A 72,089-nucleotide genomic window follows, 5' to 3' on the forward strand; every position below is an offset into this window, starting at 1 on the left:
GTCAATTACATATTTAGTCCTATGAGAAGACTAAGCTAAAAATTCGCCCAATAATCTTGAGTAAGTGGGTGAAATATGGATTAACAACTCTGATGTAGAATAAGCGAAAATCATTACAAAGTCACATAGTTTCACATTTCACCTCAGTTTAAATTCTACTATATCATGAAAATAATTTCTTTTTAAATACAATTCATACTCATGGGCTTGACATTCCATCATCTTAATTCAACATGAGACGTAGGTATATATTGGCTGCGCCTGTCACGAGCTATCATTAGCAACGTTCATATCCAGAAATAGTATCGTATACGATCGTGATTGGCTATTCTTTGACAAGACAAAGAAGCACTCTTTACTACTCAAAAGCAGCAAAGAAGTAACAATAAAATGTTTCTACTAACAAACTGCAGGTTCCACGAACTCTTAAGCAAACTTAAATAAAAATCTTAAATAAAATACATTAACCAATAAAAGGCATCTAACAGAATATAATGTCTCTTTCAAAGACAATCCTTTTTCTTTTTTTCTTTGCTGGTCAGCAGTGAGAGATAAGATTTGTCTTTCCTCCCAGGGTCTGAACATTTCTCCTTTGGCATATACATTTGCATTGCACTTGGTGACAATTCGCCATCCTGGTAAAAAGTACACTGAGGTCGAATTGACACATTGAAAAGAGTTATTACCTTAGCTTTACCACACTCATTTATGAAGTCAAGTTGCAATCCGCAAGCAGGATGTATAATTATATGCCCTGGTGGTTGAGGGTATGTTTCACTTCTGGACCTTGTTGCTGGGGGACAATTGACATTTTCTCATTGTAATGTCCTGCTTTCATGACCACTGAGGGAATGGGATGGAGGACTGCATGTCGCGGTTGAGCGGCACTAAGCATTGAATTTCCGTGGCCACAGACAGTGACTGACTGACTTATACATTATTGAATCAATTATTTAGGTTTAGATATTTTTCCATTTGAGAATTTTAATTACCAATTTCTCACAGACTCTCGCCATATCCAGTGTTTCACCTCTTTCATTAATTATGTGTTCGGACACCACCCTATTTATTTTGCCTATAATCTCAATTAGAAATTGAGGGGTGATTTAAATCTTGTTGGGATTCCCCTCGTCACTCCATGACGACGTTTACAAGTATTCCGCCGAGTTACCAGATTTCCACTTTCCATATTTAGATGTGAGCGTGCTGATCCGCCTTCTGTGTTGACAGACTGTTTGCGTCACGTAAATGACTCACCCCTTCGATGCGTGGACTTCTCTGCTGGCTAACATTACTCTGTCACTGTCAAGATGGGGTATTGCTTTGAGCATATTTAGATTTCACAGTTGTGCTGGCATTGTCTTAGCAACGGATTTCCAAAGGGGGGACTTCGTTGCAGGACGCATTTCACATTGTACTGTTCCTGTAGCTTTTGCATTGATGCTAGCAACACACCTGATGTCTTTTGGCTAATTGTTTTCAAATGCACAACAAACCATTAAACGCACTTTATTTTAGACTATGATCCTTTGCTATTCCACTGCAGCCGAACATTGTCCCTGAGCACTTTTTCCATGATGTCAGTTTTTTTTTCACTTTCCGTTTCTTGTTCATTTTCCCTTTTCTTTCATTTATTATCTTGCAGGTTGTTAAATTAATTTAAGAATACTATCTCATAAGAGAATTGTCAGTCACGGTGGATGAAATTATTAGAGTTTGAGCAACAATTGTTTGGAACCCAAGTATTAAATACAGATATAGCTCAGAAAAGGCAAATGTGGGCCAGAATAGTTGACAGAGTGAATGCTGTAGCAAGGCAGGCTGGCAGGCCGATCTGCTACAGCTCCCCTTGGTGTATGCACCTCCCCCAGCCCGCTACTGCTGCCGGTCGTGAGTTTGAGCTTGCTCACTGCTCTTGGTTGATACTGCCTGTAATGTCTTTGTCGCTTTGTGCCCTTTTTTCTTTTTCTTGCCCTTCTCTACTCTGTGCCCTGTGTTGATCTTTGCCTTAACTTGTTTTTTCCCCCCTGTGATTTTCTCATTTGTGCCTTGCCCTCTGTTTTCCTGCCGCTCCTCACTCATGTCTTCCCGCCGTGCCGTGCCTGCGGCCCAGCCTTCCAGCAGCTCCTGCCTCCCACCTCCCCATATAAGCTGGCCGCTGCATGGTGAAAGGAGCGATCTCTGACCCTGCTCGCAGGCAGGTCGCCGAAGGCGAGCCTAAGGCAAGCTCATTTGTGCCCGTCCATGCCCGGACCGTGCCCAGTGCCAGAACCCCTGGCCCCCGTGAATGCCACGGCACCCGACGGACTCAAACAACTAGTCACAACACCCTCCCATGCCGCAGGTCACACGCTTGTCCCCATCTTCTCCGCAAGCCCCCACGTCTCCTTCAACCACATCATCGAACTCCACTGGACCGACCACCGTTGCTTCCACTTCACCTTCCGGAAACCCACCACGCACCACCACAGTTGCCTCGCCACTGCTGGAGCAAAGTCACTGAAGACCAGCTATCCTCCACCCTCACCCGAAGCCCACCCGCAGACCCACCCGACCCAATGCCGCCACCCGCAGCCTCAGACAGTGGATCGACAACTGTGCCAACACCCTTATCCCCGCTCAAGGAACCCTCCAACAACCACACCAGCAAGAAAGTCAGCTGGTTTACCAAAGACCTCCAGGCCTGCAAGCAAACCTGCCAAAAGCTAGAGAAAAACTGGCTCCGTGAACGGACACCGGAAAGCCACGCAGCCCACAAGAACGCCACTCGTGGACACCACCATCTCATCAGGTCCGCCAAAAGGGCCTCCTTCAAAGACCGCCTAGACAACAACGCACACAACAGCAAAAGCTCTTCAACATCGTGAAAGAACTCTCCAACCCCAGCTCCAACACCAACGACATCCCACCTTCGCAGGACCTGTGCGACTCGCTGGCCACCTTCTTTCATCGCAAGATCACAGACATCCACGAGAGCTTCAACGCCATGACCGCCCCAGCAACCACTGAGACCTCTGCCCCCAAGACCACCATCCGCACCAACCGCCTGCTCTCCTGGACCAACATTAACAACAACGACACCATCAAGATCATTAACACCGTCCACTCTGAATCCCCATCAGACCCAGGCCCACACCACATCTTCAACAAAGCCAGCAGCACCATGGCACCCCATCTCCGGAAAGCCATCAACATCTCTTTCGAGACAGCAACCTTCCCGGAGAGCTGGAAGCACACCGAGATCAACGCCCTACTCAAGAAACCCAAGGCAGACCCCAAGGACTTCAAGAACTTCCGACCCATCTCCCTGCTCCCGTTCCCGGTGAAGGTCATCAAGAAGGCCGTCAACAAACACTTGACCAGCTACCTCAAGGAGAGCAGCATCTTGGACCAGTCCCATTCCGGGTTCCGCAGCAACCATAGCACCGAAAGTGCCCTCATCGCCGCCACCGATGACATCAGGACCCTGCTAGACAACGGGAAACCGCGGCCCTCATCCTCCTGGACCTGTCATCCGCCTTCGATACGGTCTGCCCCCGCACACTACGAACACGCCTCCATGACGCCGAAATCCAAGAGAAGGCCCTGCCTTGACTGGACCACCTCATTCCTCTCCGGCAGAAGACAGAGCATCCGTCTCATCCCCTTCCGCTCTGAAGCCACCAAGATCTTCTGCGGCGTACCCCAAGGCTCATCCCTCGGCCCAACGCTGTTCAATATCTACATGGCACTGCTCGCTCACGTCACTCGATTGCACGATCTCAACATCATCTCCTATGCTGATGACACCCAGCTGATCTTCTCCCTCACCAAGGAACCCCACACCGCCAAAACCAACCTCCAGGAAGGAATGAAGGCCATCGCCGACTGGATGAGGAACAGCCGACTGAAGCTGAACTCAGACAAGATGGAGGTCCTCATCCTCGGAACCACCCCCTCGGCCTGGGACGATTCCTGGTGGCCGACCGCACTAGGAACAGTTCTAACACTCACCGACCACGCACGCAACCTAGGGGTCATTCGCAAATCCACCCTTTCCATGACAAAGCAGGCCAACGCCGTCTCTTCCACCTGCTTCAACACCCTCCGCATGCTCCGCCGGATCTACAAGTGGATCCCCACCGAAACGAGAAGAACGGTCAACCAGGCCCTCGTCAGCAGCAGGCTGGACTACGAAAACGCCCTCTATGCAGGAGCCTCGGCCAAACTCTTGAAACGGCTTCAACGCATCCAGAAAACCTCCACACGCCTGATCCTCGGCATTCCTCGCCGCAGCCACATCACACCCCACCTAAGAGACCTACACTGGCTCCCTGTCAACAAGAGGATAACCTAGAAGCTCCTCACCCACGCACACAAGGCACTCCACAACACCGGACCAGCGTACCTCAACAGCCGACTCAGCTTCTACACCCCCACCCGCCAGCTCTGCTCTGCCGACTTCGCTCTCTCGCCACTGTCCCCCACATCCGAAGAGAGACCGCCTGCAGCAGATCATTCTCCCACCTCGCAGCCAAGACATGGAATGCCCTCCCCATCCACCTACGGCAGATCCAAGACCTACTGACCTTCAGAAAACTCCTCAAGACCTGGCTCTTTGAACAGTAGCAGCTCCCCCACCCCCCATCCCCTAGCACCTTGAGACCCTCACGGGTAAGTAGTGCGCTTTATAAATGCTATGATTGATTGATTGATTGAAGAAACCTGTGCACACAGGAGGAAATAATGAAGGTGGAAGGACCTGTGGGGGAGAGTACTTTCCCTGGCCTCCAAGCAACACATGGATGACTAGAGGACTGGTGTTGGTTCTCCCAGCCCCGAACTACTTTTTCCCTGGGAGGAGAAGGTCTTGCAGAGCCTACATCCTGAAGGTTTGACAGAAATTGCTGGTAGAGTGGAGACAGTTAAGTTATGCTTTTAAAAGTGCCACTATACCTAAATGTCATTTTGACTTTTAATTAAGCTCTTGCTAAACTGTTTTGAAAATTTTGTAAACATACAAAACCATATATAAAAAAAAATCAGTTTAAAATTTGTTTGGGAAATTTGTAGCATTATTGTTGGTACTCTCGCTTTACTAATTGTTAATAGGTGTTGTCAATGTGTGTTTTCTTCATGTTTAAATATTTGTTTTTTTCCTTGTTTCTTTGTTTGTCTGAAAGTATTTTTTTGTACTTAAGATTACAGTTCTCAATCTCCATTTAATTCCACTTGATGTTATGATATGTGTGAGTGTTCCTTCACCTAATAAAATATTTCATACATGTGTTTTATATTTTAAATGTCTGTTAATTTTTTTCTGCATATGGCTTACTAGGTATGTTTAACTTACAATTTTGCAAGTGTTGTCAATGTTTACTTGAAATGACTACAACTACCTTGATGCCTTTTGTTTTGTTTTGTGAAAATAATATTGCAATCATATTTTGATCGTTCTCTCTCTTCATATAGGTATTATCACATATATTTAAGTGTTATGTATTTATCAATCTTTATTTTAAGCTATTTTTTAATCTCTTTTATGTTAAATTTTGTATGTTGTTACTTTTTAGTAATTTTATTGATTTGATGGTATTTGTTTTACAAATCAAGTAATGTTTGTTATGTTGTATGCTGAATATAAGTTGTTTTGATAATAAATTTGCTTTGCAATGTTTATATGACTAATGCTATTTATCCTTCTAAGTTTTATCGATTGACAACATCTTACCCTGCTAATCCACAGAATGGTTTATTTTGCATTTCTTCTCTACTGTGTTGTATGTTTCTGGCATTTTATATACACTTCCTATTTTTTTCCAATTTCAGGACATTATTTTACCAGCTTTTTAGAAGTAGTTGTGTCTGTAATTAAAACTGTTTTTGTTATTTACCATATTACTAACGAAAGGTATATTCATCATAAAATCAATTTTGATGTATCATCCAGATTATTTAATTAATTTTTATTTTATAATAGGTCCAACAGCCTGAGCATGTGGACAACCATCTGCCACTGCTACTGATGATACCTCCAGACCAGGAACAAGCCTTCATTGGGGTATCCACTTCTGCAAATCCGATTGATGAGGAACAACCTGGTCTATCTGCTCTTCCTGGGCAGACAGCTACAATAAGTCTCACTCGTCCCACACCTGCAGCTCCATTCCAGGCTGTTGTCAATCCGTAACATCTGGATACCTCCACATAATATGTCCATGGGAACATCACCCAAATCATGTGCCCCCCAGTCCGGCTGCTTTTAATTCAACACCATCACCACCTCCAGTTCAGCCAGGAGCCAGTGGTATGGGGCCCACTGTGTCAAGGACACAGGGTAGTGGGGGTAGGGGTCATGGTATGGAATCTGTGGGCCAGCAAGGTGAGAAATTTGGGCTTGTTCTCAATAAGGCCACCATCGACCAAGTCTTGTGATCCCTCAATCAGTCCCAAGATATGATGGGCCAGGTCCTTACAAAACTCCAGGAGATGAAGCAGTTGTAGAGGAAGTACAATTTTCAGATGGAAAATCTAAACTCAAATTTGAGCACCCTGACTGGGGTTCAGCATGATTGTTTTATCCATATGTGCAGGGCTTTTCCAGGGTGATATTCCCCTTTCTGTGGTCCAACAATATCTGGGACTACCACATCTGCCTCATTCACAAAAAAGGAGGACTTGCCTCAAGAGGAAACATGCACACCCACCTCAGTCCCTGCAACTGTGGATTCAGGTGTCGCCCTCAGGGGGGACTTTCATCCGGACCACACAGAGAGGATGACAAGACTTACACCACCACCAGCAAGAGACGCAAAACCTAATTACCTCTAGTGTTTCACTACCATTCACTCTGCAGACAATTTTCTGTACAAATCTACCTTTTTGATGCCAGTTGTATTTTGTACACTGGATTTCAAACAATTTTGGCTCTTCAATATTAGTTTCTTTCACCTTGATAATCTTATTATGTTTTTGTTAGTTTTGTTTGATTTAGTCCTGTTTTCTTTTATTTGTGTTTTGTTGAATAAAATGAAATCAATACAAAGACTGGTGTTGTAATATTTTCTCAGTGTGTGTTCACTTTTTTTATTCCGTAATACATTTAAAAAAAGGAAAACAAAAAAGATTGCTTATTTATAAATAAATTCCATGTAGGTAATCATTTTCAATTATTTTTAAAAAATGACAAAAAATACCAAAAACCACAAATCAAAAACTAATATTTGATTTAATTGGATAAAGAAGTGCTTCTCATATTTTCATAATACATTATAACAGATGCATAATCCAACGTTTTCATCCTATATTTTCATTTACAGTTCCAGCTTTGCCACCATAAATGAACGAGAGATAACAAAAAAATCTGATTAAATAGGCAAACTCCTATTGATTAATGTCATCAGCCGGAGCCAGCTCTTCTGCCTCACAACAGTAACTTAACATCAATAACACCAATAGTGAGAATAATAGCAGTGCTCCCTTTTGTGTCCACAGGATCATTCCAACACACTGTTTTAGTATCTGGTGGAATGTCACAACCAACTTTAAGTGGTGTGCTATAAGAAGTTCGATCTTCAACGATGAGACACATCAACAGATTCATACAGTTAACACAGAACGTGGATTTTACCTATGTGAAGGGAGATTTGTATGGTGTGGTTGGCCTACCCCGTGAGGTTATAGCAATTTAACCCAATGCATGCTCGTGACGGCCGGGAGCCGTCACACATCACAGTGGACATGTGCGAAGAATAGTCCCCGGCCATCCAAATTCCACCCACAAATAAAAATTCCTGCACAGCGCGAAAATTGTGCACACACGGAAGGGGTTAAGCAGCACACATTACCTTTGTGGCAACAAGCAACAGCAAAACAAGTCTGATGCAATCTTAAGAAATACAATTCAATCACTGTGCAAGTTGTCTTTGTACAAAATATACATCCAAAGTGTGTGTGTCTTTCAAATGATCAATCAAAACACAGAAGGAGTGCCAGCAGAGGTTTAGAGACCAGCAAGAGTTGACTCTCCAGTACACATAACAACACACAAACAAAAACCTGGGTCTAGATAGGGTAATGGAAAGAAGTGAGAGCTGGTGTGCCTAGCTGATGTAGGGTATTCCCTGTAAAGAACGATTTCCTCAACCACCAAAGGTGGCATGCTTCATCAGAGAGCGTTCAGAGAGCGTTTTTTCCTCTGCCTTATCCTCTTCAATAAGCTGATTAAATTACTACGTTCATTCGAAAAGTTCAGGAACTGGGCCCGCACCAATGTATTAATTTCCCTATTTAAGGTGAGCATTGGATTAAAATAAGATTTCTGTTTAGTTGGGGATCGCGATGATTTACATAATGCTGCCACAGAACCAATATAACGGGAAAAAACTTCCAAAAGATCATTTTGAAGTGAATCATATTCTTGCGAAACTAGAAGGTGTTGATCTTCTATAAGAGCTGTTAATTTTGCTTTTACTATGACTGTCGCTTGAGTGTTCCAGTGAATTCTTCCATTATTTACATTAAGCCCTACATTACTGCCTTTAAAATTCCATGGATCTACTGTAGCACAAGTGTAATTAAATTTAAAGCATATCAACATATGATCGCTAAAATCAGATCCCAAAACTTCCATACTTAAGAGATTACAAAAAAACTCTGAGGAAACAATTAGATAATCTATAATAGAATTCCCTGTTGGGGCCTTGTGAGTATAGTTTGTGGGAGTATCATTTTCTAACCTTCCAATAGCTATTATAAGATCTAAGCTTCTAAGGCCTTCAAGTAATAAGGTACCTCTTTTGTCGGTCCTGCTTTTTTTCGGGAATAGGGCAATGGGGATTTTTAGGGCTTCATTTCTTTCGGAGTTAGAAAATACCCTTATGCTGTGTGAGGAGACTTTAGCATTCATATCACCTACTAGCATTAGAGACTTACAATCTTCCCTTTCCATAATGGAAGAGATAAAAACAAATAGATCTTTTAATAGGTGAGCATGGAAAGCATACGGGGTAAGATATGCATTTACAATTACCAGAGTGTTTAGGTGATCCTGAGAATCCTTAAGATGTTGCTTAATTGCCTGAATCAAGTTGGACTCATGAAAAATTCTTTATAAGACCAACTAAAATTTGTGCTAAGCAAAATAGCGATTCCTCCTTTAGCATGTCCTCTATTCACATGGAGCGCAGGCCGGCTCAGCTCTATATAATCTTCCATGGACCAATCCATTGTGATCCAGGACTCTTGTAGGCAAATTATATCCGCGCTCTGATCCTTCAACAATAAGAATTTATCTTTATTGGTGTTTAGGCCGGCTGCGTTCCAGTATATTACTGAGATATCCCTGCTAGGAGGAATTCCTACATTTTAAATCTAGGGATTTGTTTTTATTCAGGGCGCCTGCCACCCAACTCCATTTCTTATCTTCCTCACTTATAGGAGGATCGCACTGCGCCTTTTCTTCTGAGAGTAGCGAGACCATCCTGCCATTTATTCCTAAGGTAACCTGCAAAATACTTTCTCTCTTTGTATGGAAGAGGCCCCTGTTAGTGACTTCAGAATATGAATTAGACTGCTGCTTTTGACACACTTTTTTTGAAGCTAACTCTACTTCAGGGATAAGAACATCAATGCCACAACAACGTAATTTATCACTATGAAACGTTATCAAATGGGAAATAGCTTTAGATGTAAATGTTACTCTAGATTCCCTAGGATTATTGTACTTTTGAACCTGAACCAAAGCAAGGTCATTGCTTTGGATCATTTGAAGGCCGGTAATTTCGGAAAAACAACCTAACAAAAAAGATCTATTCATAAATGGTTCATGCTCAACAATAAATGAAGAATCCAGGGAGTAAGGTGCAGTAGGTGAATGGTGGATCTGACAATGTACCTCAGAGTTAATCTCAGTAGCATTGTAAATTACGGTGGTACCTACAGAGGAAATAAATAAAGAGGCATTAGGATTCAGGATACTCTGAGCAGTAGGTGGCACACTTGTAACAGATACAGATGGTTCGTGAGCGAGATGAGTTGGGGTACTTAGGTTCATAAGAGGAGAGCTAGGTCCCAACACGTTGGATTCAACTAGTCCATCTTCCTTCTTCAAGACATTTTGAGCCTGGGTTATTGATAAATTAATGATTACATTAGGGTCGAACAGCAGTCTTTTTGACCTTTTTTTTTCGAATCCTTCGTCTTTTTGCCTTTTTGCCCTTTTTTCTTTCTTCTTCTTACTGATGGTATTAGATTTGTTCATAGTATCTTTTTCTTTAAGAGAGGGGCCACCAGTATTTAGACCCTCCTCCGGAGAACACATAGGAGGATTTATTCCTCTTTTTAGAAAAATAGGAAAAACTCTGAGGGGTATGCATAGATTACCTTTGTTCTCTTGTGCGACAGTTGTAGATAGTCCCTCTGACACTAACCTCTCAGGCTCAAAAAGTTCTTGAAGAATGGAGGAGTGTAAATTATCAAATATATCAATCAATTTCAGTTTGTTTTCCCTCCCAATTAAAGGCTTACCAGCCTGCACACCAAAGTCCCGCCCTTTAGCAGGTTGAGGCGAAGAGATATAGTGAGGATGTGTCTGATTACAATTATCCTCTATAGTTAAAGGGGGAGAAGACCTTTTCAGAATATTTGGCATACAAGAGGGAAGAGGGACAGATTTACCCTGCAACCGACTTTGCTCAGAGACTAATGTCTTGGTCACGGTCAACAGAGATTCTAAAATGGAGTCTGAATTATTGACTGATTTCTCCATTAATGCTAAAATAGATGATAACACTCTTTCCAAACAGAGTAATGAAACCGACATCAACATTTTTGACTCTGGATTATGAGTTAAGGCGTGGAGATGCAGAGATAGATCAGGTGTAATCGAACCTCGTGTGTCTAAAATGCTTTTTCTACGAGGTGTACTACTGAACAATTGCATTTGTACCGGATGACCCTGAGAAGGAGCACATATATTGAAAGAGAGGGAATTAGCTGGGTTAAGGTGTCTGGACGGCTCTAGATTAAGTGCACAAAGTAGCTTTGAAGGCTGATTCAGGGTAGTATTGAGATCAGGAAGATCAGGGAGTGTAAAGTCTTCCACTATAGGGACTCTAATGTTTGGGGCACAATGTGTTACCCCTTCAAAATGAGAGACTTCATTTGCCATTGAATGGGTAGTTAAATTTACCAGAAAAGAATCAGTTTCCAGATCTTGGTTTTCCCTAGACCGAGACCCACCCGTTTCAGGAAAAGGATTAGTGGATACTCCTGTAGGTAGATTTCCAAGAGTTGCTTTAGTCTCACCAAGTGCTTCTGGAGAAAACTCCCCCATCCCTGTTGCAATTAAACTTATATCTTTTTTGGGAAAAAGGAAGTAATAGACTTAAAACTTTTTAAAATATTTATTTGCAATGAATTGTTTCTTAAAGGATTAGCTTTAGTTTTTTTACACGCTCTTGTATTTAGCCCTCTACCCGAGCGCAGTTTCTTTGCAGTCATTACTTGAACCTCACAGCCACTGACCCTTGGCCAGGATACAGGTACACCAGAAATATGTAGTTCCTGTTTGCGAGTGAGCCGATGCGCTGCTCATGCAACACCGGACATCCACTAAGAACACTACAAAGATAATAAAACTGGCAACCCAATAATAATCTGGTAGTCCTGAAAGTCCTGAACAGACACAGAACTGGTCAAACTGGTCAGATGAGGCGCCCAGGAGTCCCCAAGGCTGAATCTTCTTTGCATCTCCAAGGTCATATCCATAAACAACTCCCTACCCGACCCTTACGCCACCTCCTATGCTCCTGTGCTCCAACCAGACCTTCTTAACCACAGCCGCAGCTCACGAGGAGGCACACGGAGGCATAGGGAGACACCGGGAGGTGCAAGCATGCACAGAGAGACACAGGAAGGCTACTCAAGGCTTTCAGTTTTGCTTAACGATATTCCTGCAACGAGGAAAGGCACCTTGCAGCACTTTGTAGGCGCACGGGAAATACAGGAAATACTTGCGGCTGCTGCAACAGTCCACAGCTTGTGGGAGATTTGCACGGCCCACTCCCACCGCACAGGAAGACAGTCCGCGGTCTTTCTTTCACCCACTATAGCATGTAGTAGTTTGTAAATGTAAATGGTAAATATAAACAGGACCACAGCAACAGCAGCAGTAATAATAATAGCAACAAGTACTTTGTAAGGATACTCAGCCTTACAACATCAAGCCTTCTTCTTCCTCAGTCTTACCTCTGTCTTTCTGGTTGTAAAAAAGAAGGGTGTGCTTAACTTTCTCTTGCTCTTTGCTGATCTGGAGATAGTTTGATAAAATGGCCTGCGACTCCGGCCGCAAGAAGAAGTGGTCAGTGGCTCCTCGCTGCACCGGGGAAGTATCTGGCGGCACCGGCCTCACCCCAAACCACTTCGCGGCTCCGGCGGCGAGATAAGTGCCCAGCGGGTCCGGCCGCAGTGAGAGATGCCCAGCGGCTCCTCACTGCGCCAAGAGGCGTTTGGTGGGTCCGGCCGCACTCGAAACCGACTGGCAACTCTGGCGAATGCGCCCAACGGCTCCTGCCGCAAAGAATAACGTTCTGCGGTTCCTCGCCACGCCGAAAAGTTTATGGCGGCCCCGGCCGCAAAGGGGAATGATCAGCGGCTCCAAAAAAAAAAAAAGTGCATGGCAGTTCCGGCCGTCCTTGTCACAGCCAAACAGCACCAAGTACACAGCGGCTCTCAGCCGCAGAGAGAACAGCCCAGCTGCTCCCCCGCCTTGCCTAGAGAGCCGCACTCCGGCTTCGGCCGTGAGAAAAGCACCCAGCGGGTCCAACCACAAAAGAAACACAGAAGAAACGCCCAGCGGCTCCCCAGCCGTGCCTCAGAACGTTTTGGCAGCCCCAGCCACGCTCAAGATTGCCCAGTGGCTCCCAGCGGCTCCGGGCACTAAAGAAGATGCAAACGGGACCTCGCCGGGCTGAGAGATATTTGGCGGCTCCGGCTCAGGCTCCGACTGCACCCAGACTCCAGCCGCTACGAAACTGCTCAGCGGCTCCGGCCTCATAAAGGGCGTGTAGCGGAGTGTAGAGTGTAGACACCTGATGTCCCTAACAGTGTCAGATTGTAAACTAATACCCCTTTCCCTGTGTTACCTGCACATCCCTTCATGCATGCTTCATCATTGGGAACCTCCTCACACCATGATGCCTTGTCATGGTGTGGCTACAACCCCCTCACTAGAACAAGGAGGTCAGGGATGTTTTCAGAGATGTGATAAGTACGTTTCTAATTAGCATGGAGTGGTGAGGGAAGCAGAGCGTGAAGGAAAGGATGTGCAGATTAAAACTGGCTCCAAGGTATGCAACACATTTTCTTCATGTGTGCCTGGGTCAGGATTAAAACCAAGCAAAGGGGCATGATAATACCTGCTGGATATTTCCAAAAAAGTACGTCTACATGTTTCTGCCTATGAGCCTTCTCAGAGGTGTTGCAGCATTCCTCAAGACCTATATAAGTGGTGCTACTGCTTCAGTGCTCAAAGTGAAAAAATATATAATAAGTACAAAAATTAGCAATTTAAATCACATGCAGAAGGTAGGAACAACCAGCTCACAATAACAACCCTACAAAACCACATTGGGATATTGTGGGATTTTTATATATTTACACTATATATATATATATATATATATATATATATATATATATATATATATATATATATATATATATATATATATATATATATATATATATATATATATATATATATATATATATATATATATATATATATATATATATATATATATATATATATATATATATATATATATATATATATATATATGTATATATATATATATATGTATATGTATATATATATATATATATGTATATATATATTACCTACTGGCGGTCGCCAGTAGGTATATATAGTTAGGACCTAGTTACCATAGGAAATCCCCAACATTCTATTGGGAATAACTTTGGGGCCGATTGAGGAATCTGCGTGTAACTTTCTTTAAATTTCCTCATCTACGCTCCGCTCCTTCCCTGAGAGTTTCAGGGGGATTCGTCAAGCGGGGGCCAAGAAAAAAGGGGGGTCCCAAAACGTGTTTTCCCCATGTTAATTTCCATAGGGACCTTTAGACACGGCTACAGCCCGAACAGCTAAATGGAATTACACCAAACTTGGCAAAATGGTAGGGCCTGGTATGCACATGTGCCTTTGCTATGTTTGGTGAAAAGCCCTCCAATAGTTCTTGAGAAAATTTAATTTGAAATTTTTCAAATGGCATTTTCTATGGGACCTTTAGACACGGCTACAGCCCGAATGGCTGAACGGAATTACACCAAACTTGGCAAAATGGTAGGGACAGGTATGCAGTAGTGCCTTCTCAATATTTGGTGAAAATCCCTCCAGTAGTTGTTGAGAAAATTGAATTTGAGCAAATTATATATGTATATGCGCTCACCGTACGCGTACGTGCGCGTACCCTTATGTGCGTGAGCGAGTTCCTGATTGGCTGGCAGTTGACTGTCAACATTCCAAACTGTCCAAACCAGGAAGTGTTGGCCACCATCTTGTTTTTCAGGAGAACTGAGACACAAGAGAGCCCAAAACAAGAGTGGAAAACACGAAAAGAGGGCAGGGTAGAGACCCCTAAACCCTCTAGCCCTTCTCAGGGAAAATTCGAAAAAATCGATGGGTACGCACACCGTACGCCGTTCGATACCATTCTGGGACCCCCTGAGAAGGGCTAGGGGGTCAGGGGGTCTCTACCCTGCCCCCTTTTCGCATTTTCCACTCTTGTTTTGTGCTCTCTTGTGCCTCACTTCTCCTGAGAAACAAGATGACTGCTCGGTACACAGACAAAATATCGAGTTTTAAATTTCGATATACAATTATATCGAAGTTTAAATATCGATGGGACAAAATATCGAAGGTAAGTAATATCGACAGTCTTAATATCGATATTAGTATGATATCAGTAATATCGAAGTTTTAAATATCGATGTCAATAATATCGAAATAAATAACTTCGATGTTACTAATATCAATTTTGAAATATATTTAGTGTATATTATATTGTATTTATTATGTTTTATTATTTATTTTTAATGTAATTTAATTAAATATTGTCTTTTACTACTGTAGCGGGTTGTGGGTTTATAGGGGAATAGGGTGGGAAGTAATTTAATTATGTTAAATTAATTATTAATTAGTAGGAATTATTAATTAATTAATTGAGAATTAATTTTTAATTAATTTTAATTAATTGATTAATTGATAAATATGTTCTGTAGCGGGTTATGGGTTTATAGGGGAATAGGGTGGGAAGTAATTTAATAATAATTAATTAATTAATATATGTTTGTACATATTTTAATTAATAATTAATTGGTAATTAATTTATATTAATTAGTTAATTAATTATTATAATTTTGTACATATTTTTAATTATTAATTAGTTGGTAATTAATTAATATTAATTAGTTAATTACATTAATTAGAATAATTTTTTTATATGTATTTTTTGTTATTCTTAATTAATTAATTGGGAAAAATAATATTAATTATTAAATTAAATTAATTACAGCTAATGTGCTAATATATTTACTTTTTTGTTATTGTTAATTAATAATTAATTGGTAATTAAATAATATTATTTAATTTTGGGTAAAGGAGTATTTTTAGGGTTCAGGGTCAGTTTTCAGTTTTTGGGTAAAGGGGTATTTTTAGGGTTCAGGGTCAGTTTTCAGTTCTTGGGTAAAGGGGTATTTTTAGGGTTCAGGGTCAGTTTTCAGTTTTTGGGTAAAGGGGTATTTTTAGGGTTCAGGGTCAGTTTTCAGTTTTTGGGTAAAGGGGTATTTTTAGGGTTCAGGGTCAGTTTTCAGTTCTTGGGTAAAGGGGTATTTTTAGGGTTCAGGGTCAGTTTTCAGTTTTTGGCTAAAGGGGTATTTTTAGGGTTCAGGGTCAGTTTTCAGTTTTTGGGTAAAGGGGTATTTTTAGGGTTCAGGGTCAGTTTTTGGTTTTTGGGGTACAGGGATATTTTTAGGGTTCAGGGTCAGTTTTGGGTTTTTGGGGTACAGGGATATTTTTAGGGTTCAGGGTCAGTTTGGGGTTTTTGGGGTACAGGCGTACAGGGTAAAAATAAAAAAATTACATTAAATCAATTAAATGAAATTAAAAAAAAGAAAATTACATTAAATTATTAAGTGTTTTATTTATTTTAAATGTATATGTATTAGTTTTAATTTTGTTTTAATATTTTTATTTAATATTTGTAAAATTATATGTATTTTAAAATGATTTTTACATTATTATTAATACATTTAAAAAAAAGATATTTTTAATTTCGATATTTTTGTACTACGATATTATTTTTTCGATATTTTTGTACTTACCTTTATGAAGATATGACTCCGATATTTTTGATGTCGATATTTTTGTGCCGATATTTTTGTATTTCGATATTCTGTCTGTCGATATTATGTCAGACATTCGACTGCTCAGGTTGTCCCAGAAGGATAATAACATATATAAAGGTTATCCGCTAATAGAATTAGCATTTACAAAACCTTTGAAATTTATTGAAAAAAAATATTGGTTTCACGCCTGATATAGTTAGGAATTAGCATTAAAAAAACCTTGCAAATTCACTGAAAAAACCATAGGTTTCAGGCCTTATATAGTTAGGAATTAGCTTTTAAAAAAACCATTGAAATTGCTCCTATATACTTAGTTGTAATAACTATATTTCGCGCACCCGCAATCCACTGCTGATGATGGATCTTCAAAGGACAAAGTCAGAATAAGGAAAAAAGGTGGGGTCTTTCATCATTTGGAAAAAAAAAATGTCCTGAACCAATGAGAAGTGTTATTTTCAGGTCACAAAACCAGGGGCTTTATCATTATGAAACCAAAACTGTTATGAACCACTGAAAAAACCATAGGTTTCACACCAGTTATAGATAGGAATTAGCATTTAAAAAACCTATTAAATTCACTAAAAAAAACATAGGTTTCACATCAGTTATAGTTAGCTGGAAATTTTACTGACATAAAACCATTGAAATTCCACATTATAGTTAGTTGGACTCACTATAACTTGCGTGTGTAATGCACTGCTGATGACGTCACATATTACATCACTCATGACATGGTCAGTGACATCACTCATGACATCACTTATGACATCATCCTTGTGACAGAGTGACAGACCTCCTTTCACTGTAATGTAACCCATGAAACACATATTGAAAAATATAAATGCATTTTTTTTTTAAAATGGAGATACCCATACCAGTTACAACAACCAATTCAATAATTCCACCATCTATATACACATTCACTCATTCACCAACAGTTCTATATAGTCACTCATACATATATACACTCATCATATGTAGTGATACACCTATACATCTTGTTACAAACCGACAGTCATCCAAAAGTTACTCACACACATACTCACACATGCAAATAAACTATTGAACATCCATTTATTTGCATATACAGCTATACACACACTACCACCTTACTTCTAAGGAAACTTACACATACTTACTCTCTTAAACAATCACTTATAGAAACACATAATTATTTAAACAAGAACTCTTTCAATCTCTCACTCTCACATATACTTACTCATATACATCAATACTCACATATACTAGATTAAAACATATGAAGTTAAAGACACTAATGAGACAGTCATTCACTCACTAACACACGCATATACACACTCATCCACCCATACAGTCCTGCACATATGCCGTCTTCAAAAAACATACAAACAGTGAGTCAGTCATTGATGCATCTATGTGCTAAGTAACACTCCCACCAAACCATACAGACACTCATACTGATACTAAAAAAAATCTAATAATCTATATACACACACATGTAGCTATTCACCAACCCATGCAGCCATTTATACACAAAGTGAAACACTGATACATATATTTAAATATTTAAACATTACTCGTTAATATATGTATTCACTAAGATACACTTAATAAGCCAGTTAACCAGTCATTTTTTTTTAAAAAAAACATCCATTTACACACTTATTTAAACATTTATTCTTCCATCGACCTTTACATATACATAAATAAAATATATTTATTTTTCAGAAAGGCACACATTCACTGGATGGTGTCATCAGTGATGTCATGAGTGATGTCACTGACCATGTCATGAGTGATGTAATATGTGACGTCATCAGCAGTGCATTACACTCGCAAGTTATAGTGAGTCCAACTAACTATAACGTGGAATTTCAATGGTTTTATGTCAGTAAAATTTCCAGCTAACTATAACTGATGTGAAACCTATGTTTTTTTTAGTGAATATATATATATATATATATATATATATATATATATATATATATATATATATATATATTTATATAGTCTCACGAGTTGTCCTGTCGCAGCGGGAGCGCTGGTCAGTAGGTGCCAGCGATGGGACCAGGACAGTGTCCCAATTTCGTCCAATACCAGAAAATCGCTGCACACTCCTTGATAGATTTGCAGTTTCTTTATTTTCAAAACGTGACAAACACCCTATGCGTTTCGAACCGTAGTTCCTGTTCGTGGTAGCTTAGGTGATTAGTCCCTTCGCTATTTCTAAACATTCAGCCTGTAGGCACACCCTATGTTTAACTGAGGCATGCTGGGACTTGTAGTTTATATTAACAATATTGCCAATTCAATTATGACTTATTTAAACATTTATTCTTCCATCGACCTTTACATATACATAAATAAAATATATTTATTTTTCAGAAAGGCACACATTCACTGGATGGTGTCATCAGTGATGTCATGAGTGATGTCACTGACCATGTCATGAGTGATGTAATATGTGACGTCATCAGCAGTGCATTATACTCGCAAGTTATAGTGAGTCCAACTAACTATAACGTGGAATTTCAATGGTTTTATGTCAGTAAAATTTCCAGCTAACTATAACTGATGTGAAACCTATGTTTTTTTTAGTGAATATATATATATATATATATATATATATATATATATATATATATATATATATATATATATATATATATTTATATAGTCTCACGAGTTGTCCTGTCGCAGCGGGAGCGCTGGTCAGTAGGTGCCAGCGATGGGACCAGGACAGTGTCCCAATTTCGTCCAATACCAGAAAATCGCTGCACACTCCTTGATAGATTTGCAGTTTCTTTATTTTCAAAACGTGACAAACACCCTATGCGTTTCGAACCGTAGTTCCTGTTCGTGGTAGCTTAGGTGATTAGTCCCTTCGCTATTTCTAAACATTCAGCCTGTAGGCACACCCTATGTTTAACTGAGGCATGCTGGGACTTGTAGTTTATATTAACAATATTGCCAATTCAATTATGCATTTCAAGGTCGTGGGTTTTTGCAACATTGGGGCATGTATTTATGTTACTGCATGTAAAAAGCGTGTCCGCGGTTAGCAAGGACAATGTCGCTTTGCTGACGCTCGTGAAGACACGTGCGTATGTAATCAACTCTCTATTTACCTGAGGGTTGATTGTGATGCGTAACTGTGTGGACTTAAGGTCCTTTTAACATTAAAGGGCTGAGTGCCCTACGTCCCCAATGTATGCAGCTGCCCACGAGATTTCATTACTTAGTCAATGGTTGGCGGTCCTGTTTAACCAAAAATAACTCAGTTAACGTGACTGTTATTAGCAAGGTTACTGTAGCATTGGTTCAAAGAAACAAATTCTATAATTATTGATCAAGAGTTTGTGCCTTGTGCAGGATAGTCTGTTACTTGATCCTTATAAATGAACATAAAGTTCTTCATCGCCGTTGAGGCCAGCAGGCTGTTTGGTATTGAACCTCATGATTAACTTGGATTCAAGTCGTCTTAATCTTTGTATGCGATTGCCTCCTCTCTCATGCTGTGGTACACTTGCAAGTCCAAAATATCTTACATCTAACCAAGTTTTGTTTTCATGATTTGCTAGATGTTTTGCAATTGCATAGGAGTAATCGCTGTTCTGGATGGCTCGAATGTGTTGAAGTATTCGTATTTTTACCGAGTATGTCGTGTTTCCAATGTAGGATTTTCCACAAAAACATTGGATCATGTATACAACAAATGACGATTCGCAGTTAATGTTGGTTCTGATTACAAAGTTTTTTCCGGCAGCGTCTTTTAAGTTTTTGATGTTCCGTCCTATCTTGCACGCTTTGCAGCTTGCACATTTATTAAATCCATGTTTTCTTATATCAAGCCAAGACTTTGGTTTTTTCATTTCGAAATGACTTTGAGTTAGTTGGTCTGCGAGATTTGGTGCCCTTCTGTAGGAGATTAGAGGGTGATCTCCTAAGGTTGTTCCTATATCTGGATCTTTGCGCAGTACGTGCCAGAATGTCATCATGGCTTTTTGTATCTTGTAACTTTCTTTACTAAAAGTCATTATCATCCTGGGTTGATCCTCTGTTTTATTTTGTGTGATTTCTTCTGTGGCAACGGTCACAATGCTTTGTTTGTTGATGAGGGTGTCTTCTCTTGATTTGCATCTGGCTTTTGTTTCACATGCGATGAGGTCTGTGGTTTTGTAGCCCCTCTGTTTGAAGCGTTCTTTAGTTTCCTTGAATTTCTTTTCCATTTCTAAATTCTCCGAGCAATTTCTTTTCATTCGCAGGAGCTCGCCATACGGAATGCTCTTTTTCAATTTTTGGGGATGAAAGCTCAGGCCGTGGAGAAGACTGTTGGTCGCTGTTTCTTTCCTATGAACAGTGGTTTGGATTTTTCCATCTGCTATGTAAACCTTTGTGTCCAGGAAGACTATTGCTTTCGCACTAATGGTATATGTGAATTTCAACCCAAGAGAGTTCTCATTGAGGATGTTGAAGAATGTCAGGAATTCTGCTTCAGTGCCCTTCCATAGAAGGAAGAGATCGTCGATGAAACGTAGCCAAAGGGCCACTTTGGCCATGTGATGGTCATTTTCCTCTCTCCAAGCCACGCCCTTCTCCCACCAACCCATGGTGAGATTGGCGTAGCTAGGAGAGAAGGAAACTCCCATTGCTGTGCCACAGCATTGTTTGTAGATAGTTTTATTGAATAAGAATATGTTGTTGTGCAGACACAGTGAGATCATTTCCATGATCATTTTAGAATGCTCTCTCTGGGTGATGGGTTGTTGATCAAGAAAATATTTGATCGCTGTTAGTCCAATGTCATGGTTTATCGACGTGTACAACGATATCACATCGATGGTCACTAACAAGTAGTCTGCTTGCCATTCTGTTTCCATTAAAGTTCGTAAAAAATCGCCTGTGTCTTTTATGTAAGAACTTAATGTGGGTACTAGCGGAGGTATGAAATAATCCACATAACTGGATACGTTCTCGTAGAGGCCACCATAACTAGAGATTATCGGGCGTCCCGGAGGCTTATTGAGGGTCTTGTGTACTTTGGGTAAAAAGTAAATGGTCGGAGTGATTGGGTTCTCGACCATTAAGAATTTCCTTTCTGCATCAGTTATTAAGCCTTTTTGGTGCCAACTGTTCAGTTTGATTTCAAGCTCATGTTTCATCATTTCCGTTGGGTTTTTAGTCAGTACGGTATAGTTGTTGATGTTTTTTAATTGTCTCATAGCTTCCTCTACATAAAGTTCTTTGTCCATTACAACAATGTTTCCGCCTTTATCCGCCGGTTTCATTTCGATTTGGACATTATTTTTCAGGCTAAGTATCGCCTGGCGTTCACCTTTGGTTAGATTTTCTTTTCTTTTTTTGTTGTAGTTTTTGGGCATTTCTTCAATTTCATTTGTTACGAGTTCATAGAAGGTGTCAATTTTGTTACCCGGGTAGAGAATCGGACAGAATTTGGATTTTGGTTTAAAATCTGTACGTGGCCGTTCATTAGATGTAATGTTCATTTCTTCCAATACCTGGGTGTCTGGAATTTCAGTTTGTTCAATTTCATTCGCCAATTCATAAGCAACTCTTATTTGTGGAATTTCCGAGGTACGATATATTGCATTCATATTTGATGATGCGTTGTCTTCTGGTGTTTTGGTCTTATTTGTCAGTTTCTTGGCAAAGAATTTCTTTAATTTAAGTTTTCTCGTATATTTGTAGAGGTCTATTTTGGTTTCAGTTGTGTCATGATGTGTTTCCGGACAAAAAGAGAGTCCCTTATTTAGCAATTTCATTTCCATCGGTGTTAAATTATATTTGGATAGATTAATTACTAGGTTGGGGGTTGTTATGGGATGTTGTCCTATTTCCTCTTGTCCGTGCGGGCTCTTAGATTGTACCTGCTTCCCTGTGCGCTTGCTGCGTCTTGTTTTGCGCTTGGGTTTCCTGGGGCTTGGGCTCCTCTTCCTCTTGATCGGTTTTGATACTGTCCACGGCCTCTGCTGTTGCTTTGTGGTGTTTGTTGCACATGGTATAGCAACTGCATCACGTCTAAAAAAGACATTCTGCGAAGACCAGGGCGTCTCTGTTCGCCCTCACTGAAATCAGATTCAGATCCGCTTGTCTGTTGCCCAGGTGTCAATGTTCCTGTTCCGCATTGTTGTTTGTAAATATCATATTTTTTGGCGAAGGTTAAGATGGTGCCATATTTGTAATCATCTTACATAAATATATTTTTTTCTCATGGATTGCTCAAACAGGATGTTATCAATTTTGATAAAACATGCGTGGAAGGACAGACTGGCTTTGTTGAATGCAATATCTGACTTGAAAGACGAGATAGGTAAGGATGAAACAACTGAAGACTTCTGTAAAAAAATGGAGGAGATCAATAAGAGGATAAACAAACATGAGGACGAAATTGTGGCCAAAAAGGAACGCAAGTTCCTACGAGATAAAATAAACTGCCAATCAGGGAGAGTCTTTACCTTCAGCAGAAAATATGATAATATGATCAGGAAGGGAGTACAGGCCACTCTTGATAAGGTACATGCAGGCGCAGAGTCGGAGGAAGAAGTTGTGAAGAGTGACGTCTCTGAGGATGGCCAAACACCATTGACAAATAATCCGGGCAAACCGACACATTTTTGGCAGGAATTCATACCAATGAACCAAACTGCGCAACAACAGAATTGGCAAATAGACAGAGGTCGTAGAAAGGGCAAAGGATTCAGAGGCAGAGGCAGAGGCAGAGGAAATCTTGGAGAAGAAACAACCAAACCCATTCACAAACAAGGCGGGCGGATGGTGCAAAAGGAAACACAACCCCAATGGGAGTGGAAACACGGGGTCAGAAAAGAAGAGGAAAATGAATATCAAGAACGTGGTAAATTTATCTTCACGCACTCTTTCTAAAAATGAATATGATGTGTTACAATTTGGTCTGTCGTTGTGCCCCACCTCTAACTTTGTTTATTCGCAGAAACGTATAGACCTTTTTAAATTCACCAGAAAACTCAGTTTACACAAATGGAACAAACTTAAGGTGAAAAATATTGACAAAACTATTGAACATAGTAGTACATCTAATGTCAAACTTGTGGATATAAGTATCAATGAAGTGGAATCCATTAATAGCCCTTAACAGTTTGGAGTATGGCACTCCGGAGGGTGGATCAGGCAATGCGACATCCCTGGGTTATATCACCAATCTGAACTGTCCTAACCCTTTCAAACCCAAATCTACATTCAATCCTTCCCTACCCACATGCAGCATTGATACATTTGAGTCTTTAGTCATTGCTGACTTCAAGGATTTGGTCAAACAGAGCTATTGGCCTAATGACAACTTGCTGAAATCCGAAAGACTTGAGATCAAATCTTTGGAGGATTATCACTCCATTGTTATAAGACCGTCGGACAAAGGGGGCAACGTTGTCTTAATGAATGTACATGACTATTTAGAGGAGGGCATGCGCCAATTGAACTGTACAGAATGTTATGAAGTGTCCTCATTACCTGTTATTGGGAGAACTAATGAAATTTATTTCGAGCTCCTCAAAGAATGGAGGAGTAATGGAATCATTGAGTGGAATGAATATGCTTATCTACTCAACAAAAATCCGAAGGTAGCGGCATTATACCTCCTGCCGAAACTACACAAAAATGCTATCTCCCCACCAGGACGACCCATTGTGTCTTCTATGGGTTCTCTATTCGAGAACACATCGAAGTATATTGACTTCTTTTACGTCCTTTTGTGGAAGGAGCTCCCTCCTACCTTAAGGACAGTAGGGATTTCATTACCAAAATACAGAAGTTTGTTTGGTGTGAGAGCTATTTGCTGATTACTCTTGACGTGTGTAGTTTATACATGTCAATAAGACACAATGATGGAATCGATGCATGTAGCAGGTTCCTTAAGACCAGATCCATCTCCTATCTAGAACACACAGAAATGATTATCCAGATGATGACCTTCTGCCTAGAAAAAAGAGACATCCGGGAATACTCTGCTTCATGCAGATAGTGGACACCCTAAAGCACTGATCCGCAGTATTCCATACGGCGAGTTCCTCCGGGCCCGGAGGAACTGTAGTCAGGATCAAGACTTTGTCAAAGAGAGTAAGTGTATGAAGGAAAGATTCAAAGAGAGAGGTTACCATCCCAGAGTCATTGAAGAGGCATTTCAAAAGGCTAATAAGATCAGCCATGAATCTCTGTTGAACCCTGAAAGAAAAGATAAAGGGCAGGATAAGGAAATCATCAGGTTTATATCAACTTACCATTCTAAATCTTGGAAAGTTCAGAAAAGTCTTATCAGACACTGGAAAGTGCTCAAGACAGAATCAGCTTTGACTGACGTTTTGGGTGACTATCCTAGTATGACATACCGGAAGGCAGACTCATTGAGAACCAAAGTGAGCCATAATGAAATTAGCACGATAAGATCTAAAACCAGTAACATCCAAGGTTTCTTTACATGTATGAAATGTAAAGCGTGCAAATATAGCTCTAACGTGAAAAGGGTATTCTTCCCAGTAGAGGAGAAAGAAAAGAACATTGAAAAACATCTGACATGTCTCTCAGAATACTGTGTTTATATTCTGGTATGCCCTTGTCCTAAAAAATAAGTTGGGAGGACAATGTTCCCGGCTAAAATACGGGTCCTTCAACATATGAGGGCTATCCAGAATAAATATCAGACCTCACCTGTGGCTCGTCATTTTGAGGAGTATCACAAAAGTAATCGGGATCTCCTCAAATTTTTTGTCATTGACAGACTACCACCAATGCCAAGGGGAGGGGACAAAATCTGTAAATTGAGACAGTTGGAAAACAGGTATATCATCAATTTAGATACCTCGATCCCTGGAGGCCTCAATTCCGAAGAGGAAATGATAGGGCATCTGGGTGACACGTAGACTATGTATGACCATGCAGGATATCTTCAGTATCTGTCTGTATATATTTCTTTTCTGTAGTGTGTCTTTTGTACATAATGTAAATCTACTCACCTGAGTCTCCTGCCAGAACTTGTTTTTAATCATTAATTAGTTGGTTTATTGTTTTTCACATGTTTAATTCATTTGGGGAATTAATAGGGCACTGTTAGAAAGTCATTCTAAGTCATCAGTATAGGTGTTATGTATGGATAACAGCATTGACAGGCAAATTTTGCTTTGTCTTTTCCCCTTTCCTGCAGAGGGCTGCGGAGGAGTTTGATTGCTGAGAGACATTCTTATGGCTTTGTTAATTTGGACATTGGCCGTGATACCTTCCCACTGGGGTAGCAGGATGTTCTCTCCTTTACTTCTTCTGGTTTGCTTAGGAGTTTCTCTCCTTTCTCTAAATCTACAAATTTAGAGTTGATAATTTGCTGTGTTACCTTTATCCACTTGGAATTTAAATGATTTACAAATATTCTACGCACTGGCGCTATGTTTATCGGTTCTATATGTTGATCATTTCAATGGATAAACTAATCTTAAAATGGATTTTAATTTTGATCACTGTGAGCAACCCGACTAATTCATGTACCAATGACGTGAACTTTCCAATTTATATTGATATTGTCTCCCATGAATTTCAAGTCCTGCATCAAACAGGGTGTAAATACTAAAAGTATTTGAAATACTAATTTGTTTGATTAACAAACACAGTATAGTTGATAGTTTCTTCTATATGTGTTTTGACAATGTTTTGCTATGCCCAAACACCACTATAAGATGGCCACCACAATTTGACTCTTTTTTCCTTTGTTAATGTTTTCACTGAGGTACTCACGTGTGCATTTGTGTTTTTGCAACTTTATTTATACATGTTTAAGAACATTACTCAACTACCGGTGATCAAGGCGACTGGTTCGCTGAAACGCGTTGGGCTGTTCCATGTATCTGTGTTTGGAACCGATGTAAAATAAAAAATCAACTTTACGAGTACACCCGACTGTTCGAGTAATTGAAGTGCTACCTGAGTGGAGTGCATCGGCACAGTCTTCACTGTGCTTTGTGACGGTCGCCAATAGGTATATATAGTTAGGATTTTTTCCCTATGGGATTTCTGAAAATTCTATGTCTAATAACTTTGGCGTTTGTGGACGGAATTGGCTAAAAATTTCAGGAAAATGGCACATTTTGTTTCTGAGCAGGGTTTCGTCAAGGGGGGGGCCGAGAAAAAAGGGGGGTCCCAAAACGCGTTTTTAACATTGAGTTTTCCATAGGGCGGTTGGACTCACTTTTAGCTCGAACGGCTGAATGGATTTACACGAAACTTGGCAAAATTGTAGATATGGTTTGCCCGACGTGCCTTTGCTATGTCTCAATATATGTGCTTCAGTGGATTTTGAGAAATTAACGTTTTAAAAAACAGATATATCTGTGACAGCGCTTCGGTTAGCGCCCCGGTTCACGTACCTGATGCGTAACGGAACTTCGCGAAGTGAAGCTGATTGGCTCTCCGGTTGTCTGTCAACATTCTAAACAGTCCGGACCGGCCGCCATCTTTTCTCTCGGTAGGATCAAGAGACAAGAGGTGGAGAAAAACGAAGGGGGAATTTAATGAAAGGGGGCAAGGTAGACCCCTTCTGACCCCCTAGGAATGATGTGGGGGTTATTAAAGGGTCCCATGGGGCAAATAAAAAAAATCAATTTTTCGCGGTAGAAGCGCTTCCCGGTACGCGAACCGGGTCGCTTACCGATAGCGTAACGGGAGTTCGCCATTTTGTGTTTCGTCGAATTTAATCACAAGATGGAGGAAAAACAATGTGGGAAATGGGTATAAGGGGGCACGGGAGACGTATCCTGACCCCCTAGGTTTTCTGAGGGTGTTTGAGGAGGCCCATATATGCGGAAAAAACCCACATTTTTTTTCAAATTTTCACGCGGTTAGCGCCCGGTTCGCGTACCGGGTAGCGAACCGGGAAGCGAACATAAGTGAAAATTAGTGAAAAAAGGTACATTCGAAATTTAGAAAGAGTAATCATAGTTAAGGTCGCTCTGAAAAGAGCTTTTGGGTTCTGTGTAACTTCTAGGTACTTATAAGTAGGTACCAATACACAGTCTTAAATTTTGTATGAAAACTCTGTTTCCCTCATCTGAGAAGTGCCATGGTCTCTCATATAAGCTGAAACAGACTTATTTACATGCTTCCTCGCTTTCTCAATTTGTGGACAAAATTGATTGGACCACCTCCATTTTTGTCTTTGGCATATATTGGAATATACCAAGGCAGTTTGAGGAAAAAGTGCCATTAATTGCTCAAAGGTGTCCTTTAAGAGCATTTCCAGACCTACCCCAGTCAAAGTGCCCAAATCATTTCCTCCAAAGTGCACTATTATGAGGTCAGGGTTTGGCAAATGCAAAAAGGTTTTCACCAATGGTATCAATTGGTGACATCTCAATCCTCTTTGCCCAATCCATTTGATTTCCACATTTTGTAAATTGAGGTTGTGTAAATTTCTGTTATCAGCATACCTGTGAGCCCAGTGGATGTAGCTATGTCCAAGAATCCAGACAGAAAACATGGTGAGAGGGATGTTCTGCTGCAGTCAGATGAAGTGTGGGAATGAAATGGCAGTTGAAACAGTAGGAGTTTGTAAAGAAAAGAAACTGTGGAGTTTGAGTGCTAATGATTCATTAGCAGTGATTGGTGGATTTCCATTGCTGAAAACAGAAAGTTAGGCTGCATGGATGTGTTCTTTGAAAGATGTAATTTGAATGGTTAAAAAAAATGATTTTAAGAAACATTGCAGTGGATTTGCAGGTGTACTGAGAGTTCAGAGTTCATTTGAAACATTGTTGTGTGAACTTGTAAACATGAGAGGTCTGTCAGGAGGTGTTGCTATGGAAAAAGGGCAGAAAGGGCAGAGGGGGGATGGGTGTTGATTTGAAAAAAGTGAGGGAAGAGTTTTGATTGGGTCACATGAGCGATATGTGTGATGAATTTCAGCATTTCAGTGCCTTTTTGGTTCCAGCCTCTGGAGTGCATACCTTTTGCTCTGTAAAGAAAAATTGGTGTGTTTCTGAGACTGTTTTGAAATTCAAAAATCATTTGCTAAGGTGAGATATGGTTCCTTTACTTTAGAAAGAGACTAGTATGCTTTTTGGAGAAAATAAGGAAGCAAGCTGTGCATTTAAAATGTTGTTTTGTGCCAAGTGTTTGAATTATGTTTTCCAAAAAGATTTTGCTTCTTTTACAAATTGTAATTGGAGATTATGTGAAATATTAGTACTGACAAGGTGTGGTTGTACATAGGAGCTGTGCTGTGTTTTCAAATTATGATCAGAAAATCGTTTTTTAAGGAAAAGGAATGCTTTTAAAATTAATTTATTTACTTGTGATGTGACTGCTGCAATGCTTTTGCTTTTGCGGAACAGATGCATGATGCATCAGTGTCGCTTTTGCCCCATGGTGCTCCACATTGTAAATGTTAAAAGTGATGCATAAGTGGTGCAAGGGCCTTGTAAATACACCCCCATGTTTGCTTGGCCATTTTAAGTCACTTCCCCCTGGTGCAATTTCCTTGTAAATACGCTGTCATGTGTGCTTGGCAATTTCAAGTCACTTCCCCCTGGTGCATGTGCCTTTTAAATACGCCCCTATGTGTGCTAGACAATTTGAAGTCACTTCTTTCATGAATCTGGGAGACTAATTTGGTAGAGACTAGTATGCTTTTTGGAGAAAATAAGGAAGCCAGCTGTGCATTTAAAATGTTGTTTTGTGTCAAGTGTTTGCATTATGTTTTCCAAGAAGATTTTGCATCTGTGTCATTTTTGCCCCATGGTGCTCCACATTGTAAATGTTAAAAGTGATGCATAAGTGGTGCAAGGGCCTTGTAAATACACCCTCATGTTTGCTTGGCCATTTTAAGTCACTTCCTCCTGGTGCAAGGGCCTTCTAATTATGTATGCCCTCATGTGTGCTTGGCAATTTCAAGTCACTTCTCCCTGGTGCAAGGGCCTTGTAAATACGCCCCCATGTATGCTTGACCATTTCAAGTCACTTCCCCCTGGTGCAAGGACCTTGTAAATATGCCCCCATGTGTGCTTGGCAATTTCAAGTCACTTCCCCCTGGTGCAAGGGCCTTGTAAATACGCTCCCATGTGTGCTTCGCCATTTCAAGTCACTTTCCCTTGGTGCAAGGGCCTTGTAAATACGCCCTCATGTGTGCTTGGCCATCATTTCCCCCTGGTGCATGTGCCTTTTAAATACGGCCCTATGTGTGCTAGACAATTTGAAGTCACTCCTCCCATGAATCTGGGAGACTAATTTGGTAGAGACTAGTATGCTTTTTGGAGAAAATAAGGAAGCCAGCTGTGCATTGAAAATGTTGTTTTGTGTCAAGTGTTTGCATTATGTTTTCCAAGAAGTTTTTGCTTCTTATACGAATTGTAATTGGAGATAATGTGAAATATTAGTACTGACAAGGTGTGGTTGTACATAGGAGCTGTGCTGTGTTTTCAAATTATGATCAGAAAATCGTTTTTAAGGAAAAGGAATGCTTATAAAATTTAGGAGAATTTATTTACTTGTGATGTGACTCCTGCAATGCGTTGCTTTTGCGGAACAGATGCATTATGCATCTGTGAGGTTTTTGCCCCATGGTGCTCCACATTGTAAATGTTAAATGTGATGCATAAGTGGTGCAAGGGCCTTATAAATACACCCCCATGTGTGCTTGGCCATTTTAAGTCACTTCCCCCTGGTGCAAGGTCTTCTAAATATGCCCTCATGTGTGCTTGGCAATTTTAAGTCACTTCCCCCTGGTGCAAGTTCCTTGTAAATACGCCGTCATGTGTGCTTGTCAATTTCAAGTCACTTCCCCCTTGGTGTAAGTTCCTTGTAAATACGCCGTCATGTGTGCTTGGCAATTTCAAGTCACTTCCCCCTGGTGCAAGGGCCTTGTATATACGCTCCCATGTGTGCTTGGCAATTTCAAGTCACTTCCCCCTGGTGCAAGGGCCTTGTAAATACGCCCTCATGTGTGCTTGGCAATTTTAAGTCACTTCCCACTGGTGCAAGGGCCTTGTAAATATGCTGTCATGTGTGCTTGGCAATTTTAAGTCACTTCCCACTGGTGCAAGGGCCTTGTAAATACGCCCCCATGTGTGCTTGGCAATTTTAAGTCACTTCCCCCTGATGCAAGGTTCTAGTAAATATGCCTTTATGTGTGGTTGGCAATTTTAAGTCAATAACAATAACATCAACAATGTCTGTTGTGAAACAATCTCTAAATAGAAATAGAGTTTCGAAATTAGTTGAAATTAACATATAACAGAGCACAGGTCATATGTAGAAGCATTCCATTCCATTGCTATTTTCTAGCATCAAGTATGTTGCAAAATCCTTCCATTCAATTGTTTGCTTACTGTTATTGATTTACTTTTTGGTAATAGTATTTAATAACATTTTTTTAATAAATTTACCACAGATTCAACTCAACATCTTCGGAAAAATTCAAACATGCCCTCAAGGCAAAGAAAAGAGAAAGGAGCAAAGCGACTTACACCCCACCTTGGTAAAAATGGAGATAATGGACCTTTGCAGCAGTCCTCTGCTATAAAATCGTTTCAAGTTGCCAAAAAAGCTCCGGGTAAGAAAATGAAATCATTTGTAAAAAGAATTTGCAGACAAAAAAATACCAGTGTTGAACATGTTTTAGTGCAGAAGAACAGAGACAATTTAAAGAAAAAGGAAAGGCCCGTCAAAAAAGTTTCTGCTAGAGCAGGAGATAACTCTGTGCATGGCAGTAGAAGAGAAAATACATTCAGGGACATTCGTAGGCGAATGTTCCGCAACAGGATAATTGTCAATTTGTTAAAACAATTCAAGAAAGGCCAACAGAAAGTGGCATTTTATAAGAAAAAGAAAAATGTAGAGAAAATTATTGATCAGGCTTTCGAAATTAAGCGAAAGTTATTTATTTTGGTAATCAATAGAATTAGGAAACTAAACAAGGTAATTTATGATTTTAAATCAAATAGTAGATGGAAGAGAGTAGTTAATCGTAGTAATTTTTGTGAAGTTTTCTCAGGAGAATGGATACATAGTTCAAGTTATGAGGCATTTTTTAATGAGGAGAGTTATTTTCAGGACAATGATTTGGTGCATGCAGTTGACACCAGTGGTCGAGCATATGAGGTAAAAGATGGTCGTCCGGTTGAAAAAGAAAAACTTGTGTCTGCAGATGCAGAAGAGGTGTTAAGTGATGAGGTTTTAGGGAGACGTCCTAAGGGACCAGTGTACACCTGGAAGTGTAGTTCTATTTGCAGTGTGCGACAGGATTCCATCAATTTGCTTTGTGATTTTGTACGGACATTTAATAAGAAAAGTTTAAAACAAAAAATAAAGTTGTTGCAAGAATTAGATCCTTGCAGAGTGAGAGAAGTGACAGGTTTGCATGGTCATTCACTGGCTTGTCTTTCCAGAAGAGTATGCCAGAGAAACATTGAAAATATTGAATTCAAGACACCTGGAGAACTGTGCTCTTTGGATCCAGTGAATGTATGCAGGCACTTCAATCATAGATTTGAAGCTATGATGTCTTTCATTACGAACAAGAAAAATCCACCTCTTGGAGAGGTGTTGGATTTCTTCTGGAGAAAGGAGTATCAAGCAAGAGGTGCTCCTCATATACATATGCTGCTATGGATCAAAGATGCACCCAAATTTGGAACAGATCCGGATGACTTAGTGATGAGTTTCATAGAACAGTATTCTACATGTGCTGTTCCAAAGACAAAGGAAGATAAAAGTCTAATAGAACAAGTTTTACGGTTTCAAAATCATCGTTGTGGAAAGTACTGCCGTCGTAAATTCAGAAACAAGAACAAGTACTACACCAAATGTCGTTTTGGATTTCCACGATCGGTGATATCTAAAGGAAGAGTGAACAATTTGATGTCTTCGCTGCGACATAATGTGACGAGGAAATCACCCAAAAACACATACAATTTGAAAAGAAACGAAGAGTCCAAGTACATTAACGACTACAACCCAGTGATTTTGTCCATGTGGAATGCTAACATGGATATACAGTTTATGGCTGACAACTGTATGGCTGTGGCTCAGTATGTGACGTCTTACATCACAAAAAAAAAAAAGACAAAACTGAAGGATATGTGGGAGGATATTTCCCTTGAAAAGAGCCTCATTAAAAAGTTGTACAGTTTCAGTCTGAAGATGCTGTCGCATCGAGAAATCGGAGCTTACGAATGTTCTGACCCGTTATCTTCAGCAAGTCTCTATGCCAAATCTAGGAGTATCATTTGGGCGAGTCTTGGTCTTGCTGCAACGCGTAATCGAGTTCTGAAACCTGTACGGGAAATTGAGTATTTGGCGGAGAAGGAGCCAAGCAGTACAGATATTTTGAAGACCAACATGTTGGATACATATTATCCAAATAGAAGCAGTCACCTGGAGAATGTTTGTCTGTATGAGGTTCTACAAAATTACATTTTCAAGAGGAACATCAAAGAAGATATTGATAAAGGAGTGTATGCTGTAATTGGAAGTGAGGGATGTCTGGTCAAGCAAAGAAAATGTCAATTGGTAAATCATCGAAAATTGAATTGCGAGTCTCCAGAAAGAAAAGAGTTTTTCTATTTAGCTCTTTTGCAACTTTTCAAGCCTTGGCGTGCAGAAGAGGAACTGCTTGGAGACTTCTTCTGTTACGAAGACTCTTTCAATGCAGCCAAGGAGTCCATAGAATGTCCTGTTTTTCCAAAATATCTAGAAATGTTGAATGCAGAAATCGAGCAGGAAGCAACAATTGCAGCTGAGATTGCTAGAGACAGTTCTCAGGGCAGTCAGAGTTCTGTTTCATTGAGTCAGGATCCACTAGGAGAACCAGTTATCGAAAATGAAGCTGCCACTGCCATGATTGAAGTGGAAAGAGCCATGGCACATGCTCAGGAGGATGCGGTTAACTTAGAAGATTTGGAAAGACAACTCAACGTTGAGCAGAGGAAAATATATGACGAAGTTACCAAACAAATTGATCATGGATTAAGTCATGAGAAGAAAGAGTGCTCATGTACGTCGTTGAAGCCTGTTAGACTGTACGTGAGTGGAGAAGCAGGAACTGGAAAAAGTTTCCTCATTAAAACAATTTAATGTTATCTGCAGAAAAGGACTGAGTCATCGCTGTCTTATGTTGTCACCGCTCCAACTGGACTGGCAGCACATAACATTAAAGGTATTACTTTGCATCGGCTACTGATGCTGCCAGTGGAGCATGATAACAAATTACAATACCACAATTTATCTGGAGATGCTTGTTGTGAAGTATCTAGAGTCCTGAAGAAGATGAAACTTCTTATCATTGACGAAGTAAGCATGGTTTCCAATGTCATGCTTGCCTTTGTGCATTTGAGAATGCAGGAAGTTCTTAAAACAGAGTATGATGTGTTATTTGGTGGCAAGCACATCATTGTTTTCGGTGATCTTCTGCAGCTGACACCAGTGAAAGGACAACCAGGAAGTGCCTAGGGAGCATTGGCAACGTTAACATATGGTTAAACTTCAATTATGCTGAGCTGCGTGAAAATATGCGTCAGGCGAAGGACGAAGATTACAAGAATATTCTACAAGATATTAGAATCGGGAAAGTGACCGAGCGTGGGAAACAAGCTTTACATGCACGATTACTGTCAAATTTGTATCCAGAAGAAGACGTTCTGCCAGAGGATATTTTTCAGAAAATTACTGAGAAGAAATCTGGAATATGTTTGATGCCAACTCTTGCAGAATGTTCCATCTTCAACAACAAAATGTTGAATTTAGAAAACCAAGAGATTGTGAAACTGGAAGCTATTGACAGAATAGAGCATATGGGAGCAACAATTATTTTGTCTGAGAATTTGAAATCTAAATTGGATTCATTAGAGAAGACTATATCTAAAACTGCTGGTTTTGAGAAGACTCTGAATGTGTGCTTAAATTGCCGTATCATTTTGAAAAGGAATTAACATGTTGAAAGAGGTCTGGTAAATGGATTAATGGGTAATGTTGTTGATTTTGAGTAATACAGAAATAGAGATGGAATTGAATTTTTAAAAATTAAATTTGATGGCATTGAGGAAGTACAGCTAATTGGTCGTTGCAAAGCTAGGTTTTTGCTTGTAAAAGACGTATATGTTCGCCGTAAGCAGTTTCCTGTTTGCTTGGCATATGCGGTGACAATCCATAAATCGCAAGGTTTAAGTGTAGACACTGCTTTAGTGAATATTGGCAGTTCTGTGTTCAAGGAGGGTATGGCTTATGTAGCATTGTCACGAGTCAGAACTTTATCGGGATTGTACTTGATTTACTGTGATGTCACAAACATTTGTGCGGATCTAGATTGTGTTAAGGAATACAATAGGTTAAGAAAAGAGTATGCGCCACATTTGCCTCAATATCCTTTGTTTGAGAAACGTGTGGTAGGCCGTAAATGAAGAAATATCAGTAATAGTAGGGAGGTTGTAGCAAAAATACCAAAAGTCGATGAACCGAAAATTGTAAGCAGAAAGAAAATGAATTCTGTTGAAGATGTTGTTGGTTTTCAATTTGAAAATAGTTCTGGTGTCAACTGCTATGCTAATGTAGTGGTTAATGTTGTCTTTTCACTAGACACTTTAAAAGAACAGATTGTGATCAATTCGGAACAAAGTTTATGCTGTTTGTTGAATTCTGTGTTAGAGAAATGTAGCGCTGATAGAACAAGAGTAGAAAGTGTGTCTGAAATTCGTAATCTGTTAGATAAATGTTCAGGTCAAACGCAATTCTCTCAAAATATTCAGCAGGATTGTCAGGAGTTTTTAATGTATATGCTTGATGTATTGCAAGATGAAGGTGTAGATGTAGATTATCTGTTTGGCCTTTCTTATCAATGGCAGAATGATTGTGAGAACTGTAGGCTATCAAGTACTACTAGTGAAGATTTATATATTTAACTTTGCCTGACAGTAAATCAGTATCCTTCAATAAGCTAGTAAAAGCAGCCGATCAAAACATGGAGTGTAGCCAATGTAAGTCTGCAATGCTGTCCACGTTAATTATACGAAGTTATGGACAGTATGTCATTTTAATGTTCCAACGATGTAGGTCTGATGGAACTAAATTGACAACTTTAATAAAAAATTTTGTGGCTTCGCAGTTGTCAATATCAGGAAGGACTTTTGTAACTACAGCAATTATATATCATGACGGTCCTTCAACAACTTCAGGACATTACACAGCTTATTTAAAATCTGGAAACGGCTGGTCATTCTGCAATGATTCTGTTTTAACTTTCAAAAAAAGATTGCCTTTCCACCTTCAAAATTCTTACCTGGTGTTCTTACAACCAAAATTTTAGGGAAGGAATCTCGGGATTTGTTCAGAGGAATTTCAGGAGGTTCGATTGGCTCCTACTCTATATGGCCTTGTGGATAAGTGTAGTACAGAGCGAAAATTGTTTTTTTTAGTAAGCTAATACAAGCAGCAGATCAAAAGAAGGAGTAGAGGTGATGTAAGTCTGTAATGCTGTCTACATTATTTATAGAAACTTATCGGTGAAATGTCATTTTACAATTCCAACTATATAAACCGGATGTAAATAAGTTGTCAAGTCTAATTAAAAATGTTTTGGCTGCGCAGTCATCGATTTCAGGAAGAACATTTGTATCTGCAGCTATTATATGACATGATGGTCCTTTAACAACTTCAAGATATTACACAGCTTATTCGAAATTTAAAAAAGGCTGGTCTTTCGGCAATGATTAGAATTTGAATATAAAGCAATGTTGCCTTTTGACTTGTTTTCAGAAGTGAGAATTTAGGATAGGTAACTGGATTATAATGATTCTAGGTGTTGCTGTAATTTAGTGTGCTGTTTTAAATTGCTTTGTATGTCTTATTTTTCTTAAAACGATGGAGCTTATCTTTCAGAAAGTGGCGGCCAGAAAATAATAACAGCACAACAGAGTATAAGCTGTTCATAGGACATCCTTTGACGTCATGGAAAGTAAGTTACTTTTGAGGAGTTCTATTTTCTGATTGATTATATTATATGGGTTTTTTTAAAACACAATCATTTTGATTGTGTTTTTTTTTTCCGTTGTTATATGATGAATACCTTCAACTCACTGTTTTCAGTGAAATTTGATATATTCTGAGAACAGCAAAAATAAACCATGTAATATGTATAATTAATTCTGTACTTTGAATTGTGATTTTTAATATGTACTCATCTTGTCTCATGCTCACTCATCTTTTACTACTTTCTATCAATTTTAAAATTTTTGTTCTCTCATTCACAGATTGAAAGTATAAAAATAACACGTGACTAAGTTAACGATAATTATAAGGTAAGTGTTTAGTACTCATTCTGTTACATCTCTTTTACATTTAACTTTTATTAGTTCCACTGTTTCATTTCTTTAACCCTCAGTTTCCTGCCTTTGCTACTTCCCTCATTCCTTTTTCTATTACTTTTTTACTCTACTCTTTCCACTCCTGTTCTCAGTCCTTCTTTAAACAGTATCTTTGTGTTACTCCCTCTAACTGTCTTTCTTTTAACATTACTCTCAATTTACTTACTCTTCTTTCTTAAAAAAAAAAAAAATTTGAGTTCGCTGCCGGTTCGCGTACCGGCGCGTGAACCGGGAAGCGAATCAAAAGAAATAGAGGTTGTCTGAGTGCTAAACATTCTAGCAAATTCTTATAAAGGGGAGGTAGTTCTGAAAAGAACTTTTTTTATTATTGTTTTTGTTGTTTTATATTTTTTTATTATTTTTCTGAACATTTTTTTTTTGTATTTTTTGAACGGTTTTATATTTTTTTTGTTTTTTTGATGGGGTAGAAACAAAAATGATTCATTATGAAGGGCTCAACAGGAGCAACAAAAAAAAAAGATAATTTATTTTCTGGGGCGTTTTGCATATTTGTGATTGTCAATTGCTTTATTAATTAAATTTATGCTGCTCTCTCTGAAGCAAATCAGTTCCCCACAAAAAATGCATACGTGCTTGACATTGCCAAATTTCATTTGAATATTTGGGACCATCTCCCTCGCCTCTGGTCCCATCACTGCCTCTTCATTGGTGGATGTACTGGCCACAGGTCGGGGGTTATCCACCAGATCACGTACTTGTGCAGCACTGTAATTTATCGGGTGCCACCTTTCCATATGGCGATGCATGGTATAATTACCATAACTGTATTTCTTTTCTTTTCCTCTGGACAGTTCATCTTTACAGATCAGGCAGGTAACATACCGGGCATTTACCTTCTTTTGTCCTTCGGGAAATGAAAAAAATTGCCATATATAATTTTCTTTTATATGGGACTTCCTTGGCTGTTCAGGTAAAAACTTATTTGTCCCTTGCTGCTCTTCCTCTTCTTCCTCCTCTTGCTGAAGGATAACCTGAGGAGGTGGTCCTCTCTTCCTAGGAGGTGGTGGTGGTGGTGGGGGTCCACCAGCTGCAGCAATCATTGAAGCCATTTCCAAGGTACTGAAAATAGGTCTTTCTCTCATAAAAATGAAAGTCAGAGTGAGGAAAAAAGGTGGGGCTTTCATCATTTGGGAAAAAAAAAATTCTAAACCAACGAAAAGTGTTATTTTTAGGTCATATGACCAAGCCTTCCATTATTAGAAAACCAAAAGTAAAATGAACCAATGAAAAGTTTTATAAACAAGTCACATGACCTGTTATGCTTACGTTACGCGCTCCGCGCCCCGGATCGCTTCCGGGGCGCTGCGCTTCGGGCCTCCGTTCGTGTTCCGGAGCGCTTCCGGGTGCGCTAACGCGACGCATCATAAGACGCATTACGCTGTAACGCGATACGTCGCGCTTACGCGACGCGTCACGATGTTGCTTTCTAACGCGGTACTTGCGCTAACGGAACGTTTACCGGTTCGCGGACCGGGTCGCGGAACAAATTGAAGCTAACGGGAAGCTGCCCGGTTCGCGGACCGGCAGCGAAACAAAAAAAAAATAATTAAAAAAAATATATAAATAAAAAAATTATATTACAAAAATATTAAATATATTTTTGAATTAGAATAAGAATACATTTTACAGCTTTTGATATTTGCTATTAAAAAACCATTGAAATTCACTGAAAAAACCATAGGTTATAGACCATATATAGTTAGGAATTAGCATTTACAAAACCTTAAAAATTCACTGAAAAAACCATAGGTTATAGACCATATATAGTTTGGGATTAGCATTTACAAAACCTTATTTTACTCGCACAAAACCATTGAAATTCGCATATAAAGTTAGTTGCACTAACTATATATCGCGCACCCGCAATCCACTGCTGATCATGTCACATATTACATCATTCATGACATGGTCATGAATGATATATAAGAACTATTTACAGAACAAATGTGTTTTGAAAAAAGTGCTCAAGTAAATATACAGTGTAACAGAACCACCAAAATAAAAAAGACTTTCCCAAGTGTTTGTTTAAAAAACTGTGCTGTTCAAAAAACTAAGCAGACAGATCTGTTTTAAGAGATAGGACTACAGGATACCTAAAATAGGTGCTGGAATACAGAATTTCATATATATACAAACTATGTACAATTCTTTACTAGTTCTCACGTTGTATTCAGTTTGTAAATTGTATACAGAGTGTGTGTGCCAAGTCAATGTTCCTACAGGAAGTTGTGCATATCCTCCGTCGCATTCAACCCATTGGGTTGTTTGCTGTCGAGTTTGATAATATACTGCGTTTCTAATCGGCGTAATAGTTTATCACGGTCGCCACCCCGCCTTAAGGGGGCGACGGCGTCAATGACATAATAGGTAAGACACGACAGATCCCTGTCATGTCTGCTGTTAAAGTGGCGCGCCACCGGGTATGCCCCGTCGTGATTAACTATGGCACGAAGGTGCTGCAGTATTCTGACATGCACCTGTGCACCGGTACTGCCTACATAACGTAGACCGCAGGTGCAAGTTAGGACATAAACCGCAAACTCCGTACGGCAGTTGTAATTACCGTGAATTGGAAATTCAGTTTCAGAAAACGGAGTGCGATAATGAGTGGTATTTCGTTCAAACTTACACACCCGACATGAGGAACATTTGTGAAATCCCTTTCTACCAAACCATTGAACAATCATAGGTAATTCAGGGCTGGATTGTACTAGCTTGCTGCGCATGCTATATGCACGCCTGAATGTGATTGTAGGTTTGTCAGGAGTTAGATCGCGTAAAACTCCATCAGTCTTTAAGACTGCCCAATGTTTGTTGATAATGGATTTAATCTTGCGGTGCTGTCTACTATAAGTAGTTATTAGTCTGCTGGTATTGGATGTTGCGTCAATGTCAGGGTGTTTAGATGACAGTAAAGAGTCCCTAGTTCTTCCACTACTCTTCTGCAATGCAGTAGCAAGACAGGATTTGCTATATCCCCTTGCTTCCAGTCTTTCAAGCATTGCAGATGCCCCTTCATCAAACTTTTCTTGAGTATTGCATATTCGCTTCAGGCGCAGCAATTCGCCAAGCGGGATGCTCATGATGACGTGTTTAGGGTGACCACTGCTGGCGTGTAGGATACTGTTGCCAGCAGTGGCTTTCCTGTGGAGGGCAGTAATGATCTTATTGTTTACAACATTGATGGAGACATCAAGAAACTCAGCAGTAGTGTCACTGATATTGGAGGTGAAAAATAAGTTAAACTGGTTCTTATTAAGCACATTTACAAAATTCTGAGCACTGCTGATGTCCCCCTCCCACACACAAAAAATATCATCAATGAAACGCATCCAATATTTGACGCATGCAAATCCAGCAATGCCTGGTAACTCCTGCTCCTCCCACAGCCCAACGTGCAAGCACGCATAGCTGGGGGAGAAGCAGGAGCCCATGGCTACACCGCGTATTTGTTTCCATATATCTTTTCCAAACAAGAAAAAGTTATTGTTTAAACACCATAGTACCAAGTTGCAGATCATTTTGTTGTGGCTATAGTATACACAAGACTTACGTCCCAGGAAATGTCTTATGCCCTCAATTCCTTTGTGGTGTTCGATACAGGTGTATAGGGACTCAATGTCCAAGGTTATAATGCACCAATCCTTCTGCCATGTAATGGCTTCCAATTTGGACAAAAAGTCACCTGTGTCTTTTATATAACTTGGTATAACTTGGTAACGCCTGGACATGTTCTTGTAAATAAAAGTCTATGTATCGGGGAGAAACATTTTCGCCCATACTTTTAATTGCGGAAATGATGGGCCTCCCGGGTATTGGATTTTGCCTCTTATGTACCTTTGGAATTAAATACATATGCGGAATAACTGGATGTTCAGTCAGTAAGAATGCACATTCGGTGGAGGTAATTAAGTTTTCTCTTTTGTAACCTAACAGCATTTTCTTGATACTCTCCTTCGCCTGATTATACTGAACGCCATTGCTGCGTGTGTAACAGTTTGCATTATCCAATTGGCATTTGGCTTCCGTAATGTATTGCTCTTTTTGCCACAAAACAATGTTCCCCCCTTTATCCGAGGGACTCACAATAATTTCTTGATTCTTGGACAACTTGGTCATTAAGTTGTTGTACTCCTTAGTTGGAAAACTGGACATGTCTTTTTTGGAGTGAATTTGTTTGTTGAGTCTTTTTAGATCCTCAATAATGCAATCGTGATAGATGTCCACCGCATCCTTGGGCATGACGGGGACAAATTTGCTTTTAGGTTTGAAGGGACTTTCACCAGCACCTTTCTGGGGAACATCGATCTCACGTAATTCCCTTTGAGTGTCGGGAACGTCCGCATTCGTATCAAGTGGTGGAGTTGCCTTGTTGAGACTACATAGCGTGATGAGAGTTCTTGCATCATTGGCTGGTACCAAGGAAGGACTATGCTCAATGGTTCCCACTTTGTTGAAACCAGTTGTGGTGGCACTAGGCTTTGACTTGATTGCATAAAATTTTTGAAATTTTAACTTTCTAATATACAGATAGACATCAGCCCTGGTGCTGGTATAGTTGAAAGAGCTCTCAGGACAAAAATTCAGACCTAACTTGAGGATTTGTTCTTCAGCTGAAGTTAACTTTACATCCGATAAATTGACAATTGTACTGGCGTCAATTATTGCTTGTTGGTTTTCTTTTTGAACCATTTCTTTTTTGGCGGCTGCGACTCCTTTGGCGCGCTTTCTTCTTGCCCTCCGCCTTGCGTTTTTCCTCTTCCTGCATTGCGTGACCGTGTCCGAGGGCCTTGCGCTTGCAGTTGAGCCTCGACCAAAAAATCAATCTCCTCTCCTAGGTCGAGGATATCATGTGAAGAATTATCCTCTGTCAGACTTGATAGAGACCCGCATGTGCTGGATGAGCCAGCTAGCGAAATGGTATCTGTAGACGTTGTTTCTTGATTATCCACTGTTGTGGCCGAATTTTGTTGAGACACAGTTGTTTGAGTTTTCAAAGCTGTTTTCTGTATTTGCCGCTCATACAATCAGTCATGCACCTACTAAATCCTTCATCCAGACACTTATACATTCACTCATTCTCCAATATATAAGACATATTTTAACTTTACAGAAACATACAGTCACTGGATGATGTCATCAGTGATGTCACTGACCATGTCATGAATGATGTAATATGTGACATGATCAGCAGTGGATTGCGGGTGCGCGATATATAGTTAGTGCAACTAACTATATATGCGAATTTCAATGGTTTTGTGCGAGTAAAATAAGGTTTTGTAAATGCTAATCCCTAACTATATATGGTCTATAACCTATGTTTTTTTCAGTGAATTTTTAAGGTTTTGTAAATGCTAATTCCTAACTATATATGGTCTATAACCTATGGTTTTTTCAGTGAATATATATATATATATAGATATAACAATACCAATGAATTTATTCAGTTATAGGTGAATATACGAAAGACAAACATGGAATTACTGTATTAATAATTCACACTACAAAGGACCTTTTTATTGTTCATAGTGGGAATGACTTCTACTTTGAAGTATGTTGTCTATTTTCATTAATCACATGGTGTAATTCACAGCATTTAAGAATAAGGCGTTCACTATTGCATTTCACTGTGATCAAGGGCATCCGCCCGAAACGCGTCAGTCCGCTGCGCACTTTCTGAGACTAGTGCAATAAAAAACATCTTTGCCTTACTTTGGGACTCGCTGGTCTTTGTTCGCCACTGGTTGGAGGTTCGAGATCGTGCTATTGGATTTATATATATATATATATATATATATATATATATATATATATATATATATATATATATATATATATATATATATATATATATATATATATATATATATATATATATATATATATATATATATATATATATATATATATATATATATATATATATATATATATATATATATATATGTATATATATATATATATATATATCTATCTATATCAATTCATTAGGTTCTGCAGACGCCGAACGCCGCCTTGACTCGACCTCTTTACGACAGGGGCTCGTGCTGGGTGGCGAGCCCTTTTATCAATTCTCAGCTCCACACAAAGGTCCTTATTCAAGGTTGTATGAAAAACACGAGTCCAAAGTTGCATCCAAAAGATTTAACTTGCTAACTATGATCAGTTTCTGTCTACACCATAATTATTTCATGTTCCTAAACCGATATTACCAACAAGTCAGGGGTGTTGCCATGGGGGCCTGTTTCTCTCCCAGTTACGCCTGTCTCCACATGGGGTACTGGGAGAGACAGGTCCTCAGGGGCATTCACCACGATACCTGTACCCGTCATATCATCAGATGGTACAGGTATATCGATGATATACTGATGATTTGGCACGGGACACATGCAGACGCAGTCAATTTCATTGAGACTCTGAACTCCAACTCATTCAATTTGTCTTTCACATCACACATCAGTCAGCAGGTAGCACACTTTCTTGACGTTACATTGGAGGTCAGTCAGGGTAGGCTTGAAACTAAGTTGTATAGGAAGCCTACAGCGGGCAATACCATCTTGCACGCGGGAAGTCATCACCCCCCACATTTGATTAGAAGCATCCCCTATGGGGAGATGCTTAGAATCCGTAGGGTGTGTAGCACGGACTCCCACTGCAAAAGTGCGCAGGCTGCTAGTAAATTATGGTTCCTTGCCCGTGGTTACAAAGAGCAGCTAATTGACACAGCCATTAGAAAAGCTAATGCTTTGTCACGCACTGAAGCACTGACCCATAAGAAAGCACAGAAAAACACTGTCGCTAACATTGAGCAGCCTATCAGGCTCATTTGGACCTACAGTAGTCAGCACGGGGCACTTAGAAAGATTGTCAACCAATACTGGAATCTGATCAGATTAGATCCAGTTATTGGTGAACACATGCCTAACAAACCAGCTATTACGTACAGGAAGGCGTTCTCTTTACAGGATGCATTAGTTAAGTCTAGTCCTGAGGTAAAATTGGCTAGCTGCCAGTCGGGGGTTTAGGAAGTGTTCCAGTTGCAAAGCTTGCTCTCAGGGGCTGAATAAATCTGAGTTCCTCACAGCATTCTCACTAGTGCCCCGTAAGATAAATAAACAACTCACGTGCAAGTCGGAGTATGTGGTGTATGTGCTGGAGTGCCCATGTGGCCTGCAATATATTGGTAGTACCAAATTGCAGGTCCACAAAAGGGTACTCCAGCACATCAGGGCAATTAATACCAGTGACGCCACATACCCGGTTGCCCGACATTTTAAGGAGTTCCATGGCAACAACAGTAGTCTCCTTAAATATTACGCTATTGACTCTGTAGGCCCTTTGAGGAGAGGTGGTAACCGGGATGGGATCTTAAGGGCACTTGAGACCAGATATATCCTGGAGATGGACAGCAAGAGCCCTAATGGCCTCAACTCCACGGAGGATTTTTACACTTGTTTGTAAAAAATACAACTACTGAAAGCTTTTTGTTGTATCCCCACCTCGTTAGCAATTTCTGTAGCAACAGTCACCTGTCAATTTGGTTAGTGGTGTTGATCATTTTGGTAACTAAATATGACTATAAGAGTTAAAACAACACTAGGTCATCATGAGTATGTTGAACCAAATGGTTGCTGTAAACCTTAGAAACTTCACGTTATCATCTTTTTAATGCTTATTTCTTGAAAAAAATGTAAACACTGTTTTTTAACTGCACTTGTTTATTTAGCTCACACAATAGCGATGACTTCTTGGTTTTGTAAAAACATTCAATGTTGGAAATAGGTATGGGGAGATGTACATAGAATGGTGCCCTGCATATCCGATCGTGACACTACTGCACTGCATTTAAGCAGTGTTTGGTAGTAGTCATAATTGTTATGATGTATATAGATGTAAATATATGAAATTTGGTGTATATATTTTATATATGAGGTACTTATGGTATATTGTGCAATAGTTTGGTGCATTTACAGCATTTATGCTGTTAGCCTTATGATACACAATCAAATTGAGAACTGATTGAGGGTTTCGTTTTTGCACTTTATGTAAATACATGTAATCTTGTATGACATTTGGCATATACCGTGCGTGCCCATGAGTTAATCTAAGTCGGATTTTATAAATGAATTTATACAGGTATCAAATGCTCAGGGCAATTACGTAATGACATGTGATTCCCCGCCCTTACAAATGCAATTGCAGAAACTGTTTCCTTCGCAGTTGAATACTTCCACTGCTTACAAAGTGACCAATCAAATGTGTTCATCAATTGTGTATGAGCCCTTTAAATTTCTTGCAACTCTCTCAGCGCGCCATGTGACCAAGGCCTCTGTGTAGGCCGAAACGTTATGCTGCCGTGGTGTGCTGAAGAATAAAAGAAACTCACCTGCACTCTGGGTCTTCCGTGGTTTTTTCCTGTTTGATGGTCGGATATTTGAGCCTGTCGCAGAAAAACTGCAAGTGCGGAAATATATATACATATATATACATATATGCAAAAACCTCCGTTCTCCTGCTACAACCACACTCAATATCGATTGCGCTGGAAACAGACACGGACCAGGTTGGATGCTGGTTATTTTCGTTTATTCAGCTGTCGCCATAACGTTTCGGCATAAAAGCCTTGATCACATGACAGCGTAACCATTTTTTTCTAGCGTATTTAAAGTGCACAGTGCTTAATGCTGATTGGTTCATTTGAATCTGTCAGCCTTTGGGTAAACACAATTGACGGACTTTCATATCACGTTACTTTGATATACACAAATATTTATAAGTAATTGTACATCGTATTTACACTCTATTGACATTTTCTTGATACCGGGATAAATCCCTACGTAAACATAAATGATTCTGGGTTAAATCCCATTATGTGATCACCACATATTTGCCACATTACTTAAGATGCTAACTCATATTTACAACCCTGGGATAAATCCACATGTTGGCCATATTTCATATTTTGAATTTGTCTACATTGCTATGTACAAATAATTTTAACATTTCATTAATGCTTCCTATTTTTCTATAATGTTTGTGTTATTTCACCCACCCATATAAAGTGCTCCTGTGCAAAACCGATTTAAAAACAATGTGAAAAAAGGGCTAAACATTTGAACTCATTTCATCTTTAGTTACTTGCTTTCACTTCTTTGTTATTACAGTTTGTAGTCCCAAACTTTTCTCCCTTTATTTGACATCCTTCTACCATTCAACTTGTTCTTTTTGTTGCTACATTGATTTTCCCAGTTACTGTACTCGTGGTGATCATTTACTCAGGTTGCTTTCCTCCGTACTAAATATCAGATATATGGCCCTGCTACAAAAACTCTTTTGTTACTGCTGTTTCTACATGTTCATGGATAAGATACAAGCCCTACTAGTTCTACCTAAAAATGACTATTTACCGTCAATATTGTATGTACATATATACATTTATAACTATACAAGTATACCTAGTTGTTATGATGTATACATTTATATGCAACCCACTTTTCTCAAAGATTGCATTGTATCAACAATTCCTTCCAATCATTTCATATATGTACATACTATTTACATAATTTATAATATTATCCTTTTACTCCATATTAGGGCATTATTTCTATCCATTATTTTTAGTTGTGCAGACATGTATACAGATCCTCAGTCACATTTAGACCTGTAGGGTGTTTACTGTTAAATTTGAGTATGTAGTTGGTTTCCATTTTCCGTAATTTGCTTTCCCTGTTACCTCCCCTCCTACTTGCAGTTACAGCATCCACCACCCAATATTTTAAATCTTTGTTGTTACTTTGGTGTTCACTTTTAAAATGCCTCGCCACGGGATAGGTGTTATCCTGCGTGGTTATTGCCCTTAAATGCTGCAATATTCTTTTATGAACGGGGAGCTTCGTGCTCCCCACATATTGCAGTTTGCATGGGCACTCAAGGACGTAAACGGCGTGATCCGTTTTACATGTCAGGACCTTCGTAATACGATGCTCTTGGTCACTGAAACCGTCCTTGTACGTTTTCTTGTTCACGCCATGAACACATGCTTTGCAGGTTTTACACCTGAAAAAACCTTGATTGTTCTGGTACCATGAGCTACTGTCAATGATTTCTGGGCAGGTTACCACTAATCTTTGTCTCATGTTGGGTGCTTTGCTGAAGGTTATGGAGGCTTTTTTTGGGAGATCCTGACCTATTAATGGATCACTGCTGACTATTGGCCAGTTTCTGTTGATAATTTTTCGTACCTCTTGGTGTTGGTTACAGTATCCCACTATTATGCGGAATGGTTCTGCCTGTTTGTCGTGTTCTGGGTTTGCTGTGAGTCTTTTATCCGATGCCTCAGCCGAGGCATCTGTGGAGCATAGTAAATCCTTGCGGTCCTTGACCATGGATTTTCTGATCGCCTGTTGTATAACCCCTTTACTATACCCTCGCTCCATGAACCGCTTAGCACATTCGTCTTGCGCTTTTAGCAGTTCGTTGGGTTCACTACACAGCCTGCGAATCCTTAGCATCTCACCGTACGGAATACTCCGTATGAGATGGGCCGGGTGAGTGCTGCTGGCGTGTAGGATCGTGTTCCCTGCTGTTGTTTTGCGAAATAGCCTGCTCTCTAGCTTATTTGCATGGGTATAGATTTCAATGTCCAAAAAGGGTATTTTAGTCTGGCTCATTGTGTAGGTGAATTTTATTTTTAACTCATTCACATTCAAACTTTCAATGAACCTTTCCGCATCCACTTGTGACCCTCTCCACACTACAAACAGATCGTCTATAAAACGATACCATGTTACAATGTTTTCTGTCATTTCTTTCTCGTAGTTGGTTTTGAGGACCAGTTCCTCCCAAGCCCCCATGTGTAAGCATGCTACGCTTGGTGAAAAACTGGCCCCCATTGCCACCCCCTGGCTTTGACGATATAGTAAGTTATTAAATATGAAAACATTGTGTTCCAAGCAGTAATTCAACATGACTATCAGCATTTCAGTGTGTTCTTTGCATTCATCAGGTCTTCTAGATAGATAGTACTTTACCGCATTTATACAGTCCAGATGTTTTATGCTTGTATATAAGGCACTTACGTCTAATGCTAGCAGCCAGTCACCCAGTTGCCAGTCAATGTTGGACATTTTGCCAAGGAAATCGCTTGAGTCCCGGATGTATGATTCCAAGCTTTTCACAAAGGTTTGTAGGAATTGATCTATATATACTGATGTGCTCTCAAGTAACCCCCCCATTGCATTGATGATGGGCCTCCCTGGGGGGTTCTTTTGGTCTTTGTGCACCTTTGGAATGAAGTAAATACATGGCATCACAGGATGGTCCACCTTTAAATACTTATACTCCGCTTCAGATATAAGTTTCCTCTTTTTCCATTATGTTAACCAGCCATGATATTCAATCTGCCATCCTTTAATTGTGGCCATGTTAACTCTCTCATAGTGGTCTCGATTATTGAGTTGCATGAGTGCCTCCTTTTCATACATTTCCTTTGTGAGCAGGACTACGTTGCCCCCCTTATCACTCGGTCGTACTACTATGTTTTTGTCCTTGCTCAGTTTAGTTACCAAATTCTCATAGTTCTTGGTTTGTTCATTGTTCTTGTAGCGACCCTTGCTTATGCGCTTCTGCAGTTCCTTCAGGTCACTAGTTACATTTTCATGAAATATATCTATTCCATCTCGAGGTAGTATGGGGCAAAATGTGGACGGAGGTTTCAGCTTTGTTAGTCCAATTTCCACCTCTCTTTGCGTATTTCTTGTTCCCCCAAATATATTTGGCATGGGTGGTTGTGCTTCTTCACCCTCTTTATTCCATAGTTCTTCTAACTCCTGTGTGAGGGTGCCTTGTTCCTCATCATGAGAGCTTCCTCCTTCCATTTTCTTTTGCTTGTGATATTTCTTTAGCTTCAGTTTCCTCACCGCTTTATATACATCCGTTCGCGTTTTTGCATAGTCGAGGTTTGACCTGGGGGCAAACGATAATCCAAGCTGTAAGATATTTTCCTCCTTTTGTGTTAGTTCCATTTTGGTTAAATTGATTATTGTATTATTTTGTGGGGTTATTGTTTCTTGTTCCATTTCCCCCTGCCTTTCCACGCAGTTTGATTTGTATTTCCTCCGCTGCCTTGCCCTCCTCCTCTTCCTCGCGATGTAGTTCTTCCTCCTTCGTTGTAGTTTTTTCGTGTCCCAGGTCTTAGCGATTGCAGTCGATTTTGGCATAAAAAAACAATTTCTTCACCAGGGGAAGGTCTGTTCTTTTGTGTTTCCCCGGTTGCATGTCTTTGTTCCGACTCTGATCCGCTCCCCCCCTCGGAGCTGAAATCTGACATTGTTGAGTCAGTTTGGTCTCTTCGTGTTTTTGCTTGAGGTGCCTTGGTTTGTTTGGTTGCCTGGTTTTTGCCTGATAATGCACTACGTACCTATATATATATCAATTCATTAGGTTCTGCAGACGCCGAACGCCGCCTTGACTCGACCTCTTTACGACAGGGGCTCGTGCTGGGTGGCGAGCCCTTTTATCAATTCTCAGCTCCACACAAAGGTCCTTATTCAAGGTTGTATGAAAAACACGAGTCCAAAGTTGCATCCAAAAGATTTATTTACGTAACTGGCAACAGAAATATAACTTGACGCGTTTTGGGAAGTTTCCCTTGCTCACGAGCATTGTGTGGAGCTGAGAATTGAGATATATATATATATATATATATATATTCAGCATAAAGACGTCCCGCAGCAATGCAGCAGCAGAAAAGACAAGGCAAACCCGGATATCGTGAGTAGTGATTTAATTGCTCACCACCATACCACCATGACGCGTTTCGGTGCAAACAGCACCTTGATCACATGACAACGTTACTAGGCGGGTGTGCTCAATTTAAAAGGCTCAGAGCCAATGGTCACATGCCAAATGTATAGAAATGAAAGACATACTGACATATTCAACTAACTGCTTAAATGTAGAAATACAATGATGTCCATAGTGGACACAACAATGACAATTCGTTTGCATGAAGGAAAGTTTAGTTTGTGATGACCCGGTTGTTCGAATCATGCTATGCACTGAATATAAATAAATAAATACATACATTGATATACATACTTATTTAAAATTCATCTATATACATCCAAAGCAGCAACAGGTAAAATAAAAACACTGTGCAAAACTTCGCAATATTATAGAATAAAGTGCAACAAGGAAAGCTATCAATAAAAATTCTTAAAACCAGGCATAATATCGCATATAAATATATAAATATATAAATATGTGCATATAAATATAAACTAGGTTCATCAGGAATAGATATAACTATAGATATTCAATCATCATTGAGATTGGATAATTCATTATAGGCTCCCCATATACCTAAAAATCCATTTGTCCACTTAATAAATAAATATATATATATATATATATATATATATATATATATATATATATATATATATATATATTCACTGAAAAAACCATAGGTTTCACACCAGTTATAGTTAGCTGGAAATTTTACTGATATAAAACCATTGAAATTCCCACGTTATAGTTAGTCGGACTCACTATAACTTGCGCGTGCAATGCACTGCTGATGACATCACATATTACATCACTCATGACATGGTCAGTGACATCACTCATGACATCACTGATGACACCATCCAGTGAATATGTGTCTTTCTGAAAAATAAATATTAGTGAGTTATGTTTAAAAATTTAAATACATATATTAGTGTTTCACTTTGTGTATAAGTGGCTACATGTGTTGATAAGTAGCAACATGCGTATGTATATGGGTTATTTGATATTATTATTAGTATCAGTATGAGTGTCTATATGGTTTGGTGGGGGTATTACTTAGCACATAGATGCATGAGTGACTGACTCTTTGTTTGTATGTGTTTTGAAGACAGCATATGTACAGGACTGTATGGGTGGATGAGTGTCTATATGTGTTTGTTAGTGAGTGAATGACTGTCTCACTAGTGTCTTTATCAGTAACTACATATGTTTTAATCTAGTATATATGAATATTGATGTATATAAGTGAGTATATGTGAGAGTAAGAGATTGTAAGATTTCCTTTTTAAATAAGTATGTGTTTCTATAAGTGATTGTTTAAGAGAATAAATATGTGTAATTTTCAATAGAAGTAAGGTGGAAGTGTGTGTATAACTCTATATTCAAATAAATGGTTGTTCAATAGTTTATTTGCACGTGTGAATATGTCTGTGAGTAACTTTTGGATGAATGTCGGTGTGTAACAGGATGTATAGGTGTATCTCTTCATATGATGAGTGAGTATATGTATGAGTGACTATATAGAACTGTTGGTGAATGAGTGGATGTGTATATAGATAGTGGAAGTACAGAATTGCTTGTTGTAACTGATATAGGTATGTCCATTTTTTAAAAATTTCAGTTTCTATTTTTGAATATGTGTCTCAAGGGTTACTTTACACTGAGAGGAGGTCTGTGACTGTGCCACAAGGATGGTGTCATCAGTGATGTCATGAGTGATGTCACTGACCATGTCATGAGTGATGTAATATGTGATGTCATCAGCAGTGCATTGCACGCGCAAGTTATAGTGAGTCCGACTAACTATAACGTGGGAATTTCAATGGTTTTATATCAGTAAAATTTCCAGCTAACTATAACTGGTGTGAAACCTATGGTTTTTTCAGTGAATTTAATAGGTTTTTTAAATGCTAATTCCTAACTATAACCGGTGTGAAACCTATGGTTTTTTCAGTGAATTTCATAGGTTTTTTAAATGCTAATTCCTAACTATAACTGGTGTGAAACCTATGGTTTTTTCAGTGAATTTCATAGGTTTTGTTAATGCTAATTCCTAACTATAAGTTTCACTTTATAAATAAGACTGTTAGCACTCTAGTTGTTCTTTTTAACACTCTGGTACATTCTGTCATTGGGCTACAGTTGGGCTACATCTAGTTGAAATTTGGGCTACATTTACAATTTTTGGTCTCTGGTGGCCATCTTTGGGCTACATTGGGCTACTTTGGGCTACATTTGGGCTACATTTTGGCTCTAACATATATTAAGCCCAATGTAGCACAATACATATTTTTATAAAGTTAATTTTTTTACAAACCACTTCAGAATAGGGCTACCTGTCCCTACAATTTTCCCATTTTTTTTTTTTAATTTTTGGGGGGAGCGCTCCCAGAGCGCGCCCCGGAGTGCGCCCCGAAAAGCGTATTTCTGAAAAGCGCCCCCGGGCGCGCTCCGAGGAGCGTCTCGTGAGCGCCAATATCGCAAACGAAAACATGATTGTGACGTTCGCGTAGCCGCGACCGCGTGATACGCACGGCGTAAGCGCACCCGGAAGTACTCGCGCGAATACGATCGTGCAACGTAGGCGTCTGACACGCTTACGCGGCGCGCCTCTGGCCGCGCCCCGCGGCGCGTCGCGTAAGCGCGTCGGGTCATGTGACCAGAAAATAACACTTTTCATTGGTTCATAACAGTTTTGGTTTCATAATGATGAAGCCCATGGTCATGTGACCTGTAAATAACACTTTTCATTGGTTCAATAATTATTTTTTTCTAAATTTAGAGAAACCCACCCATTTCTCTCACTATTGATTTTCACTTGGAGAGAGCAAGAGGTGTTTTGTGAATTCTCTACTCATTAATTTTCCTGATCTACAGCAATGGCTGCAAGGGAGTCCTCCAGCAGTGATTCAGATGGATTTGTGCAAGAGGACCCTCCTCACCAGAAAACAAAGAACCACTTCATCTGGAAATTTTATGACATCCCTGAAGGACAAAAAAAAGTTAATGCAAGTAAAGTAACTTGTAAAATATGTGGAAGTATTTTATCCAGAGGCAATCCTCTAAAAAAATACAGCTTTGGAAATGCCAATTTAATTAGGCATGTCAAAAGAAGACACCCCAACAATTACTCCAGGGAGAGTGTCAGGGAGCTGGCAGAGAAGGCACGAAGAGATGGCAGCAGCACCTCCACTGGTGGAGCAACACCTTCAGGTACAACACGTGCAAGAATGGTCCCTAACATCCAGCCGGTATTTGCAGGAATAAAATGTTTATGCACAAACTGTGACGAACTACTCTGTTACGGGGAGCAGAGCGTTGAACTCATTGCAATAAAGAAACAGGAACACCAATGCTCTCCCCGTCCCTAAATTTTCTCATTTTTTTGCTCCTGTTGAGCATTTTCTGAATCCCTGTTTTTGTTTTTCCCCTGAAAAAAAACCAAAAAAAATATAAAATCGTTTCAAAAAGTATAAAAAAAATATAAAACAACAAAAACAAAAAAAAAGTTCTTTTCAGAACTACCTCCAATTTATAAAAAAATGCTATTTTTTTTTAAAAAAAAAGTGCCATTCTTTTTCTCAATCGTACGCTCACCGGTGCGCGTACCAGGCGCTCCCTCGGCGCAAATTTTAAAAAAAAAAATTTGGGGGGCCCCGTACGGCTTTTTTATGACCCCCACATCAAACCTAGGGGGTCAGGGGGGGTGTACCCTGCCCCCTTTTGCTCATTTCCCCCTTTGATTTTTACCACCTCAATCCTACCGAGGTACAAGATGGCGGCCGCTGCGGACTGTTTCGAATGTTTACAGACACCCGAGAGCCAATCAGCTTTCCATGCGCACCTCGCGTGTCGCGCCTGGAGCGCACTCCGGTGCGCGCACCTGTGCGCTGCTATAGATATATATATTTTTTGGGACCTAAATTACTCAAAATCCACTGGAGCACATATCTTGAGACATAGCAAAGGCACATCGGGCTACCAGTCCCTACAATTTTGCCAAATTTGGTGGAAATACATTCAGCCGTTCGGGCTAAAAGTGACATCGACCGCCCTATGGAAATTAACATGGGGAAAACGCGTTTTGGGACCCCCCTTTTATCTTGGCCCCCGCTTAGCGTATCCCCCCCAAACTTTCAGGGAAGGACCGGACCGCCATGAGACCATTTTCCTGAAAATTTCAGGCAGATTCGTCAACCGGCGCCAAAGTTATTCAAAATAGAATGTTGAGATTTAACATTGAAAATTATCCTAACTATAACTACCTACTGGCGACCGCCAGTAGGTAATATATATATATATATATATATATATATATATATATATATATATATATATATATATATATATATATATATATATATATATATATATATATATATGACTTTGAATAACTAAACTGGGACACGTAAGGCCCCCACAGGGGTTTATGGATCACGTAGTCCCACTGGGAGGAGTAGCAATTACCCGGAGGCCGGGATTATCGACGTAATTATACACAGTCTGTGCAATTGGAGCACGGAGGACTTGTTACATGCCCAGTATGCTTTTACGTTTTGTGTTTGTTCTTGTACGCATTTTAAAACACAGTTTAATAATTTTTTGCTCAGTGTGCCATTATCATAGATTTAACTGGGTAGACTCTGGTCTTGTGAGTTACGAGGAAATGAGGGGAGAGCAAATAAGCCTCAACAATACTTGCATCATAACCTGCATTTTAAGCAGTTTTAATTTTAGCAGTTTTTATTATCTTATTCACTTTCAGGAAGGCAGCATGTTTTGAGAGCATGGAGCCATAGCTTTGATTATTATGAAAGCACCTTGGCATGTCATTATGACTTGTTTATATCTCAGGTAGATGAGACACATTTATACATTTTTTCTGTGTACATATCATGAATTTGATTATGTTCAATTGTTGGCATTACATTCTCACTATGCAGTATGCAGTTATTTATATTCTGCAATTAATTTCTTGCACTTTGCACTGTATGTATATGTTATAGAGTAGTAAGTTTTACCAGCTATATTTCCGATTACACAGTCTATTTTCTATGTCCATTCATGCCTGAAGGAGGGCTATATATTCTTGAAATTCGATGGCGCCGTTTGAGTTTTTGGTTTTACGAAGCACCTGGTTACACCAGCTGGTGTGTCCCCGCGCTATTTCATTCCAACTGACAATTAGATTTACAAAGCCTGCTGTGCAGGGGAAACGCGTCTCTCTTTCAATGGGGGTTCTTGGGAGACCTGACAAACAATAAAGAAGCCTTATCCACACATACATCGAGAACGTGCCTCTTCTTCTTTGGAGTAGGATTGTTTTCTTTGATATATTTATCTCACACACATGCAACACATCCTGTCCTTTCGTGGATGAATGAACTCAAAATCAGGCACAAAATGTGACTCATTGGGAATTGTAAGATATGTATCAAGTTTTAATCTTTTTCCTATTGTAATTTGTATTTTTCATTTCTAAAAATATATTTTAATCAACGTATTTAAATTTTACTGTAATAATCTACAAGTGTTTTACTAAACTGAAAGCCAGAATATTTTTGGGATTTCCTTTTTTTACAATGATAAAGAAAACAAAAAATGACCTTTTGTAGTCAAATGGAATTTTTGTTAGCTCTATTCTAAAGTGGATTTGAATCGTATCAAGCCCCATGCATTTACCTATGCTGTAGAAGTAATTTGAAACTTCCAAACAAAATAGGTTTGCAATTCTTCAACAGCCTAAATAAATACATAGGGCCCAATAAATTAATTAATAAGCAACTTAAGTTCTGAAATCCATAAAATTAATTTTAACTTTGAAAAATGCTTAAGTTACTTGAAGTACGTTTTACATTGTGAAATGCCCTAACAAATAAAACAGGCTTTCCATATGTACAAATATTGGAAAACATTGTAGTAAATATGAAGACACATTGATTCCTATTTTATTTTTTTTAAATAAAAGTAAATCAGCTTGTTTTGTCTTGTACACACAGGCCCTTATTAGGATGTCGGTGCTTAAGCCTCCAACCTCTCGTTGGCGGCTTGCCAACCAACATTCTTGGTTTAAATTGCGACCACCATATTACAATTACGGCAGTTGAAATTCAAACCAGCCAGTCAATCCAGCTGACTTCCGAAGGGCCCAAGTAGCCTGTCGGCCATTTGGAGGCTGCACATAATCCCTTTAGGACGGCGTTTACGCCATCAGTTTTATGATGTCAGTTTGAGACAGGCTTTCCATGTCAGGCTTTCTGACATGGAAAGCCTGTTGGAAAGTGACTTGGGGGGCTGTTGATGCGCCACCATCCCTCAGCGACCTCGGGTTGGGGGCCTGAGGTCACCTATGCTGCACCTCTGTACATACCTACACTGTGCGTCAGGCACAACAGGCTCCCATTGAAGAAGGGGAGTTTGCAACTGCACCATGTGCAGTTGCATCATAATAAGGGGTGCAGAACCTCCGACCTATGGTCAGTCGGTTCTCACACTGACAGTGTCGGGCGGAAGCAAGTTTGCTCGACATCATAATAGGCCCCAAAAGGTACAAAGGGATTTTTCCTTTATATACATTTTTGTGACATAAGTTCCTTATTCAAAACAACAAATCAGAACCATTCAGAGATATTGAACAGTTCCCTGGAGAGAATTGAAAATGGTTAAGAGAAATGATCAAAAATAATATAGCAGCAATAATGGGAAATTGCAAAACTGTAACTAAATGGTTTAGGAAGATGTTACCTACATGCAGGGGATAATGATTAACAATAAATCAAAATTTAAAAGCCTTGAAGCAGGTAAAATATAACATTTTTGAATTTTTTTAGAAAAAACGCCATGATCACTTATATTTACAATAAAACTATTGTATATTTCTTTACATCATCTTTAGGAGCAGGCGGAGGGAACATTGTCTAAGAAGGCAGGAAAGCCGCTGGCCACTGCGTTTCGGGTGAAGAAACATCTGACAGCAATGGACACAGTGCCATGGAGGGTGAGGGGACTGAAACAGAGGCCACCACCTCATAATCTTCTTCAGAAGCTTCCACAAGTGACCAGCCCCTAGAGGTAGTGGTCCCTGCAGGAACTTACCAACCTCTTCCTTGTACACCACACAGAGACCAATTTCCACCCTCCTTTTTGCTCCCCTCAGTTGACCAAACCTGACCCCCAAAATGGCTAGGAACTCAATCACTACAAGCACCTAACCCACTTCCCCTGTCACCCCAGCTGCATTGAGGAAGGAGGCTATTGTCCTCTTATGCAGCATCTCTGTAGACCAAACTGCAATAGCGAATGGCATCCAGGGCCGTACCTGCCAAATGCCTCCCAACCATCCCAAACTTCTGCCCTAACTCAGTTCCCTTCTTCAAACCAAATCCAAACTCCCACCTCAATCCCAAGCACACTCACATCTTTACAGGCACCCAGTCTAAAAGACATAAGCAGCACAGTCACACATGCACATAAACACAAACACACATACAACCACATAAACAACATTCATAATCTATTTACACTGCACCCAAGGGCACCATAAGCATAATACCCAGCAACCACCACACCCACAACCATCACAACCACCACCACATCCACAACCACCACAACTACCACTACACACACTATAACCACCACCACACCCACAAGCCCCACATGCACCACCACACCCACAAGTACAACAACGACCACCATATGCACAACCACAAGCACAGGCACCATAACCAACACTGCACCCACAACCACCCCAAACACAACCACCAGCACACCCACATGCGCCCCCACCACACCCACAACCAGCATCACACCAAGAAACACCAAGAACACCACCACACCCACAAGCACCACAACCACTTCAACCACCAGAACACACTCTTCAAAACCAACGTACTTACAAAAAAGCACACCTACACACAAAACAACACCAACCAAATCCAAACACACGCACTCATCAGAATACCACACACCACCCATAAAATACACATCTAAACCTGCACAGCAAACACGAGATCCACATGCAATTGCCAAACATGCAAATACACGCACATCACCCACTCCAGTAACCTCTACCTCCAAAATCCAATCCTCTACCACCCCTCCTACCTGTACTCTTCCAAACGAATTTACCTCTTACCTGTCCTTAACCCCTGTCAAACCCAAACCCACCCCTCCCAAGAATGATCCTTATGTTGCTTGCTCTGTGCCCAATAGATGACCCTTCCTAAGGATGTTACCCTTTGGCATTATGTTTAGGAGGCATGTTATGGGCACCAAAGCCACATGCTATTGTAGTGGGTACTGTTTGTTCTCCTTTTGAATTTTTATTTCAATAAAATCTTAATGAGAGGTGTCCCATTTATAAATAAAAATATTTGAATATTGGAATGTTCGTCCTAAGATTATTTATTTACAAGTTATTGATTATTGAAATGCTAATAATGATACATTGTCTTTAACTGATATATTTCTACAGTCTATACATCGGTAGTGGAACACTTATACCCCAAACAAGTTTTTGTTTTTTAAGTGTTAATACAGGTGTGTTTATTTTACTTGATAAGTGCTAAAAATAAACACATACGCATTACACCTTAAAATAATAAGGAGAAAATTAAAGTTTTAGAACATTTTGAAAATGCACTAGGCATGGGAAAATCTTAACTTAATAAATAAATCAATTGATTTACACTTGGAACTAACAATGATTTTACCAGTATTTGAAAAAAACACTTTACCTTGTCTAGTGCAATTTCTAAATTTGATTACATTTCAATTATTCGAATCATCTAATTTAATAGTTCATGAAAAATAATTAAACACACATGCATGGACACATTTAGATTTTTGATTAATGCCAATTTTGTGCAAGTGTCCATTATCATGAAGCAGCTTGCAGCAAATTGAAATTTAAAAACATCATTATACAGGCGTGTCTTTACATTTCTTAAACAACATTAGATACATATGCATTACACATTTGCAAATTATTGTCTGTAAGAGAGATTTCAAAATGCACAAGTCCAGAGCTAATGCAAATAGACAATTCAAATGGAAAAAGGGAAAAAAGTAAGTTTACCTTCAATTCCGGCAACAACAGTGTTGTTTTGCTTCGTGGTCAAGTAGAAGCAGCATGGGAGGGACTTCGAAGATAAAAAGGTATGTTTCTACCTTTTTAATTTTTATTTTAAAAAATGTTTTATAGCACAAACGTGACCCTTGGGTATCAGAGCGCTTCACATGTACAATACATGAGGTAGGTTAGAGATACATCTTGCATAGCATAACCATTCAGAGAATGAGGTAGGTAGGTATAGCGCTATGTAGTAACACGTTTCACACTCATATGAGGTAGGTTAGGTATACGTCTATAAGGTAGTATAGCATAAAAGTGTACAATGGTGTGGTATATTTAGGCTAGTACTTGACATCGGCCTGTGCATATTTCTATATAATTTCAGTCTGTGTCTGTCTTCCAGGTTATCATAAAAGGTATTCTATTTGCCTACTGTATTATAAATTGTACTACAATAACAAAAGATCCAAATTGTCTTTATCTGTGCATTTTTCCTCCAGATTCTGGGTAAGTATAGCGCCCCTAGGTTATCCCCAGTATAACTAGTGACTTTCTCTTTTCTTCCATTTGTTGTTCCGCTTTGGCACAACTAAGTCGCATTGGCGGTGATGTCCTTTCTTGCCTAAGTAAGGAACTTACTCATTAGGAAGATCTTAGCTTCCCTCTTGAATGTTGCAGTGGTTGTAATTTTCCTAATTTTTGGAGGGAGTGAGTTCCAGATTCTGGGGGCTGCCCCTGAGAAAGCTCTGTCGTATGTTTTCTTCTTCCGAAAGATGGGTGGTCTCAGCAGCAGCTCCTTGGCACTCCTGGCTGGTCTGCCTCCTCCAGATAGCTCTATCTTCTGAGCCAGGTATCTTGGTGTTTTGTAGTGGAGCGCTTTGTGGGTGATACATGCCTTTTAAGTTGGATTCTGGCTTCGTATGTTAGGCAGTTTAACGATTTCAGGTGTGGCGTGATATGGTCGAATTTCCTCGATCCGGTGATGAGCCTTGCAGCTGCATTGAGACATGCTTTTAGTGGTGCTGTGGAAAGTTTTGGCAGACCTGCTAAGGTTGTACATCCATATTCAATCCTTGAGATAACTAAGGATTGTACTGCCAATTTGAGATCTGCCGTAGAGAGGAATGGTTTCACTTTCCTAATGTAGTTCAAGTGAAAGCGGGCATTTGTTTGCCATTCATTTGATATGGGCTTTCATGTCTAGGTTCTTATCCAATGTGATTCCTAATGATTTTGCTGAGTCCACTAGAGTAGGGGTGCAGTTTAGTGCTGTGATCAATTTGGTCCATTGTTTCATTTCCGTGTGGTTTTTTGGTGGTGAGATTAAAAGGAACTCCGTTTCTTGTGCATTTAGCTTCAGATGATTGCTGGTCAACCAGCTTAATGACACTTTTAATGCCTCATTCATTACCATGATATCTTCCAGAGATGCGATCTTGATGTATAGCTGCGTGTTGTCTGTGCACATATGATACGATATGTTTGCGTCTCGGGGAATTTCTGTCAGAGGTTCGACATATAGGTTGAAAAGTGAAGGAGAAAGTGTAGATCCTTGAGGGACTCCGATCAAATTAGGACATGATGGGGATAGTGTCTGGCTGACCAAAAATCTTTGAGTTGTATTCTGAAGGAAGGATTCAAACCATTTCAGCACATTTCCCGACATTCCCATCCTGTTATGCAGCCTGCTTAGTAATTTTTCATGATTTACAGTGTCGAACGCAGAGGACAGGTCAAGAAGGATTAGTAGACATGTTCTATTAAGATCTAGGGCCTGTAACGCATCATCGACGATATGTAGGATTGCTGTTTCTGTGCTGTGGTCTGTTCTGAAACCCGATTGGCAGTCGTCCAATATCATGAAATTAGCGATGTGATGGCTCAGTTGGTTTTGTACACATTTCTCGATTAATTTGGCAAGTAATGGAATATTGGTAACTGGGCGAAAGTTATTGGGATCTGCTGGGTCCGCTGTTGGCTTTTTGATGATGGGGACAACTTGGCCTGTTTTTAAGCATTCTGGAAGGATCCCTTGTGAAAGCGAGGCATTTATTATTTTGGTCCATATTAGGATGACGTTGTGGTTGATTTTTTTGTAGACATTTGGCAGGGAGTGGGTCATTATAGTGGGTATTCGGTTTGATATCCGATAGTGTTTTGGCGTTAGAATTCTGATCATATAGCTTGAAGGTATCCTAATGCGCTTTGGTTTTTTGCTTCATCGTGGTTGATTGTCAGGGTGGTATTGTTCAGTCTGTGTTGTTGGTTGGGCAGGTTGTCCGCTGCCAACTTGAGCTCTATTTCCAAAGTGTTGGCCTTGTCGGTGAAGAAAGTTGAAAATTCTTCACAGCTCAGGTGCGTTTTAGTGGTTTCTTGGGCCGATTTGGCCAATTTGTTGGATTGCTGCTTTAAAATCTCGAATAGTTTCCATGACTAGTTCTGATCTAATATATTCTTTTTTGGAATTGAGGATCTTTTTGCTGTACTCGTTTCTGATTTTTCTGAGTGATTTCAGCTCAGGGGTTGCAGGGTGTTGTCTCCATTTTCTTTCAGCAAGTCTTAGTTTCCGCCCATCATCATTCAGGGCCCCATTGAACCAAGGGTTTTTGTCCTTTTTTGTGATTCTTTTCAGTTTTAGTGGCATGGTAGTGTTGACTATGTTTCTTACTCTCAAAGTGTAGTGATCCGTTAGGTCATTCACATTCAGCAGGTTGTTAGGCGGATTCAGACCTTTCTCACAACCTTCTACTAGCCGTTCAATATTCGAGACTTTATTGTCCCGGGTCCACTTTGTGAGTTTCATAGGCAGCGTGATCTTATTCCTTTTCAAAGTGGATATTAGGAAGGTTATGGCATAGTGATCGAATCAGTCACACAGCACAACTGAGTGGATCACTATGTTCTTGTTTCTTGATATTATCCAGTCTAGTGTTGCTCCTTTTGCGTGTGTTGGCTTTGTGCAGGCTTGGGTAAGATTTAGCTCATTCAAAAAGTCTTTAAGAGAGCTGATCTGTTTGTCCTTCTTGTTGTCCCAGTGTAAGTTAAAATTGCCCAGGAATATGTCGTTAGAGTGCCCATGCCCGGAGTCGCAGAAAAGGAGCCAGGGCTTCCCACAGTGCGGGACGTGCAAGGGGCCAAGGGCGGGCCCATCTGCGCCTGTCTGCGGATGATTAAGGCCGGGCTGGTCCCAGCGGCATGGTAACTCTCATCAACGGATGGACTGGTGTTCCTGGGTTGTTCATTGGAAAAGGGCCAGGGGGTATGGGGTATGCATGACAGTGATTACTGACGCAGCCCATGTGCGTATTCTGTTTTCTGCCTCCTTTCCCTCTGAGACTCTATAATCATCTTTGCCTGTGGTGTGGAGGTGGATTTATCAGGATGACTGATCAAGACCACCATGGGGAAGAGGAAAGGTGCCCCCACGTGTTCCCCACAGGACTTAAGTAAGGGAACTATTGATTCATTTCTAATATTAGTTTTGGGGGTAATCTCCAAAGAGATAGACATAGCGGAGAGGAGGTTCTAATTGGACAGGGCTGGAACAGCTGCAATGCTCCTGGAAGGTAGTATGGCCCAGGCAGCCGCAAGGGTAGCAGAGGATGCCCTGGGCCAAGGTCAAGTAGAGAAAGCGGAAGAGGTAGGGGGTACTAACCTGGGCACCAGCCTAAACAACAACACTGTTGTGTAGTTCCTATAAAAAGTATATAGGATCTGCGCATGTAGACAACTGTAGGCTTGGTGTCAGATGAACTCTGATCACCCCCACCGGGTATGTTGACCTTCTGGTACCAACTAGCTTACAGTGCCACGATACTCTCCTCTTACCAAGGAGGGAACAGTTCTTGGCAACCATTGAACAAGACAAACCTGATCCCTCAGGACCAGGAAAACAATATTCTACCTTTCGCTCAGTCACTCATGCTTACTTAGTCTGTCTCAGGGAGATACACCAAATAAACAAGCTGGGCGTTTCCAATAATCATTCATTAAACAGTTGTTATTCTGGTGTAGAATACATGTGCTGCAACAACTGTTAAACAGTATAGGATATACATGAATAACAGTACTATAAGGTAAAAGGATGATAGCGTTCTACCATCTTACTAAAATCATGAATACATTCAAGTATACAAAACACATGATAAAAATATGCGTACTCCTACGATGCCTCCCTAACCCAATGTACCTAAGTGTGCCTAGCATAGGTGTATGTGCTAAGCCAAGAACTCCTCTAGGATTTAGTCAACCCCATTACCTGAAGTGAGACTATGGGACCCCGTCCTGGTCTCGAGCTGGACACTCCACGAGGGATGTTAGACCACTGCAAGATGTAGTGTCTGCATGCAGGTACCTCAGTGTCTCTTGTCAGTGTGTCAGCCAGGAAGTCTCGGTCTCCTCTATCTTTCTTAGCAAGATATGATGTGTATATACCCATAGGTCTCCTCAGGGGTCCTACCTTGCTGTATCACTGTGTCAGCCTAAGGATGACACCGGGTAGGAACTTTGTATATATAGATTTTTTACAGGAGATGGCAGTCCTGCTGTGCTTCCAAGAACCCTCATTCATAATGCATGAGATTTCAAACTAGGGAAAACCCACATTCTGAATGTAGTGTAATATCTAGGTATGGGTCAGTCCCTGTAAACCGTGACAAGTGTAATGTAGAGAGAGAATATAGGTGAAGGGTAACAAGTTTACCGAGGCCTACATTATAGTACCCATATGGAATATACCAACGCAGCTGGCCAGATGACACGGAGCAGGGTTATGTCGTTTACCACTCACTGTGTGGACTTGAGTGGTCCTCCCGCCCCGAAGAAGCAATGTAAAGTACTTAAGAAAACAATTTCCAAGCAGAGAGGGGCAGGTACCACAGGTCCAGATACTAATGTTGCCAAGGATTTTGAAGACCGGTGGGGGTCCCTGAAAAAAAAAAATTGTGGAAACAGTTTCTGGTCTATTGAATTACTTTTTAAATGAATTTCTGAAAGCTCTTGCTGATCTAAGGGCCATGCTTGCCAAAATTGATAATGTATTGCCTCCTTTTAGCCAATCCATGAGTATCGTAGTCTCCAAGAGCAAGATTGTTCAACAACTAATTCCCCTGTTACTTCCTCTGCAGCAACATGGGCTTGGGGACAGGCTATGACCTCGGGGTCAACTATGCCTGGTCGACTGACCTCCACTAACAGTGAGTCAAATGAAAGGGGCCTCTTTGTGGGACAACAACTCCCCGGTCGGTTGGCCAGTGGGGTCACCCAGTTTGCCCCTTATACTGGAAACCTGCCAGTCATAGATCTCCCACCAGCAAGCTGCCCTTATACAGTGGTCCTAATGGGGGTTCCAGGACTAGACAGCACACAGGATGAGTCCACTGTCCAGCTGATTAATAAATTAACCCACTGGCTATGTACACACATTGGGATTAACGTCTCTGAGCATAGGTACATCCTGATGGCTAGGAGGGTAGCATGGATTGGTACGTCGAAGAAAATATTCCCTAGAGATAGCGTGATCATCACGCTTAGGTGCCCTGAACTGGTCCACAATATTCTACCCCCCCTCTTTGCAATCATTTTCAGCAGATTCTGGGATCAAACCATTACCACTGGGTTTCTTTTATAGACCTCCTTGTAAATCCCCATCTTCCCAAGGTTTTGCTGTGTATGAAGAGGGCTCAATTCGGGGTGGGGCCCCTTGAAATCAAGAAATGCATTTGCACTGTTGAGGGATCTGAATGATATAGATTGACTACTAGAATGGGCGAGTAAAGGTAGAGCCACTGATAACGGGGCTGAACCCTCTGACTAACCATTTGGGAGGGTGGAGACCAGTTCTGGAGTAATAACAGAAATCCCTTATAAGTATGAGGGTCAAAGTGAGAGGGGATCGGCCAGTGCAGATAGAGCTACTATCGCCCCTTCCTGTTGTCAGGAGGGGTGAATTGTCGGCAATTTAAAAATAGTCTCATGGAACATGGCAGGTTGAGCTAGCAAGTTTCAGGATGAGCAGTGGCAGCATTAAAGTCCAGTGCAGGGACAGCAAGGGGGGTCTAATTATGTTTATAGACCTAAGGATACATGGGAGGTGGAAGCCCATGCTATGAGACTCAGATGTTGCACAAGGACTTACATTCCTAAGTAATACCTAACGGCTATTCAAATTTACTTTTACAATGCACAGCAACACTCACAGGGATCGACCAGCTTTGATGAACTAAGTAGACAGTTGGAGAAATTGCAGGGTGAAGGTCTATCACAGTCACATCTAATTTTAGTTGGAGACTTTAATTGTCACCAGTGCCCGAATTTTTGGGAGACTCGTTGTGACTGGTCGACTTGCACATTAAAAGAGGGGACACATATCGAACACACTCAGGAAGGGAAGAAGTTGAGTGTCCTCTTAAACACCTTTGGTCTAACCCACACACTGGACCAGATTATCACTCACCCAGATATTGCTGTGCCCCATCCTATAAAGGTAGAGGCTGCTCATCATTTATTGATTTTATCTTTGTTTCTCACAGAGTGAGGTGGTTTATAACTTTTTTAAACATTTGTCACAGCATATTTAGTGATCACAATCCTGTGACCATGTCACTTGTTACCCCATGCCCTCACCCCGCATCACAGACACTTACTGGGGGAATGATCTCCGCAACTGACCAAGGCAGGCGGTTTCATTGGGCCCAGGTTGACACTGCTTCCTTTAACTAGTCACTTTTTAATACAGGAAAGCAGGAGATCCTCAAATGTCTAGATATAGAAGCACAGGGGGTTGAAGTAGTTCAGGCATTCACTGCTATTGCGCAATTAGTGGATGGTTTATTATCAGTACCTGCACACTCTTCCAGTGCAGACGTCCCAAGATGGTTTGAAGGGGCAATGCTCTCAGGCCCTTAGAGCTCTAAAGACGGCCATCAAACAGTCACCTAGGGACAGGGGCCGGGTGGTGGTGTGTCGTAAAATGTACAAACAAGCAGTTATGGATTTGGAAGCGTCAATTGCAACAGAAGGCTTGGGAGGATCTAGCAGAGGCCTCTGAACTAAAGGACTCCCCCCGTTTCTTGAGGGTTTTAAAGATTCGAACAACCTAGGCTTAAGCAACAACATCTTACCAGAGTAAAGGCAGGCTCATTTTGAGGGACTGTATAGTCAGCCCCTCAGAGAGTATGAATTACAGGCATTGACTCCTGTTCAGAGAACGGACCCCATCACCTTTACCTTGGATGAGGTGAGATCAGGTATTGAGGGTCTCTCGCGGAACAAAGCTCCGGGACCAGATGGGGTCCCGCCAGACCTCTTCCGAAGTAACCCAGAGGTATGGGCACCTCTCCTAGTGAAAGTTTTAATTGTGGTAGTTTCAACAGTAATGCCATCATCATGATCTACGGCCACCACTGTCCCCATATTTAAGAAAGGAGATAGGGATAGTCCGATATTCCTTATTGACGTGACAGTCAAGGTCCTGGGTCGGTGGTATTAAATAGGTTGGCAGACTGGGCAGAGACCAATCGAATAATAACGGATGTGCAATTTGGGTTCCGTACCAGCAAATCCCCGTCAGATCAATGCCTTAATCTTTATCTTGTCAATACAAAGTACACAATAGCCAAATCAGGGTTGTTGTATCTAGCTTCTATGGACCTCACTGCAACTTTTGATCAAGTAAATTGTTGTAAACTCTGAAATCATATGGGAGAGCTTGGGTTGGACCCCGGCATTACCTAATATCTTAAGGGTCCTAATCTCGAATAGCACTGCTGCAGTAAGATATGTGCAAGAGGGGAAGATCACAGATCATATATACAAATCCTCTGTACACGTTTAAAAGTAAATACATAAAGTTTCGTAAAATATCACAATGATGCTTGTCTTTGTATTTACAGATGTCTTCATTTCAAGATCTTAAGCCTTCTTAGCCTACACGTGTTTCGTTGCTGTTACAGGGGATTACCCCACGACTTCTTCTGAGCTAAGGGAACACATAAACAAGTACTTGTTTATGTATGTAATGGTAGTGAGGAAACTTTATCTTTCAAATTATTGACAAAGTGACTTCGGTGATTTGTGTGAATGATAAAATTGTGAAAATAACTGTGTGGAAATCCATGTGAAACTAGTCGTTTCACAGCACATGTAGAACAAAGAGGTCCCTGTGGCTGCGACCATAGGTCTCCACAGGATACCTTACACTTTGTTCTCCTCTGTCTGTACTATCCATATCTGAGACAAGTGTTTCTCAGGGATCTTTTAAGGAAACTAAGATTTAAGCAGGCCTGTGTTGCTCTGCTATTTTTACATTTGTCTTTAGATATTTTTACACTCTTTTGCGTCTCAAACTTTTTAAGATCCTCTTTAAAGTTAAGAAATACTAGGGTTGCCTTTGTAATATGTGTGGTGGCCACAAGAGATGTTTACTGTTTTTAATAGTTATTTTTTATTCCCTCAAATTAAAGTAATGGTTATTGTCTGTATCATGAATTTATGAGACCAAAAAGGACAATAACATCATATGGATCTTACTTTTTTTTTATTGCCTTCCTGACAGTTTTTATGAATATTGTTTACATCGTTATGTAGCTGGAACTGTCTCTTTTTTGGCCATATTTATGTATGCTGAATAAAGATTATTATTATTATTATTAATAATATTATTATTATTATTATTATTATTATTACTTGTGTTGATTTACTGTTCAGGAAATGAGGATGATTTAGCTCAACTCGTGTGATGTTTCCAAAGTTCTCACCAAAGGATTCAAGTTAATTATGATGATACTTGGATATCTAGTTTATACTATGACCCTTTGTTTATTATATGTGTATGTGTATATATTATTACGCAATATTCACTAGTATTGTGAGATGTGCAAGCAATATAATTTGTTTGCAACTGGCATATTTTTCTACTTTATGCATTCTTTGTATGTCTGTACCAACACTTTTGTGTTGTTCATACACCACCACTTTCTGCAGTTGTGGGTTCTCTATTTTATGGCTATACCAAAGGAATCTGGCCTATTGCACTTTGTAGCTCCAGTTGCTGTTGGGGGGATTATCTTTGTTGTTCCCGCACATATGATGACGTATAAATCAGATTGGAAGATGAGGGAATCCACCCGTAGATTCAAGCATCTACCTTATACTTTTCAGCCACACTTCATGCCTAAGTGCACCTTCAAGAGTCTTGTCACATGATTGGAAAATTCCTCTGAAGCTTGCACATGATACTTAATGCGTATCATATACACCAGACTACAAACACGACACCTGCCAAACAAGCACAACTATCAAGAAGATGGTGTCTTAACATGCAACTCTTAACTCTCTTATAACTGTCTTCTTCACTTCATGCTTAATCACATCCACGAGTATGATCTGATATGGATGGAGCAGATTTCTGTCCCTGATCTGTAATAGACAATGTTTCTCACAAATGCCAGACAACATCAGCCATATACAACTAACAAGGTTGCTTTTCAGCTAATGACCCAGAAGATCCTTGGGACTTTATTAGTGTTATGGAAAACTATACAGGTCTTGCAATGCATCATAGTGCAGTCTTGGAAAAGAGTTTCTTCCTTTTGCTATCCATCTTCTCCTAGTTTCTGAAGCCAACAATCACTGATCAGACTAGTAATGACTGGCCAAAGTTATTTTGTTAATTTCGAGCCAGACAGCCCTCACCGTCTGTTCCCATCACTTTGGAGACCAGTAGCAATATAGGAAGTGAGGGATAAGTGGTTTTCACCAGAGCATTTGACAAAAGCAACACATTAATGGTGTTATTCACACAGAGAACAACTACAACTGGTTTCAGGGAAGTAGGCATAGGGCATAATATGTACAGACATGCATGTTCAGCATGGATTAGGACAGACTGCTGACACATGCATGCACCTCAGATCCAATGTAACCAACAATTCACTCAATATCAACAAACCATTCATACTGAGCTACAATACATGATGATGACTAGAGAGCACAGTGTAGAACACAGGGTAGTCAATAGGCAGTCTCCCCATTGTAGTTTAAGTAAAACTCTTATGCCCATGCTATATTAATCAGCTACTATGAGGCCATGTCACTGTATAGCCTGGATTGATGGGCCAGTAGCCAATTTCACCCTGAAGGGAAGACTTTAGATGTCGCCTGCATCATCAAAGCTACATTAAACAGAAAAAAATGGATCACTCCCAGAGGGCATGCTCAGGGAAAAATACACAATGATAGCCAGTACATTTGATAGGGTAGAACTGTGTAGCATTAACAAGCCACAGAGGAATGTCATCCTAATAATTTAATTAAACTTGTTTGATCATAGAAGGGCAACGAAATAATCCATAATCTCTTTAGATGCAGAGAAAGCTTTTGACCGTATGGATTGGTCTGTTTTTTCATACTTTGTCTTAGTTTGGTTTTGGTCCCAAACTAATTTCTTATATTTCTTTATTATACACCTCATCCAAAGCTACTATTTTTAATAATGGTTCTTTCTCTAATTCCTTTATGTTACAAAGAGTTGTTCACCAAAGCTGTTTCCTTTCCCCTCTCCTTTTCATTCTAGCACTAGAACCGTTTCTAGCTAAAATCAGACAAAATTCTAATATACAAGGTTTCCAACATTATAAACTTCATGTTAAAATTAGTGTCTATGCAGATGACAATCAGTTTTTTTTATCTAAACCAGAGCTCTCCATTCCAGCCTTCATAACAGAAGTCAATGCTTTCTCTTCACTTTGTGGTTACAAACTGAACCATTGTAAATGCGAAATCCTACCCTTGAATATTTTTTGTTTTGAACAAGATTTTATTTCTACAAATTTTTCATGGAATCCCCCAAAAGTTAAATAATTAGTTATTTTGTTTGCTCCCTCTATTAAACAAACCCATCCTTTCTCTACTTTGTCTACTTCTACTTCTAAATGGCATCCTTTATTCGTGTCCTGGTGGGGCAGACTTAATACCATTAAAATGATGCTTGCTCCCCTCATTTTTTTATATGATCTCAACTATCCCTCTCAATTTTCCTGCATATTTTTTCCAAAAAATGTATTCTACTCTATCCATATTTTTATGGAACAAGAACAAACCATGTATGTCTTTAATTAAGTTAAAGCACCATAAATCACAAGATGGAGTTAATTGTTCAGACTTTCAACTTTACCCTAATGCCTTTCTTCTTAAGCAACTGTTTAAATCATTAAAGGACTCTACTCCAAAACCTTCCACTTTATGGAAATAATTAGAACATTCCTTTTTATCCCCCTTTTCCCTTAATGAATCCCTCACTTTCACTCACTAGTCACGTTTTCAATCTTCAACTATACATAACATTACTCATGAACTATTTCACTCTTTTATGTTATCACACCTCTCAAATAAAGACCGATTTCTTAACTCCTCTATTTGGCATAACAAATTTCTAAAAATGTATAATAAACCCATTTTTTTGGAAGACTTGGTGAGACAGAGGTTTACTTTGGATCCATCAGTTATACTTAAACAATTATTTTCTTACCTTTTCTGATGCACAATTACTTCATCAACTACCAACATCTTTTTCTGTCAAATTTAATTTGTTGCTCAAACATATAGCCAATTCTCTAATTGTTATATCTTCTACACCATCCTCATCAATACCTCAACACAACATTCTTCCTATTTTAAGTGCCCGAGCTAGTGCCTCCTCTATTTACAAATCCATCAGTGCACCCATTGAACACAGACCTAAAACTCACACTGAACTCCAATGGGAGTCTGAATTCCACTCTTCATGGCCTACTATACTTTGGGATAAATTATGTTTGAAACTCCGCAAGACTTCAAATTCAGCCAGCACAACACAAACAATTTTCTTTATATACAATCAGCATATGTTTACACCATTGTCTTTACATAAATTTCAACCCACACTTTCTTCAGACTGCTGGTCTTGTAATGCTTCTCACGCAGACTTATTTCATATGCTCTTCTCTCGTCCCTTGACACATCAGTTTTAGTTGAATGTATGGTCTCTAATTATTACCATTTGCCATACCTGTTTCCCTTTCTCCCCAGAAGCTATATTTCTAGGCACATTATCTGATCATTGGCAAACCCTCTCTCAAAGCATGGACATTGTGGATTTATTGCTCCCAATCCCTTTAAGGAAAATAACAAAACATTTGAAACATCCCACACAACTCTCCTTTCAATCTTGGTGTATAGTGTATGCTATAACCATCGACTATATCGTGCCTATGTTTCACCTATGTCTCTACTCCTGAAAAGAGAAAACATATGGTCTTCTGTGAATATTTTCTGATACACTTCTGCACAAAAATGTACCCAGCATCACCCTTCATCGGAAGAAGTCCCCAAACTTCCATGAATTGTTTATAATGATATATTGATGGTTTATATTTGTAATTATATAGGTTCTCTCTCTATTTTGTCTTAAATGTTATCATATTTTGGTTTACAACTATTTCTCCAAGCTTTTTTTTCCTTGCATGTATTTATTCAATAACGTTACTAGTTTTTCCTTTACCCATATTTTCCTTTCCCTCCTTCCCTCCTTTTTTCTCTCTTCCATATGTTATAAAAAGAAAAGTTCTATATGCAACTACTTTCGATTGATTGCTTCTTGTTTCCACATTACTAGAGCTTCAATTCACTAAATGTTTTTTAATTAGCATCTGATATTTACTTGATTGCTTGTACTTGGTAGCATTTTTTCAAAAGTAAAGTCTATGTTTAAAACTCAAAAATAATCAAACTCCCACTCGAATATTTTGTCAACCTCTCATGTTGATTATTCTGAGAACAATACGGGCCAGATGTAGGAAGCCTAATAAAAGTCGGTAACGGTCGAAATTACCGAATTTTGGCAGTTGCCGACCAGTATTAGGCTTTTCAGATGTAGGAGGCCACATTCCCGGAATCAGTAATTTACCGGATTGGAAAGTTAAGAAATCGGTAAATTACCGAATTACTTAAAATACTGTTTTGGTAAATTACAGAATCTGTAATGTAGGGAGCACTCAAGTGAGTGCTTCTTACATATAAGGATTCGTTATTTACCACCAACTATTAGTTGATGGTAAATAACAAATTCTTTTTAAAAAGCAATTTTTGGGGTTTTTATTCAGTGCCATGTGCACCCATGCACTATTCAGGGGTGCAACAGGGTGTCAAGGTGCCACCCTGCCACCCTTGAAAGGGTTCCCCCTATTACTGATTCGGTATTTACCAATTCGGTATTTACTGAATCGGTATTTACCGAATCAGTAATTGCCATTCATTCCTATGGGCCTCCAGGCCCATAGGAATGAACGGGAATTACTGAATCGGTATTTACCGATTTGGTAAATACCGAATAGGTAAATACCGATTCTTAATTACCGAATCTTACAGATTCAGTAATTTTTTCCGAAAAATTATCTACA

The sequence above is a fragment of the Lissotriton vulgaris genome, chromosome 11, assembly GCF_964263255.1.
Source record: "Lissotriton vulgaris chromosome 11, aLisVul1.2, whole genome shotgun sequence".
In the NCBI taxonomy this organism is placed as follows: Eukaryota; Metazoa; Chordata; class Amphibia; order Caudata; family Salamandridae; genus Lissotriton; species Lissotriton vulgaris.